We start from the raw sequence: 61,268 nt of genomic DNA on the forward strand, positions 1-61,268 counted from the left end.
GGTGCATTTGGCAGTTGCAACGCTTGTGACAATAAATCATCACTCGCATGATTTGGTACAATTTCTTCTTCACTTGTATATGACGATTCAGAAACAATCTCATCATCTTCATCCTCAGGCTCACTATTCTCAATAAAATCAGTTTCGGGAACCAAATCCAACTCATTTTGCAGTGGAATGTTTGCATTGCTTTGAAAACTATCATCATCAGATTCGCTTAAATCAGTTTCCATTATGATTTCGTTGTTGGATGAGTAATTTGATTGATTTTCATCTGACAGTGAATCATTTGAGTGATCACTCAGGTGACTGGCAGCTTCTTCTTGATGCTCATCATCGATATCCTCATGTTGCTCATCTTCCGAAGATTCACTGGAATCCGTCTCCAAAATTATCACATTCTCAAGATAATTCGATTCAGGGATTGCTTCAATTTCAGGAACGTAAACATTTTCAATTCCATCTGAATGCACAAGCGTTCTGCGAAAATCATCATATGATGGAAGTTCAACCTCACTTTCGTCTTCATTTTCACTTGGATCTGAGTCGGGAATAATGTCATTTTCGTGATGATTCAATGATTCATAGTCAAATATGCTTTGCAAAAAGCCTTCTTCGTCACTAAACAAACTGGGCTCGGTATGATTAGATCCATCTGTGTCACTTGCGCATGATGTCTCCGCAATAATATTATCATCGACGATATGTTGGGCGATGTGATTTTCAGGCGTTCCCGGAACTACGTCTTTATCATCGCTATCTAAAGCACTGGGCATATTCAATCTTACTGCAACTTCCATTGTTGACCGTTATTCAATGCTAACCAGAAAAAAAGAAAATAGAGAAAGAGAAAACTGTATAAAGCAACTGTAAAGTCAAACTTGTGCATGAATAGCAGCTGATAAAATTGAAATAGTTAAAGTAATAGACGTGTAATTATTGTAAAAGGAGCAAGCGAATAAGACTAAAAAATGATGTGCGAATGATGGCCAGGTGAAATCGCAAAACCAAACGTGCAATTGCATTTGAATTCATTTTAATCGCAGTCAGCTTCAGAAATACACGAAGGATAAATAGCAAAACCAAAACCAGTGCAGCGTGCCATCGAAAGTGAAAAACATCTTGCGCATATTTATGCAAACGTTACAACAGAAAAAAAAATGGAGGTACGAGACAGGAGTAAAAAAAAGTTGTGAATCATGACGAAAAGACATTGAACAAACGCCACGATTGATCCACACAGCACGCAAATCGCCTAAGAGCCTCTCGCATCTGATACATTGAAATGTAATTGAAATTCAGTGAAATCAAAACTGGTTTGCATCCGTCACGACACCGCAAATCTTTCTCTGTCTGGAAAAATCGGCCAATCTCAACGAACGACCACCATCTAAAGAAAAATTAACATTTTTATATCTGACGCGCTCTTTTTTTTCCAAAGCTGCTGCATTCAAATCTATATAACGTGTGTTTATTTTTGGCTCGTGGATATATGGCACACGATATCATTATTACATACAAGCACACTAAACGTACAAATGAAAAAAAGAAGATAAAAAACACTTTTGGTATTTTACATCATTAATATGTTATCTCTGCTTTGTCTGTGGCTGTGTGTTTTAATTGTCAGCGTCTAAATGCGAACAAGCATTTGCAAACGGTGCTCATGATACACTTTTATGATTTAATTTTTAACATACGTTAATTTTTGTTTGTTATTTATAAGTGTATGGGTGTGCGGTTGTGGCTATGTTCGCTTACACTTTGATATTATGCTCTAAGAGAGAGTGACAGACAGAGAGAGAGAGAGGGGCACGCAAAAAGAAAATGTGCGACAAAACTCAATGAACAGCAGCTAATTGTACCCGTATGTATTTCTATAATGTGGTGCTTAGCTTTGTTTTAACTCGGTTATCATCTCTTTATTTACTGCTGAAGTGTGTTCACTGTTCACATTGATAAAAACCTTTTTTATTTAATGACGTTTTTCCCTACTTCGGTATGATTTTCGCAAGCGTTTGTTATTAATATTTAAAAACATAGAATATTGTTGACATGAATAAAGACAATTGACATATTGCAACATGTTGACACATGGTATAGTTTAAAATTTCACTATGGTTGACATGCAAATACTTGAATAGTTAAAAATCTATTAAAAATGCAGTTTTTACTTTTCATTCTTTTGTTGGTCCAAAATACTTATGGTGGCTGGATATTCCGACCATTTTTTTGCCTACCTAAACTCGTCGATTTTTCAATCATGGAGTCCAATTTCATCTTTTTCAAAACTGTATAAAATCTTCTGATTCCAAAAAGTTTTATTTTTCAACTGCAAACAATTTTCTGCCATGATAATTTTCACGAGAAAGGCACACGCTTCATTTGCTGAATTCGATTGAATCGTAAAGGTAATCACGAATACATTTTAATTAACGTAAAAAAAATATTTCACCATTCAAGTCATGCGTTTCTTCTGCTGCATAAATTGTTGTTATCGAATTGAAAAGTAGTGGTTGACCTTTTTAACTGCTTTTATGTAGTGCAAAGAGTTTTTGGTGGTGATCATTTTGAATGCGATGTGTGCGTCAGCTTGACATTTATGCGCGGAAAAAGATGCGGGTGAAAAATATCTAAAAAAAAATTCTGTCGTAATATGTTCGCTGTTCAGTGCTAGTGACAAGTCGGAATAATAGTTGTAATGGTTCATATTTAAAAAAAAAAAATACCCCAACTATAGAGTACAATAGAGAAAGAGAGTGTAAACCGGCGTTAAATTCAAATGTAATGATTCAGGTGAAAATGTTTTCTGTGTGGTTCTGTCATCTGCAAATGTGTTCATTTATGCAAATAGACGTAATATACAATGTTGAAATGTTGAAAAGAAGTTCAACGAATCTAAATCATAATTTATGGCTTAATACATAAATCGGCAACACATTTTGTGTTCGTGAGATGCAAGTGCAGCATTTTTGTATCGCCCCATTGTTCATTCAAAAGAAATGCGGACGAACCAAAAAAAAACAAACTGGTTGAAGAGTGTTTTCTAAGCGATTATGTTGATTCGAAGCTTCAAGGTAAATATGGTGCGATCTAAGAAACGAAATGGTTTTCTTTAATGAAAAATGTCCTAAAGTGAATTTGAATTGCTGCATTCTCTTACAAAAACGGTCGATAGACATTTGATTACCGCACATGCATTATATTTTCTGTCAGCTATTAAAAACGTATATCGATGTTGCCGGCTTGTAATTCAAAATCACTAAAATCACCATGTTATTTGCACGAGCACTTTAGCATTTCCAATTATATTTTTCAGAGCATTTTTGCATTGAACTTCTGTACAAATTCGAAATGCCTCGTTCGGTGCAAATCAATTTTTGATCTGCTCTAATTTTTACTTCTTTTTTTACTGCGATACAATGTAACTGATTATGGCACGCATTTTTTTGTGTTACATATACAAAAGTACATATTAAAATTGGTTCACAATCTGCGGCACTTTTATTTACCTAAAATTGTTCAAATGATTCTTTTGTTATCGACATTCTTCATATTACTTAATTTGTGTATGTGTGTCAGAACCGATGATTATCGATTGGCCGGAGGCTAGCATAAAACAGCGATGATAGATAGGAAAATTTCGATTTTTTTTTTCATTTTTCGTCGTTCGATTTCATACGATCCATGAATCGCGATGCGGAATTTAATATTGACGTGAGAAGATGCAATAACAATCAAATCAAATTATAAACGGATGACTTTGCAATGCCTTCCGATATTTTCAAAGAAAAACAATGAACAAATGAATGCTTCCATATTGAAACTAATATTAAACATTTTGTTGCCAGGATTGAGATTAACAACTACAATGATTACTTTTTTGATTCTTCATGTTCTGAATTTCACGATGCTCAATAGGAGGCAATATACAAAATAAATGAACATATTAGGTAATAAGATATACTTAAGTCAAATTAGTGATCAACATGCATAAATTACAGGTTAGCAACACAAAAAAAAAATAATTTTATGCGTTCGAATGTGTCTTCAGCTGATTGTGTTAGTTTTTGCAGCTCGATTCCTGCATATTTTTTCACTTTCAATTTTTTGGACATCATCCATCATCAGGATCTTTGTAAATATAGAGACTTGAGAATGAGATTCACATTATGTCGGCGACCATCATTGCATTCTTAAGTTTTTGCAATGTATTTTAATAGTCCATTAATAAGTAATAAATACGGTACAAAAATGTTTTTTCCATTCAATGCGAATACATTTCGGCATTTTACATCTTTGAAAAAAAGCACGAAACACTTTTGCAAACAAGTAATTTTGATGCAAAGAGAGGAAATGTGTTTGCGTTTTTGTGCAATATTTCTTAATTATATTGATATTCTTCTGGTACTCGTGCAATCTGTATCGTTGTCTTTTGTACCATCTTCCGAGACGGATGTCAAAACATCATGACAAAACAATTTAGAAAAAAAATTGTGATCTATCATTACTACACACAACTGCAATTGCAACATCTTTTGTATCATTTTGCCACACTCCTTGTTATTTGTCAATTACCATTCAGAAAAAATAACATTAAACAATAATGACTCGTTTGGGGAAAACACGCACCACAGCAACTGGTCGAGTGCAATGCTATTTCAATGATCGATCGATTAATTCAGATGGATTTTTGTCATGCCTTAAATTTAAATTCAATCGATTTTCACATGTGCCCTTCATTACCATCGCATTTTTCATGAATTCGAATGAATTGAATTGAATTTATTTTTTGCGTAAATTTCCATTTTTATGGATTCCTGTATCAATGAATTAACGGTAATCCAGGAATGAATTGAAGTTCAATCTGGTACTTATTTGGTGTTTACTTTTGTTTGAAATTAGTCAAAGGTCATCGATCAATAATCTGCAATATGCTTTTTCATGAATGTTCTGATTCAAAACTTCTGAAAATATGTGCACTCACATTGTCTTTGAAACGACCAGTTCTCATTTAAAAAAAAAATGTTCACCGTTTTAGAGCAAAACTTTCTTTGGCAGAAACAAAAGGAAACCAAGTAAAAGTCGGAATTGAAAGTGCAACGTATAAAAATGACGAAGGGTGAAATTGCTCATTGCCATTGACAGAGAATGAAAAACTTTTTTTCCGCTCAAAACAATATGCAAGGAATTAAATTAATTAAGCGGCAAAAACGTGTTGAATAGTGCGCTTACAAAGATTAGATGGGGGTTCGCAGGTGTTATCCTTAAATGTGTTTAGTCTTCAACGTGTTCATGCATTCGGTTGATTAAAGTCCTTACTTTTGTAGCTTTAAGGCAAACTGAATTTAAATTTAAAGTTGAAATCATTTCATTTCAATTCCATTCACATTTAGGAAACCAAAAAAATTTACCAAGAAAATGAGCAAAAAAATGTACGTATTCATGACGACAAGAAACATCTGAAAATAAACTCGACAAAGTATGCGTAGTAAGCAGAAAAAAAGAGCGTCATTCGGCGAGAAAAACCGAATGTAAACTAATAACCATAAAAATCACATTACGAACGATGAGATAAAAACTAAATCGACAAAAATCTTTGTCGTGTTATACAAATTGGACGGAGTGATGCAAAAAGATGGTTTGAGTGCACGCTCGTAATTATAAATGGGCAGTAGTGGCTTCTGATTCGGTATGTTTAATAATATTATTATTTTTTTCGTGAAATTTTGTATTTTATCTTCGAATGATACTGAAGATGCTGCGTGTGTGACACTTAAGCGAATCGAAATAAATTAAGTGGCCGAAGAATGATGAAGTGAAATGTAAAACGCATAACAGAAAAAGAAGAAGAAAAACAAATAAAATGATATGAGATTGGACGGAGCTGAAAAACTTGTAAAACATTATTCAAATTAAATTGGAAGTACGCATCATAAAATGTTAATAAATAAATTAACCATTTTTATGTAGGCTCATTTTCGGTGTAGCCGTTCATATTTAAACACTCAATAAAGACATTGTCATCATCAACTAAATGGGTAAACCATAAACATAAAATAGCTCCGTGTGTTGTTGATATATTTTTTTTTTTCATTCTCTCTCTTGGTCGCTCTTTTTTATTTTTAAATGCCTTCAATTAAAGCTATTTTCTTATTAAGATCCCGAAGAACGAACGAAAAATATATAATATCTTCGTGCCACAGAGTAATTATTATCGAGGATGAAAATCCTGCTCTGTGAATTCTCATTGAGATATACTCAAGCATGTTTAATTATTTATACAATTTTCAACTTTCGAATGTTTTTTTAGTCATTGTTTTCTCTCTCTCTCTCTCTCTATAAATTCGATGGTATGCCAAACCGTCTCTGATTAAATGACAAACTATTTAATGTTTTCATTAAGTAGCTTGTTAGCGCACCACTGACGATCTTATCAAAATTACATTTGAACGCAACGAAATATTAAAGTTCGAATAATTGTTTTGGGTTGTTTAATGTTCAATTGCTTGAGTTGTTCGATGTTGAAGAACATCATTGAATTTTATTCGCCCAAAAACATGTTTTTCACGCACACGATTTTCGTTAAATAAAGTAAATTAAACATAATATTCATTGAATTGTTTGACACTGACCTTCTGAATGTCGGAACTCAAGAGAAAAAAACGGTTATTTTTCAGATGCAATAACGCCTATTGACCTGGGTCATTTTTCAATAAAAATCGAACATCGGAAAACTGCATTCCAAAAATTATCATCGTTTTTATGAATCATCTATTGTTTAAATGGGCTGTTATCCGATATGCACTTAATATGTAAACCATTGCCATCATAAGTTCAAAAATTATGTAACTTAAACAACTTGAAAATGGTTTATTGTTTCCTGTTTTGGTTAATTTATTTGAAAAGACCAGTCTTTCAAATTGAAATTGAATGTCGAACACGTGTGCAATGAATTTAGTATTCGAACGGGATATAAATTGTATAATCCAAAAAAGGAATTTCCATATCAAAGAAATTGCGATTATATGTGAGAAAAACGCTCTTTGTTCCTTCTTTTGGAATTCCTTCTTTTCTACCAAAGGAAATATCATTGCTTTAAATCAAAAGAAGCTAATGCCCAATGAATCAACCAAAGCCCGAACATTTTATCCGACCAATGAAAAACATCGAGCGCATTTATCTAGTGTGTGGTGACACGACGGTCTATTTCATTGTATTTGGCCCTGCCTCTCATTCTATTCGTATGCTTACACTGTGAATCTGCTTCGGCTCATACGTTCACCGTGCACAATTCTCATAGAGAAGGCGGAGCCATTTTACATTTGCCGCTTTTGTTTTCTAGTGTTTTCTTTGTGCTTTGTGTGCATTGTGCGCGCCGTTCAAATGGTACAAATATAAAGTATCGGCGCGACGATATCACAGGCTCTTTCCACACATATATATGGTTATTTTTTTAAATCCTATTGTATTCGTTGGTTGTGGAAGCGATCAAGCTATTGTTGTCGCTTCGTTGTTCTACAGACTAATACGCAGAGTACGAGACAACACACAAACACATTCACGCATGTACACAGGACCCTATTTGAATTCGTGCGTATTCGCTTCATAGTTTTTTAGTTATATTTGGACTCTCGTGATACGTATGCTCTTTCTAAATAGTTCAACATTTGATGTGTCAGTTGCTAAACAACTTTAGAACCGAACGGTCGCGAGTTAGACTCACAATCTCCCTCAATATTTCGGCGAACGATCTGTTTGAACAATTTTTTTTATCACTTTGTGAATTGTGACGAGTTTGTGTTGTTATCAACTGTTTTTGAGTTATAATTTTGTACTTATAATTGAAAAGAAAAGACTAAAAAATATTTATTTTTTGCTGAAATCGTGGTTGTGTTTAATAAACTGCTTATTTGAACACTTCAAAATAAGAATAAGATTATTGGATGAAAAAATCGAACCAGAAACTGTTTGAAAAAAAGAAAAACAATTTATTGAGAATCCATTTAAAAAGTGATCTTTGAAGCAATTGAAACTTTTTCAAACAAAAAAAATTGCTCAAAAGTAAAAGCATAAATAAAATTTATTTTTTGATTTTTGAAACAATAAAATCGAATTTTATGCAGCTTCCCATTGGATTAGTAGAAATATGGTGGTTTTGTAAGTATCCAGTATTTGAATTTTTTAAAAATTAATTTTAATATATTTGCCAGACATTAATTTAGTTTTAAACATCATTTTGAAGCAAATTCAATCAGATAAATTCCCTTTCTTTCTTCAATTTTTTATATATACAAATTTCAATTTATTTTCCCCATCAATTTAAAGATTGAGTTATTATAGTTACACCTTTTGCGTTGGCAAATTGATGCGTTTAATATTTTTAACAAAATCAACAAAAGACTTGAAAAACAAAGAACCTTTAAGCCAACTAATACAACGTAACACGCACACACACATTTTATCTTGTTTGGGATCTAGGGAGAAATTGTTCCATCATTCAAAAAATTATAATTCAAAACTGTATCAAACCACTAAACAATTACTATAATCGACACTTAACTCCCTTTTTCTCCGACTCAATTCAAAAGTTATTGAACTGTAATTTTCTACGGCTTGATTGAGAATAAGAAAACACCGCAAATACTCAATGCATTGACTTCATCCACTGAATGAACGCTTCCAGCAAATGAGTATAAATTGAAGATAAATGTCACAAAGATATTGAAAGAGGGATCTTACTGAGCGCCGCGCTATTCTTACCTGAAGCGTTTCATACGTTCGTTTACGTGTTTTTTTTTATTGCAATTCTCTTTCATGTTCTTCTTTTCTCTCATGATTCCTTGCGACGTTGTTGTGTTTCATTATGATGACCTGAGTTTGTTATATAATAACGTGCGCTTCTTGTTTTGTGCGCTCAAGTCAAGTGTTTATACGACCTTCAAAAAAAAATCTTATTGTGTCTGAATTCTATTGTCATTGCGAAACTAACGGTTGACGTTTATCCTTTTCATTTCAGAAAATATTCGAGTTATTCATCATCACCAGTGACATTGTCAAGACAATCATCTCATTTGCACAATCAAATAACGACAGGCACAAATCAACAGCCAAACATTTTAATGACACACAATAGCAATACGATTCATGCATCAAAATGTGCATCGACCGGTAATGGTTCATCAAAAATACGCGATTGGGATATAAATGACCCGCAAGTGCCAACATTTGGCGAACATGAATATGACGAGTTTTCAGAATGGGCCGACGGTCACATTCGTTATGTGTATCGAAACACAAGCGAAGAGGCACGCAAACATATTTCCGGCTGGGCAATGCGAAATACAAACAATCACAATGTCAACATATTGAAGAAGAGCTGCTTGGGTGTTCTCACTTGTACTGCCAACTGTACATTGCCAAACGGCGAACAGATTCATTTACGTCCAGCCATTTGCGACAAAGCACGAAAGAAACAACAAGGAAAACCATGCCCAAATCGGTGAGTTTCTTTGAATTTTTTGTGTTTCAAAACACACAAGAAAAAAAATGTCGACCGCTTGAACTTGAAACTGAATGAACAATTTCAATTACAGCGCTTGTCATAATGGAAAATTGGAAATTCGTCCGTGTCGGGGACATTGCGGCTATCCAGTCACACATTTCTGGCGATCAACAAACAATGCAATATTTTTTCAAGCCAAAGGAGTACACGATCATCCACGACCAGAACCAAAAAATAGCACTGAATATCGACGAGCCATGGGATCCGGCAGAAGAAGTCGTGGATTGGCCGTTCTTTTGGCACGAGACGCAGCATTGGGCAATAAAGTAAGTTTTTCTTATTTTTTTACACTCAACATTTATTTGAAGTTCAATTTAAAAAAAAAAAATATTTCCCGTAAAAAACCATAACAAATATTCACAATAAAATACAATCGACACAAACCTAATCAATTCGCTCTCTATTTTCCAGCTAATGTCGTTGCGTACCGCAGTTGCTAAGAAACAAAAATCAAACTCAGGCACTGAAAAAATCCGGCCGCCACCACTGATATCTGACTTTAATTCAGGTAATTTTCACAATAAACACTTTTCCTACAGTCGCACTTAAAAAATTGTCAAAATTATGCACGATTTCAAATTAAATAAACGTTTGAACACAACTTATTGAACTGTGATTCATTCTCGAACTGATTTGTCTGTATAAAAATGCGATAACAATTGTGCTGTCAAAATAAATCGGCGTTCTTGTTCACATAAACCAAGACATAAACAGTTTCTAAAAATGTGTTTGTCTCGTTTTTTTTCTCTTTCTCTCTGATTCCGGATATATAGGTGTATCGTGCAGTTGTCCACCGTATCATTGTGTGTGTGGTGCGATGAATGTAAAACTGGAGAATAATAATATGCCGCAACAAATGTTCAAGAGTGAATATTATGGTGTGATGTCAGAGACGTATTGTCATTCGCAAAATACAGAAATGTCGATGCAATCGAGTCAAACTACTGCCGCTGCAAATAACAATCTACCGTATTGGAATCAAACATCATCGCAGCAACAGCAACAAAATCAACAGCACTCACCAACCCATTTGAATTACGGTAGCGGTGCGGCTTACGGCAATCAACAACAGCAACAACAGCAGCAGCAGCATACCGATGCTGTTTATCAAACATTTCAAGCGAACGGGCAAAATGTGTATCAGTCGAATTCAAATTTCAGTAGCACTGTAAATGGCAATAATGTGAGCTCTCAAGATGTATATCAATATTCACCATATTCCGGTGATATGCTGCAACCAGAGGATATTTTCCAAATGGATCAACCGATTCGATCGGCAAATGTATCTTCATTAAATAGTTTGTCTGCATCGCCGCCGGCCACTCTGCTCGATTTGGGTAGCGGTACGATTGAACAACAGCAAAAGCCCATTTCATACAGTCACAGCGAACTCTCTGATTCATACTATAGTTTAAATGATGATAACAGCACGAATTCAAGTCATAATGCTGATGCGAACTGTTTTTACCAAAATATGAGCGCCGATACATCGATGCATTTGCATAATGGAGTGAATGGCAGCCAAAATAATAACAATACAAATATGATCTCAATGAATGCGACAACGATAACAACATCATCACCGCCAACAGTCGCCCATTCATTTGAACATGCGGTAACGCATACATACTACTGTGATACACCAACAGAATCACGTCAATATGCAAAGCATTCACCGACTATGCTTTCACCCAATGAATCGGCCTGCGATCGAATTGCCAACATAAATTATCAGAGTACATGCTATAACAACAACAATAACAGTGCCACCATTAACAACAATAACATTCACGACAACTTCAAAAGTCAAAAACGAAAAGCAAGCGAAGCATTTTCACAATCGCCAAGCAATCAATTCAACAACACATTCAATTCGAATTTAGTCAATCATCACGAATACTATGGCAGCAGTAGCATTGAACATCTTTCCACCAATCTTACGAATTTGGAGCTGCAGCAACAACATCATCATGAGATGCAACAATATGCAACAAATTGCAACCCAATCATTAACGAGTACTGCAACGATCCAGTTTTATCGAATTCGCATGGCAATCAATGTTTAACTTATTATGATAGCGAAACTAATAATTTAGTACAATTATCGACCAACTCATACGAAATTTCGGTCGTTAGTAGCAATTAAATTTGAAGCAAAAAGATTTAAAGTCATAAAAAGTCAAAGAAAGTTTCTTTAAAAAAAAAATGGATTTTTTATCTTTGCTGTTTTAGTCATCAGTTTGTTGTAAGTTGAGTTTACATGTTCCCAGTGGTTATGTTTAGCGTAGTTGGTAAGAAAATATTAGAATGTCGCCAATGAATAGATATGTTGAGGTTTTAATTAAAATTGAATAGGTCTCATCGAATTAAAGGGTCGAACAGTATTTTAGAATTTATTTAAGATGATTTAATGTTTTAATAGACTTAAAAAGTGCATGTTTGTGTGAATATTTGTTTTTTTTTCTCTCTCACACTTCACTCTCTTTTTTTTAAAGAGCAGTGGTTTCATTTTTAGAGCATAAACCTTCGAAGACTAATTAATTTTCAATGTGTACTTATACGGAGATATAATTTTAATTAAAAATCGGTGTAAAAATAGAAATTGAACAGCAGAAAATGTTGCAATTTAAATAAAAAGAATTTACCAAAAGAAGAATTTTCTGTCTTTTTTTGCGGAATATAATCAGATCGCTCGTCAAACAACACGGCCTAAGAGAGCATCAATCTTTTGATGTTTTTTTCCTTAACCACCGCTTTTTTCCCATTTTTTATGCAGTACATTCCGCGTTAACCATCACGCTAACCATTCAGCGGCACCGATGAACGCTAATTAGCAGTAATGAAAAGTAATCAATATGCATGTTTTACGATCGTCAATAATTATGTGCTAAGTTTTTAAAATGTGTCGGAAAAAATGATGAAAACGAAGAACGTTCATTGGACACCATCACAGATTTTGCTTTGCACGTCCGAGTGTGTAGTACATTGGTTGGAAGTTATTTTCGTGAATGTATGGAATTAATTCATTTTTTACACACCTTTTTAAAAAAATCAGAACAAATGCACAAAGAGACCGGAATATAAAATATGCAGAACCGGCCAGAAAATCAAATGACCTGATGCAATAACAAAAAGCATGACAATAAATGAAACGAAAACACACTACACGACAATTACAACATGTTTTTAAAATGGAACTTTGTTTATTTAAGGACATTTAGCTCAATACGCACACACAAACGGTCTCTATTGATATGATAATTTCTTGGATACGTGCATCGAATATACGGCAAACAAGGGAAAAAATGTAACTGCTGATATTTGGCATGCATAATTTTATACGATTGATATTGCAGCAGCAGCTGAGCTCACGCAAAACAATTGGTTGGGCTCGATTTTTAAAGTATAGAATTTTTTTTCTTTAGGAACTGTGTAACATGGGCATGAAATTCTGAAGAGAATGTTCGATTTTTTCACGATCCAATGAACATTTCGGCATACATCCATATAAGTGTCTCAAATAACGAACGTATTTTATACACTTCTCGCGTCTAATTAATCATGACGCATCCCTTCAAATTGGAGAGAAACCCGTGATCTATTGATTGATTGGTGCAGTTTTTTGGTGATTTTTAGTGAAAATACCCCGGAAAAAAAATAATTTTCAATCGATGAATGTTTTTAGTAATTTCCCTGTTTTTGGAAATGAACGTAATTGAGGAGGGTACTTTAAATCAACAATTGTACTAATCAATCAAAACACTTCACTTTGAGCACGCTTTCACCCTCTGGTTAAATGGGATGATTTCGTGTTAAATGGAGTGCTCAAGAGAATTGTCACTTATTTGCTAAAATTTGACAGTTTTATTCAATTGTTTCTCTGTTTTCTACTTTTTTTTACAATTTTTTTTCATAAACCTATCATAAGCACCTCCGATTTTCTCAAAATATTTGTACATATTTTTGTTTTGGAAAAAAATGCAACGAATTCCCTTCACAATTTTTACAATGTGATTCATTCTCGTTTATCGTCATAAATTCAGCTTCACAGAAAAATCTTAATCGAAAGCCGTAATAATTTTTGTTGTTCGCATATTGCAACACACAAAGCATAGAAATGGATATCTAATTCGCTGCTGGATAATTTCTCGATATTTAAAAAAAAAAAAACAATAATAAAAAGTTAAGCCAAACTGCAAACGCGTGTACATTTATTGGTTTGAACTGTTTACGAGAGTGTGTACGCAGTTTGAGATATGGTGAATATGGCGAAAAGAAGCCGTCACGTGAAGATGACAATCTGTTATTGTGCACTCAAAATAAAATTTATTTGGATATAAAATGTGTGTTGCGTCGGCAATATTTATGAAATTGAAACGCTGTCGGTGCATCGAGTTTACGTCTTCTCGGTGTTGATGGTATTTTTTTCTTCGCCTTTTGTATGCTTTGCCAAGGTTCAATTGAAGAGTGCACAATAGTATCTTGTGTTGTGGTCAAAGGCATACATTTGTGCGAACAATATGAGTTGATATCTTCATCAGTGTGCGCAATGTTTGCGAATGACGTTTTTTTTTCCTCCATTCTCAAGCAAGCATTCCACCGACTAGAACATATCTTTATATGGATTTGGTTGTACTTCAAACATACAATAAAACAACAAAATTTATTTTTGGTATCAGTGCAACAAGTTCTGCTTTGCCGCAACTTGACATTCGTTTGCATTCAATAAAATTGCATGCACACATACACAAGCCATTTGGTTCGACTGACTGATTTGAAGATCAGATGAAATAATAAACAAAACTGGATTTTGTTCACCTCATGCTCGTGCAATGGCAACGAAATTATTCCACGGCACAGTTATTCAAATGCAACTAATGCATCGATCTATTTTGTTTATTTGTTTATTTGTTTCGTCTCTCTGTGTTTGTGGCATTCTTTGGTTTTCTCTTTCTCAAATATTTCCGCGATGATGTCTCACTCGCATTGCAATAAAACTCCAAGATAGAGATTTCAATTATATTGTTCTGTTGGCGTGTTCGCGAGAGAGAGACTCAATGGAACCTACCATACTAACGAAATATGTATGACTTCGTCAAGATATAGTAGGCTTGTTGCGCAACAGCAATTACGATACACTCAATTTGAACAACGTTTGTGCTTTTTTATTCATTTTCTCTCACCATTACAGATCTTCTTCAGTGGAACTTAACTGCGTTTCATTGGAAGTTTGACACATTCGAGTGCAATTATTGGCTGGTGCACAGAATACCGATCAGTTAAAAACAAAATATAAACATTGAAATCTTTGTTAGAATGCAGTGTGAATCAATAAATTCTTAAATGGAATGTTCACAAACTATGAAATAGACTGAATTGATGATGAGACAACATGATGCCCTTTCAACTCTGTGTTTTAGCATAAATGCGTACAGGTTTCTGTAGAAAATACAGTATTATTGTGACGAAAAGTTCAAATACAATCTGATTCAATTGAAATGAACGGATCAATTCAACATTTTTTTCGAGAATGAATATTTGTCCATTTTTTGTAAGAGCTACTTCAGTCGAGTTCTCATGTTGCTTTGCTCCCGAAAGTAATTTATCTTCAGTTCTTTGCTTTATAGAAAATCTTTCATGCTTCTTTGGAAAGACAAAACTCTTCTCCACACATTTTCAAACAATTTTTTTTTTGTGCTATCAAAACATTGGTTATTTCAAGTGATTGTATGCAATACAATGTGTGAAGATAAACATTTTGATCAATTTTAAAGAGAACAATTAATTATAAGCCATAAGATCAAGTTATTACATCTATCTGCTACATCTGTCAAACAAAGAATGATTTGATACACATGTGCATGCGTACAATAGATTGACCAGCCGATTTGTCTGGTTGAACAAGTTATTAATTGTTGTAATTCAATTTTGATGATCAGTTGAAATTAATCAGTTCGTATTTTGAATCGTTATCAGCGATTTTCTTAGGTCTTCTTTTTATTCTTGTATTTCTTATTGCTGTCGACTAACAGTGCGGCTGATTGAAATGGTCTTTCGGTGTTAACAACTTAATTTTATATTCTCGTCTTTCATATTCCTTCGCACCGTTTATTTTCTTTCAATATTTCGCGACCTTTGATCTAATAAATTTTCTGGTCAAAGCTAGATATTTTCTGACCATCTCTATTGCGGTTCTCATTGGTTTCTCAAGCCGAACTCGATTGAAAAATGGATTAGAACCCGAACCCGATTAGAATAATTTTTGGTACTGAACGCAAGTGGGTTGACTGTGTGATTTGTTGGAATGCAGTTATGCTGACATGGCCGACAGTTACAAATGATACATTCACACGACACAGCAGCAGCAACAGCAACAATAAATGTTTTCGATTTATTCAATGTTTTAACATGAGGTCAGAGTCTCGGTGAAAATAATAAAAGAATCCAGTGAAAAGTAGTTGTTTATCCTTTATATTGCTATTGATTTATAAGCCGTTGTTTGAACAATTATTGAGTGCTTAAATTGAATCATAATTGAAAAATGAATGATGAACATGGGTTTGAGTGTGTGTAGTACAAGTGAAGCGAATTGTTGAGTTGCTTGTCGTGCGTGTGAGAGAGCGGTGATTTTCGATTTGGTTTCGATTATGTACACCGAAATTGAAACGATGCGGGTTTTTTGAGACTTTGTCTTGATATCATCGAATGAATCGAGTGGAACAATCTTGAAATTCAATCGACAAAACCGAATTAAATGACATTGCATTAAAAAAGAGGCGGCTCTCGAATCCAATTATTTCATTAAACATTGGGAAATATTGGCCTTTGAATTAGCGCTAAATTTGTGTTGTATGCAACGAATTTTGGATCGAATCAAATATAAAACACATGGATGGGATTTTATTTGCTGGCGAGAGATATGCTCACACATAAATCGTTTTCGATTTTTTGATAACTAATAAAATTGACGATTCGAAGAAATATCTCATTTAGTTTAAATGACATAAGTTATGATTCAAATTTATCTTTTTACAAACATTCTTATTGTGGGTGGTCAAGAATCTGTTGAACAGCAGAAAAACCTTTCTCTCTATTGTAAATTTCATTTGATTACGAAGAAAGGAGCGAAAAAACCGCATCATAAAATAATAAGACAAACAAAAGGATTAGGCTCATACACTAGTAAAATCGTCACCATACGTTTGGTTTACATCTTTTCTTTTGATTCGCCTTTTTTTTTTTGTTTATTTACTTTTATATGAAGAAAAAAATGAAAACATTCTCTGCCTTCTCACTTTGTGCATCTCTATTTGTTGGTATAAAAGGCGTCTTGGCATAAAATAATCGTTGACATTGAATTGTACGCCATTCAACGATGTGGCATTTTATTTCTCTTCTCTTTTTCTTTGTGTGTGTACGATAACATTTTGATCGGTTAACAATAGATAAATGCATTTTGTTTTGTTCGCAACCGAGTGAAAACAATTTTTCGATTATTAAAAAGAAAAAAGACTAAACCATACATACAAAAAAAAAAAAGAAAACTACGAAAAGCGCATATAAATCATATCGTGTAGAAACTGCGGTAACGAACAATGAAACGTCGTGGCTTTTTCTTAGTTCGAGTTAAACTGGCTGTATAAATTTGATGCCGAGAATCTAGGGAGGTCCTTGCAAACGCCGATTTTTCAAACAGTAAACACAACAACAAATACCAGTAGATTGTTGATTATGACAAATCTCACACACAAAAAAAAAACCATCGATAGACACATCGTCGTCGAGTATTAAATTTTCTTTGGAAATTTTATACTTGAAGCGTGTAAATAAAACGAAAAATAAAATAAAACAATGGATACACGTCTTTATTAGAATTGATATCTCTTTTTGCTTACAAATGAGTCATTGCTCGAAAACTCACTCGACGTTTAAATCAAACTCGGCATTTAAGATTGCTTTCTAATATCGACTTGTCGTTGAAGTAAACATCGTGATTATCTTAATTACGAAATAGCTCTGGACATTGGCCAAGGATTATGTAATTTACCCATGTCGATATGCCTTTTAATCTCGATTTTATTGCGCCATAATCTGGATTAAATAGCTCTTTTCGGTCGTCGAAAATATACAAGTTTGCAGCCAAATTCGGTCCTTTTTATCGATCAAAAAATGTGCATACGTTTGCATCACACAAAAAATAAACCTGACAAATCATTTTAGGATTCCTATTAAAATATTAATTTGTAAGGTTTCCTTATAATATGGCAACATTTTATTAGGAAACCTTAAAATAATAAAACATGTTTTGTTTCAACACAGTGAGGTTGGCTTTGACGTTTAAGCGCGCCAATTTATTGGGATTCCTGTTAAAATATTGCGATTTTATAAGGAAACCTAACAAATTCATTTTTTAATAGGAATCCTAAAATAATTTGTGGGGTTTATCTCTTGTGTGATGTTATTCAAAAAATGCAGACTCTTGTTCATTGACAACGAGTGAAAATGTAATCGTAAACGTTCTATGTGTGGCAATAATACTCAACTCTGAACGAACACAAAAGTTACGGTCGGATTTATTGCAAAGTTATAGTCGGATCGATGAAAAAGCAAATTTTCATGCTACTATGGCAATGGCACTTCAGAATGTTGTGAATTGCGCTTGGCGCAGGTAGAATCTCTGCAAATGCAACTAAACACCTATATGAGTGGTTCAAAAGACATGATCAGATTTTGAAACACCTGGTGACCGCATACAGACGTCGAGTCTTCTCCTTACCTTTTTTTTCTATCGTTCACCATATTCAGTGGTGTTTATAGTTTTTTTTTGCCGAGTGTCTGAAGCGCACGCAGTGCGTATAAAGTTGTCGTTGTCTCGTGTTTAGAATTATCTCTGTTCGCTGTTTGAAGTTGATTGTTTTGTAGCTCGTGCTTTGATTGCAACAGTTGCGTATAAAAACATTAACAAATTTAATAGGAATTTTCTCTGCTTTGTTTTGTTTTATTTCGTTGTGTTTTATGGTCTTTTTTCCATCGTTCTGGATTGTGTTGTTTGGTGACATTCTACATTGAATTTGAATATGTGTAGTATTTGAATACGTTGACCAATTTTTTTTTCTCTAAAAATGGCATAATAAATTATAATTCGGTCAATAAACATAAAAAAAATTAACGATTCCATTGAAATGTAAAGGAAGAGGGGCATTTCTTTTGATGACCACCATCAAAGAATACCAGCTAAATGAACGATTATTCGAAGTCAATTAGCTTTGGCTAATAAATAACTTAGTTCGACACTCGAACGTGGTGCCGCTTGTGTGTAAGAGGTTGGAAGGTCACTTTCGAGAAAAATGCCCAATTTATGGAATAAAGAGAGATTTTTTGGTTTTGCCTGTATAAATACAGGCATTGTATTGTGTGTAAATGTAAAAAAAAGGAACAAGAAATTATATTTGTTGATTCACCGCAAGAAGAGTTCACATTTACTACACACTTACAACATGTATTTGTTGCATTGACTGCACAACATACAATGGCATGAATGGGAATGGAAACAATACATGCTAGATGTAAACAAGCCCATTTTATTTGATACCAAAGTACAATTTCAATAAACGAAAACATTGTTATTGATGTATTTTTGAAAATGATTTTACCATTTTTTCTCCAATCATTTTACATAGAAAATCAATGAATTTTGCGATATTAATTCAAATTATCATTTGTGCAGATGTTTTTTCTACTCCTCTGCACTTAAAGTCAAAAAGGTGCACAATCAATGACTGTAACATCAAAAATTCGAAATTAATCGATTTTTGTGGACCAAGCATCGATTCATTCAAACAAATTTCTGATAAATTTTACCCTTTCACATAATATTAACGCATATTGGATCTCGTCACATCCACAGGAGCAACAATCAACTCAATTGAATATAGTTTTGCAGCTGTTTGGAAAACAAAACATTTCACACCGACATTTCTCTGGCACAAAATGTACGTGTGTTTGTAGAAAATGCGAAACGGAAAAGGAATTACCAAATATGGTGTGTTAATTTCATGACGATTGAATGCAATTGCATGTTACCAAAAATGAGCAATAATTGTTACGTTTTCATTGTGGAATTGTCGTTGAATTAACCCGGCCCACTTGCCTTAATTTATTTAAATTGCAGTGATAGCAAATGCGCCCTAAGTGAAGTGTAAGTACAATTTTTTTGCATTTTGCCGATCCGCGTTTATTTAAAGCGAATAAATAAAACAAAATTGATGAGAACCGACCCAGCGATCTTGAATTTACGATCAAAATCAGCGCCTGACTTAATCATAGCTTTAATTTCTCACTTTTCATCATCTACTTCACTTCATCACTCTTCATCATCGTCGTCGGCAAATTTAATGACCTGTCGTTGTGTATGACACTTCGCAACTGAATAAACATAGTGTTTGAAGTACTTTAGTGACGCCGTGCGAATTCGTTAAATTACTATTATCATCACGTTTGCGCCTTTATTTCTGCTTACGCATCATTCACATTAACCTGAATGCAGCAACTCACAAGGCGTCAATAGGTTGACACGAAATAATCACCATGCATTTCAAGTGATTCATTTTTATATACAATGTGCTCGGCGCAGTTTGCTCGAAACAGAACTCTGGTTTTCCCATTAAAATTCTTCATTTTTGAACGTGATAAAACAAAAGTGTGAACATGAAGTAGAGCAAATGTGCGTAAACAAATATGCAAATGGTAATTAAATTGCGTTGTTATATGTCGATAGATTAAATGACGTTTCAGCTCACAGTTCAGTATACTTACTTCATTACTTTTTATGCTTGAATCTCTTTTTTTCCTTCTTCTTCTTCTTTTTGCTCCGGTGTGATTTGTTGCCATGCGACGAATGAAGAATAACCGTGCAAAGCAATCACTCAAAAGCATCAGGTAAATGATCACAATTTTTCTTCGAAATGCACTCACGCAAAATAATTACCGTTTAATTTTCATCGGTGCTTCGATTCGAATCAAATGAACAGTCCACAGGCACAACAGGTAGACCTTAGTCAGAGCTTCTTTCCAATATTTAACCCGCCAACAAGCAATAATGATCGATGGGCACAACATTTTATCTGACATGATAACATTATATGTGATTTAATTTGCACATTGAGAATAGCCTTGAGACAAATTATAATAATCGATCATTAAAAAAAGGCAATCCATGGTATTTGTTTTAATCTGCAATTTTCTTTTCATCATAAAACAGTTTTTATCGTGCAATATTCAAGCCGAACACTGTGCTACGCTTTTTCTTAATATTATTTCCGCGCAAAGTATACCAAAAGTCAAACAAACTTGACAAGACTTTCGTTTATAGCTAATAGCTTTCGATTTCAATTTTTTTTATACAATTTTCATTCCTTGAACGAATTATTGTGTCAAGCTGCCAAGCGATAAAAAAAACTCAAAATTTCAATCATAAATTTCGTTGGGTGGTATAAAGTGGAAAAAACTATTTGTATAAACGAGTAAAAAAAATTCAAGTCACCTTTGAGTTCATCACAGTAAAAGCAGATGTCATTTAACCGAGCAAACCACAGCGTTCCTACCATAATAATCAGCCACAACAATTTTTATTCTCTCCTAGTTTCACGCCGAATGCAATTATCCTTTCGGAATTACAATGTTGCAACGGTTAAAAAAGATAAACGTCTGCGACCACTCAAATACAAAATGATTTTTCGAAAAAAAATATATAATCGACTATATTATCAAATCGAACAATCAAAAACGGTACTGAACGAACTTTTTTTTAATATAACAACTGTATTTTTTGTGAAGTGTGTCGTTTTGGTTGACTCCCGTGGTGTCAGCCTTTTTCTTCTCTCAAAGACAAAAAAAAAACTATAAAAGCCATCAAATTACGGTATTGGTTTGGTCGAAAAAATAGACATCGAGATAAACGTTTCCAGAGTTGGTTGTTGCATAGAACGGAACCTTCTCACAATTGCAACTATTGAACATTTTTTTCGTGTTTTTTTTTCTTTATGCATTTCCTAATGAGATGAAAAAACCTCTTATGTCATTAATAACAATAATATTACTTTCAAGTAGTTTGCATTGAATGGCTGGGGGGTTTCAAGCCTTCAAAATACAATATATAGAGTCATCTACTTACAATGAGTGAGCGTGTTATTTTACCCTTCGATGTTTTTATTCATGTGTTCACAGTCATAATTTTTAAAATATGGTAATATCAGCAGTGATTTATTGCGCACAGTTTACTCGTGCAAAAGAGGCATAAAGTGATCTAAAAAAAAAGTTTTTCAAATTGAAAAGCTATGAACAATGTTGTGAGAAAATGCAAGCACTTCAGCATTTCATCGACGAGAGTTTAAAATCCTCAATAAAGTCGGAAGTAGAGAATTTATCGGATGTGGAATATTTTTGGACATTTTTGGCATTTTTGGGTTGATTGGAATCGGAAAATGAATTTTAGTTAGCAAAAATTAGAAAAAGAATTTCCTTAAAAAGAGATTCTTTTGTTAGCACCTTAATCAGCAATGTCATTTTTGCAGAGTGCAAGTTCAAAATAATGAATGAATTTAATGAACTTACAACCCACTCAATCAAAATTCGAACATTTCAATGAGAAACAAATAATATCCAACGATTGACACATTAACTTGAGCCGAAAAAGGGGTTTGAACAGTCAATAATATAGTAATCATTTAATCGGAGACAAAGCTGAAACTCGTTTCAAAATACCATTTTCACCTTGTGCTGTCTTTCGTTATGAGTGTGTGTATTTCGTGAAGAGAATCGTCAATAGATCAAACATTCATAATCCAATTGTGAAATTTTTGATATTGAAATGCCGATTTTCATTGTGATTTTTTAAAATGAGCATTCAAATGGCACATGGTTTTGAGAATAATTTAACGAGGGCGGATAGTTTTTGGAGAGACGATGATGATCACGACGTGTGCATAGGATATTGTTCATAGTGTTCAGTTGCATGAAAAGCAGATGTACTTCAGTGCCAGACAAATCGAATAGTCAAAACAAAGCGAGAAAAATTCGGTGTATGCATCAACGGTAACGGCACTCAGACATCAACAGTCTTTTTTATATTCAACAGAGAAAGGAGCGTATTGTGCATATGAATGGTTAATAATCGTTTTTTTTCTTTCGTTCTTCTTTGGATTTTGCTCGTTTTGTTTGTAATGAACATGTTATACGATACTTACATCTGTCCGCATAACTCTTACTCTCAATGATTCAGCCGCAAGTAATTCGTATTCATTTTATATCTCGTTTTAACATGATTATTGTAGCCACATTGAGGTGAAATACCAATCATTTGGTCATGCCAACCGATGACTGGCGTTCTGAAAATCATATCAAAACGATAAAACACTCTCACTCAAAGGATGGACAAAAACAAACATAACAAATACACCGAATAACATGACAATTCTTTTGTTAACCCCAGAATAAAATATGTTCAAGTCGTGCAGTTGATCAACGATACATGCTCTCAACTATAGTTTTATTTTACCAAAATGTCCTTTGTCTTTTGACTTGTTCATTGACAGTTGATACAAATGATAAGCAGATTTTAAGAAGTTCTGAGTAGACCTGATCATTTATTTGTTTTCAAAATTAATTATTTTTTTGCTTGAACTTGACCTCAAAAAAGGATGAAACCTGCATTTCTCTGAATCGATTATATTGAAACACTTTAGCGCCATTCGTAGCACATTAAACCAGTTTGTACGTAAAATGATTGAGTAATTTTTCATCTTTGTATAAAAAGAGAAGTTGATGGTTTTTTTTTTCATTCTATTGAAAAATTTCAAAGTTCAATTGTGGTTATGTGGTCACACGAAAATAATCTAAATACAAAAGTTATGGGAATCGACATTGAAATTTTCCTTGAAAACAATCTTGATTCAGTGAACCGTTCACAAGTATGCAAAAAAAAAAACAACTAACTTTTGCAACACTATCGATTCCAAAGACTCTTCACTGAGTCTCGTTACAAATGTTATTTTTCAAGATTTATTGTTACTTTCATATCCACCGTCTGTCTTCATTCAATAGTGAACGTACGTTTTTTCTATTGTCGATGGCCAAGATGCATGCGTATTTTAAGGGTAGGTATCGAATTGTGCTACAAACAATGGCGAACAATGCATTGATATGTGCAAAGTGTAAATTTCTTTAGAATTAGCAAACAAAAGAAAATTCATTCAACCGAAAGAAATACAGTGAATTTTCGTGATTGTTATTTGCCGTGAAATAATTCAAGGAGCCGTTTCACACACATATATGGGCATAATGTCGCCCTTCTCGTTTTCATTCAATGCCAATTTCTTATTAATTAGAAGCTGATTTGAGGTGAAACCAAGAAAAATCGTAGCGGTTTACCATAAGTTGGTCACAAGTACTAAGACCCAACAGTCTATAACACAAGTAAGCATACCTCTCTTGAATGTAATATATCCAAATCTAACCACTTGAAAATCATTCACATTCAACAATTTCCGGGTTTTATTCTCTGTCACATTTTTGCAGTTAACAACAAGGAAACATATTGTTTTTGTATTGTCGCATTGTTGCGGCCGAAAAAGTAGTATTGAGAGGAATCTCAAACATTGTTTTATTATGTCGCCATATTCGCATCTAATAAAAGACTTCTCTCAAGTGAAAAATGATCGGTCGATCAAAATCAATTTTGATATTCATTCAGTCGTAAATCATCCATTGTTCGTCTGTCATGAATTTTTTTTTTGGAATGTAGCAAAATTGTTTCAGATATCTTCATCTTCAAAAAGCCAATTTCGGAAGTGAATAGTTTTGCCGATTCCTGTTAAGATCTTTCTTTTTTCATAAATTTTCTTTCACCAGTGACTTTTCTAAGTGGAGTATTGGAACTATTTGACGTGTCATTCGCTCGACTGCTTCCAATTGATTTTACATGCCATGGTGCTAAGTTATTTATTGCCCGAAAATTTGTTCAATTTGTGCGTCCGTATGGCGTACAATTTTTTTCTCGCTTATCAATTGTGTGAATCAAAAAATGTTTATTTTAGGCAACCCCAAAAATTGGGCCCAACTTTGCGCTTTTAAATGCACGAAAATCCACGGTTTAAACTCGTGTTAAAACGTTCAAACAGCAAATTATGAACAAATTATTTTGTGCTAAAGCAACAGCTCATAATGACGAAATGTGCCGTAAAATGAATTTGTTGGAATATTGAGGCACAATTTATTTAAATTTTCAACGATTAAAAATATCAATTTCGAACGAGCCAACAAAACCGAAAGAAGCGTGCACCAAAATGGAATCGTGGCTAATTTATTCACCTGATAATTTGTGTAATGTGTGTGTGTGCTTACTGCCGATACATGTTTGTAAAGCGCATTGCATCGAAATGTATGCTCATCACATATTCGTCGTCGTCAATTCTTTGTGTATGTACAATTTGTTGCAACATATGGTCAGATCGCGTGCTTTACTAAAAATGATGGAACACACGATGAAATGCACACAAACAACAATAACAATTTACTCACAGAAGCTATGAAAATCAGTCGGAAATTGTGCTATCGGCGATGGTTTTGACGATTTTTTTCTGTCTTTACGTTCTGTTCATTTGTTTCACCCTCGTAAACACATCGTCAATGATCGCAAACAGAAAATTACGATTGTTTATGGACTCATTTGAATTTCAAATTTTATTCGTGGAATTTTTTTTCTTCTTTTCTTAACAATTTGAAAAAACAAATACACACTCTTTCAATACAATTCAATTGCAACCACTTTTAATTTGTAAAATGCAGTGGAAAATTCTAATAGATATTTCCAATTTCTTACGCATCGAGAGTCAGCAAATAAATTGACTTTTACAAGGTTGAAGAACATTGGAACATAATTCACCTGAAGGCGTCTTGTTATTGGTACCATATGACTCGGCTTAGAATGAAGGAATGTCTCACTTAATTCATATTTAATATAATTACATTGTATTGAGTTTCTTTTGTCAAAGCAATCATAGTGCTACATAGACCGAAGCAGCGTCAATTTGAACACAAGAATGTATTTATTACAACTTCATTGATTTAAATGCTCATTCTCAAAGTATTTTTCAAGCATAGTAATGATACAGTATTCAACCCCTTCTGTTCACATATTAAAATCACATAATAACAACATAATACTATTTGAAAAATGATGCCGGATCAATCTTATTTCGCATTACATTCCAAAAGTAAATAATATGTCTCGCAATATTTGAGATCAAGATTGTGCCAAAAATGGGTTGCCCATTACGATTAAAATTTTGAAAAAAGTCAAACAGTTCTGCATTTTTACCTGGTTTTCAGATGATTCAATTGTGATATCAAGAATTAAACGGGAAGTGTTCAAGATTTTGTAGTTCGATATAATTTATAATTATTAGTTTAATGTGTTAAAGTTTATATATGCTTCTCTGTGATTTTTATGTATTGAGAGGATGTATAATTTGATTCCCAAGTGAAAAGTTAAGATTTTAAATCACTGAGTAAAAAGAGAAAATGTGTTGAATGTAATTAGCAAAGAGTTTTACAACTTCAAAGCAAATATATGCCATCGTAATTTCTTCGGTGGGTTTTCGCTCGGAAATTTTACACAAAAACCACTTCGAGAGATAAAATACTGAATGAATAAATAAATACAGCGAACATTGTGTAATTTAGTCGAGTGAAATCACTTTGATAAATAAAATTCAATATACTTTGCTGAAAAAGTTTCAGTGCTCTTGTTCAAAGCAAAAATTCAAACAAAAACTCTGGCAGGCGTAAAAAATAGAGTATTTTTTGTATGAGAACAGTCTCATGAGTGAACACTTGTAGTTATATATCGTTGTATATCATATCGTTTTCAAGTCTCAGAGAATTTGGGCTGTCTTTATTTACTTATTGTCCTGTTAATCGGTGGAGAAAAAAAAACTTCGTGAAACGTTGTACAAAGCGAAAAGAGAGAGTTTTGTGTGTATCGATGTGAAGTTTTGTTGTTGGGAACAACAGAAGCTGTCCAAATATTGTCGTTGTGCTTGTTTCAAGCGACAAAAAAGAGACAAGATAGGTTTACTCTGTAATTGTATAGCATATCGAAATACAATGTACATGATCGAATCAGAATTGCATACAATCACGTACAACAATCGTAAAAAGAGCAAAAATACAGCTTTAACTTATTTGTTTTGTTGTAGTTAGAACGAAGATCTAATTACATATTGTAAATTGTTCACTGTCAATAAACTCTCGCATCGCACGGCATTTTTCGTATAAATTTGTCGCTCGTTCGGCGCATCCTGTTCAAACTCTGAACAGATCAGCTAATCGTGAACCTTAATGATTTAAACAAATAAAACCAAATGTAAACAAAAAAAGAACCGTTTTTGATTAAATAATGCACTCGTGCGAATTTCCTAATGTGCTTTTCATGGAAATTAGCTGTTATTTATTGTAAACACGCGTGTACCAAAACAAATGAAATAAACGAGTTTAAACAAACGGACCACAGTTTCTATTCGACACATGTCTATTTAGAGCGGATATTATGCCGTTTCATTTGATATTCGCATCACTTTGGGTTCTTTTTTGTCGCAAATTTTTCATCCCTAATATTTAATATGCATAATGTAATAGAATGCCATCATTGATACCATGCAAAGTGATCTCATTCAAATTACAATGATTATAGATCAATGATATGGTGATCAAAGCATTCCCATATCATTTATGGGTAAAAATTAGCATAAAAATTAGCTAATCACTCCTATACAAAACGATTGAATATCAATTTTCATTGACAACAAACATAAACACTGTTCGAATTCTATGTTAATTTATGCAAATGATGTAGTATAGTGCAAATTTCTGTGCTGGTGTGCAAAATTCTTACAATTGCAAACCTTTTTTTGGCCAACAACCTAAATCCCGATTTGGGTGCAATTCTTTCTATTGTTCCCGAGAAATGCATTTGAATCTCAGAGATGAAAAAAGAGGCTAACATTATGCAAGAAAAAAAATGACGAGGTGATAAATAGCATTTTTTTATGTGCATGCGCAAACCTTGAACGTTTTTCCATTCTGATTTACTATTTGTGCACATGAATAACAATCATATTTATTATTTTTTGTTTACATGTTCCAATGTTTGAACTAGCTTAGACTCACACCCAATCCATTATTTAATCGTATATTTAAGCGGCGCTACCGATTTTTTTTCCACAATGAACTCTGACTCTATTCAAACGCATCCCTTCACATTGAATACGTTTCTTTAAAATGAAAATTAAAAAAAAAATCAACCCCTTTGCCGCTTTGAATAACGACCGCTCTTCCAACTGCAACATTGAAACAACTATTTAAATGTTCTATTTGGGATTTAAGTTAATAAAATCATCGTTAATCCTTTGGAATTTAAAATAAACAGATTAATCACAACAAACCAAAAATAACAATTGAATTTGATCGAGTAAATTTAAAAAAAAAATTCAATGAGGAAATAAAATTGTTTTGCGGTTGTTCATTTTATAAATTGGAGAGAAAATTAGACTGATTTCAGAAATTTTAGAAATTAAAACTTTGAACAGTCTTCACTGACAACAATCTTTCCGTTCAAATACCTCCAAACGAAAATTGGATCAAATTGCAATATTTTTTTTTTTTTCATTATAATTTCCATTTTTTGTTACACCAGATTCGACTCATACCTTGAAGATATTACCGTCTGCATTTCAATTGAAGCTTCAATGGTTTGTTCAAAGTAAACCAGATGGCATTGATATTTCGGTGAAATGCTTTGAAGCTATAAGGTTCAGTGGTGACCTCTCTTATAAATCTTTCGCAAATGAAAAAGAAGAAAAAAAAAATGAAGAGAAAAAGGAACGAATTTAAATTTGAAAAGAAAATTGTATTTGAACCAGAAATAAATGTTACAAAATGATTGATTTACCAAATGTCATCAAAATCTCGTAGACTGACTACACCATCTCCATCGATTGCACGAGTATCGGCGATGTGCAATAATTCCATCAATGCGTCGTCATCACGAACAATTTCCCGGAAACTTTGTGCCATTTTTAACACACAACAGTAATAGATATTATACCAAATTAAACAATCAAAACACATGTCTTCCGAAAACGTCTGCAAACAATACTGCGTTGCGGTCGCACAGTGTGCATTTTCGATGTGACGAATTTGAATAAATTGCAAAACACCACAACAACACCACCACAATGGAATAAAAAAAATTGTGTCCGTGTACAAATGCGGTCGTCATCAATATATATAACAAAGTTAACGACACCACCGTAATGGAATGAACATAAAGTCGCAGCAATGAAACGACAGTAACACCAAAAAATAAAAATGTCCATTAAAATGAAATTTATAAACAATTTGATAATGTTTTTAAAACAATAATTTAATTATTTTCTTATTGTTTAGCTTAAACTGAATTTACATATACAATTATTATCATCATTATTGTTGAGGGTTTCAAATTGAGATATGCGTAACAAAATTGAACGAATTATATTGCCATACATTCGTTACATATAAAATGTCGATCAAAAATAATATCAATCAAGAGTGAACGATTTCTATAGTAATTTCAATTTCAAAATTACATCGCTAATTCGCTACAAAAAAAAGAGTATATTGTTTTTATTTTGTTTTCATTCGGTGATATTCTTGTCACAAATTAGATCTTAAAATATTCTAAAGCAAATATAAATTTATATATGGCTCATTTACAAATTAGCTAAAAACATTCAATACTTAATTAGCTACACGGTTTTCGTTTGCATTCGTTTCATTTTCGTTGTTATTCACTATTCGTTTGATGGATTTTTATTCTTTCTTTCGTATCTTTTAAAAAATCAATAGATAAACTATTTTTAGCCTATGAATTGAGTTAAGTCTGGTAAACTAAAGTCCGTTGTTTGCCAACTGGTTGTTTGCCAAGTTGCAAGTGGACGTGAACGTGTGATTCGCGTTGATGGTGGCACACTCAAACCGGCAATATTGCTTGATTGTGTACTTTGGAGAACTAAACCGCATTGGGCACTGCAAATATCATCCGCTAAAATTGCATCTTTTGACCATTCACGGGCCAATTGAGCACAATCGGTGATACGAAGTGATGCACATTGTGCCTATGGAAATAGAAAAAATAACATTTTTTTTTTTTAATTGTAATTTGAATTTTTAAACAAAGATTTTAAATGAAGGGAACTACTAACGCCTTCGTTTGTACAAATGCAGCTTGTACAAGGGGATGGGAATGCAGACTGACCGACGGCTACTTGACGACCACCAATTTGACAGCCTGAAACTGTGTTCTCTCTCCAGGCATTAAAGTCGATTTGTGGCATTGTATGACATGGAACTCGTGGATTTCTATAGACAAAACAAAAATTAAATTCAATTATTTTGTTCAATCAAAGATCTGAGAAAATTGAATGTGAATTCAATTCACTTCGACTTACAAGAAATTGCTTGGTAAATCGAAAGCAGCCCGTTGCATATCGCCTGGATTATCCATGTTATCGCAAATAATTTTCGATAATGTAGTTTTTCTGACTTCGTTCAATTGGGCTTCGGTGAATTTAAGATTTGGATCATCTGTTTCGTACCAAAATCGATCACATTTTCTCAATTGTCGGAATTGAATACCAATGATGCATGCAAATGTTGGTCCCACCAATCCACCTTGCAAAGGTCTGTAAAAAATATATTAAATTGGAATAAGTTTATCAATCATATAAATAGATTTCTAATGTCAAAACATTTTAAATTACCTTTCTGACATACCGCCAGGGAACAAATCAATATCATCGACACTTGCGTAAATACGTTTGAATCGGTTGATAACTTCTGGTGGAATTTCTCGACTTAAATCTTCCCACGTTCGTGCACGTTTCAAGTTACACAATGCACGATAATTGTTATACGATGGAATACCATGGTCACGAGCACGTTGTACATTCAATGCAATTAAATCGACACCCGAAAATGGAATGCGTCTATCTTCGAATAGATGATTTGATACTTCGCCGGTAATGAATTGATCGAGTGTTTCCATTGGTGTGGCGACTAAACCCCGTGCAATTTCATCCATCATTTCTGGTGCCATCAATGCGTCCATTTTAAAGAAGAAATCACGAAGCAAAAGTGGTGGATCAATTGGTTGATGATTGGCACTCAAACGTGGAATGTGTGGTCGCAACAATGAATGTCCGATACGATAAGCAGCTGCAGCAAATTCAGTGAAAATCGATGGATTACATGTTGAATCATATTCCTTGTAATAGCCCTGTGGCAATAATTTCAAACCATACAAATTGACAGCATTCCAACTCAAAAGACGTGGCAAAAATTCATTGTAAGTAATGTGTTGATTTTGTGCCGAAACGATGCGACGAGCCTCTTGGAATGCTTTTTCATTGTCCCAATGTGGATTAACAGCACGCAGACCATCAACAAGACGATTGTGTTCACGCATGAAAATCGTATGGATAGCAGTTAAACCGGGTTGTTCAGATGCACGTCCATCACCAGCAATGAAACAGTAACCACTTGGTGATTTACATTCTGGATGGGCATCTGTTCGTGGCAACAATTCCTTTCCGCGAACTGGATGGAATGTTGAATTCATACGACCTTGGAAGCTACGCAATTTATTTGCCAAGCATGTATTTTCACCATAAATTTGTGATGCATCGAGGAAAGCAGTGTTTTGATTGATTTGTTCACGTGGTCCTAATGTTTGTTGACCTGGTAACGATCTCATGAATGGGAAGCACATTCGTTCACCGCTTGTTACATTCAAATCTGGATAGAAATGATCACCCTGTGGAATTGGAATGGGATTACATTCCGGATGTACGGTACGTGGTGAATCGCATGAACGACACTGTGGAATCGATTCGTGAAAACCTTTGTGAATTGGTGTCATCGTTAAATCGTGATCCAAGAATTGAGCAAATTGCATAACCATCAATGAGTAACGCGTGTGTAAATTTGAAATGTCTGGATGAATGAGCGATGAAATTGTACGTGGATTTGGCAATGGGATACCAGTTATTGATGTTTGACGTGGTCGTGATACGCCATCTTCATAGACTGGTGGCAACAAACGATTGAACGTTGTCAATGATTTTCCCCATTCGGGATTACGAACGTTATTACAATGTGCAGTCATACTTCGGTATGGTGTCGTTGGATCACATGGTGCATTAAAGTCTTCACACTGTGGTTCAAGGGAAATTGGTGAAATTGAACCGGTCAACAATGTATTGACGTCTATGTTTTGCAAACTATTTTGGAAATCGTCACGGAACACACCAATCAAGGTATTTGTATCGAATGTTTGACGCTTACGACGGTGAATTCTGCGAATTGAAAAAAGATTTACTAAATTTAGTTTTGATTTTTTATTTGCTAGAATTAAAGAATATTTATTTACCCTTGTAAGGAGTTCAAAATTTCATTTGAAACAAATTCAAAGAAGAGTGATGAATTTCCCATTTTCACTGCATTTCGATTCGCTTTACTGAATGAAGCAGCTGTTCCATCTGGAGATCGTGCATCGATCCCGCCGTCTAAAATTTACATGAAATTTCATTAAAATTTCGAGTACACATAAACAAATTATTGAATATTTACTGTTTAACCATGACTCGTATTCGAATTTTGCACGTTCGTTCATGTCAAATTTGGCCTTTTCGATGGCGGCCCTAATAAGGCTTTCATTGAGTTCTTCATATGCTGGAGTTACAGATGATTCCTCTTCAACAGCGGATTCAGTTGTGAATTCTGGTTCCTCATCTGATTGCCATGCAGATAAATCAAGTCCTTGCAATTGTTTGCATGTTTGACGATAATTCCTACAAACAAATCCGAATTTTGATTGAATTACAATATTTTCACATAAAATAGAAACGGAAAATCAAACACTTACAAGTATGGATCTTCTTTAATGAATGCTTTTGGTTGCGATAGTTTTAAACCGCCAGCTGTGCACATCAATCCAGACAAACTGACTCGACGAATGGCGCTCAGTTGATCCAAGTTCAATGATGATGGTGGAATGTCGTTTTCATACCAGAATCGATCGCCGTTTCTCAATTTATCGAATTGAATTGATAGCAAACATGAAAGTGTTGGACCAAAAATGGTACCCAATGCAGGTTTTTCCAAAATTGCACCGGCCAATAGATCAACATCTTCAGCATTTTGATAAATTACTTCCAATGATTTTTTGCTGTCGCTGCTCAAGCCGCCGTACAATTCCAGATCATTGAACGATACTTTTTGATTGAGATTTGGAAGACGTTCTTCACACAGATTCAATGCTTTGTAATATGGTGGAATACCGTGATCACGACTTCGATGAATGGCCAATGCAATTGGCGACCAGAATTGATTGAATTCAAGATTGTTTGGTTTCAATGTTTTCAGCATGGCCGATGCGCCTAACAGAGTTTCAACGGTTGTTGATTCGTTTGTCATTCCATTTGGCAACATTGTCATAAATGCTGGCAAAGCGCTTGTTGCAATTTCATTATAAACACCTGGTCGAATAGTGCTTGAGTATCCATTGTAGTGTTTACCAAAGACCATTCTGCAAATAAAATCAATCATTAATTCATTCTAATTCAAATAACAAAAAAAAAATACATACGCCAAGTCTTTGTTGGCTATTTGTTGGCCCAAGATAATTGGAAGGAATTCATTGTATGTGATGTGTTGAATTTGAGCAACAAGAGCACGTCGAGCTTCTAAGAATAGAACGGAATCACTCCATGTTGGATTTTTGTCAGACAAAACGGTGGCAATGCGATTGTGTTCTTTCAATAAAAGTGTGTGTAGTGCACCAACAGCTCCCGATTCCGTACATCGTGGACAAGCACGAATGTCAACTTTTCCAGCTCGGAATAATCTCAACGAATTCATTTCCTTCTCTGTTGCACCATACAAACTTGATCCATCAACAAAACCAGATGCTAAATTCATTTGATTTCTGTATTTCACATCACATTGACCTTTTTCAATTGATGGCACTGAACGTTTGTATTCTTTACAATTTGAACCTGATCGTACATAGCATTGGTCTATTTCTTCGGTGGTTGTATGTTTGCCATTGTTTTTGCAACATTTCAAACTGCCTGACAATGGTGAGAATTCAGCAAGATCATAGCTGATCAATTGACCCCATGCTGGTACCATGGCCGTAATATGTGGATGCAATAACGTGTCATCAATCGATTTTTGTAGTTCATCAATTACAAAGTCGGCCGCAGGTAACGCATGTGAACCGGTCGAAGTTCTCGGCTGTAGTCGATCATCTGCATAGCTTGGTGCCAACAATCTAAGGAATGCATCACCTCGAGCACCATAACCACGGTTCAAGATGTTGTTACATTCACCGGTCGCTGAACGAAATTTGCTTGGCGGACATGGAACGGTTTTCTCATTTGGGTCACATGTATTAAGATTTGTTTTTTCCAATTTCAATGCAAGCCGAACACGCGATTTTAAATCACCTGGCACCGATCGCGAACAATATCCATTTGCGACTAGAAATATGCTACAAAAGACGAAGAAAAAGAGAAAAAAAAAACAAAATATATAACATTAACCATTAAACATTTGAACTTGCTTAATGTGTTTTCTGTTTGTGTGAATGAAAAAAATGTTAAGCATAACAATAAATGAGCAAACATACACTACATGAAAGAGATAGCACCTGCTTTTCGTGGGCAAATGGAATGTTTTCAACGTAGGTCAAATGAAATGTGAAACTTATACTTGGTAGTTGTAAGCGAAAGTAAGTTGCAAATGAATGTAAATGATTGTGTACAAAAACGATGTTCAGCAAAGATCGAAAATGCATTTTAAAGTGAAAAATTATGATTATGACTTTGCACCGAATTTTTATGCGTTTAATGTAAAATTTTGGCCAAAAATAACACGCATGCAAACAAAAAAGAGAGAAGAAAACTATTTATATTGGTATCGTAATGCAGTGTGAAAAGCTGACCAGATCCAGTTCCGTTCATGGTATTTATTGGTTATTTATGTGCATAAACGTCATCAGCTCAAAATGATAACCACTCGAAATACCCGACTTCCATTCATGATTATATGTTACAAAAGAAGATGGTCAAACCGTGCAAAGAGCATGACCAAAATGAAAATTATGCAAACACCTTTTATCGCATGGACAATGTTTCGACAACATTGTTTTTTTTACATTATTCACACTTTCAACAACAACAACGTATATTTCATTCCACTTTGCATGAAATTGAAATTTCTTTTTATCGCTTTGGTTTTTTATAAATCATGAAATTTATTAGGAATTCCTGTTTCGAGTTAAATCAATAATACTGAACCAGGTATAATAACAGTAGTCATTCCAAGTCAGTTTAATAAATGGTATTTTATGCATTCAAAGGTTGAAAAAGTCACCTATCTTGTCAATATTGTGATTTTTATCCATTTGATCGTCTAATCGAAAAAAAAAACTGATAGTTCTCTTTTAATGAATTCCATGCGTCGAAACGAGATTTAATAGCATTTTACATTGATCACAATTTAATGACAAATAAAAACAGCTGGATTCTATGCATAAATCGCATTAGATTTAAATTGATTCACTCAATGCAATGTCATATTTCTGCATAAATCGTATCCATCTCATGAGAAATGAAAATTGAGATGGAAATCGTTATTAAATGTTACAATTTGCATACAATGCCATTTTTCATGTGAATTACCATTTTTTCCCGGTTTGACGTCAGCAACCTGAAGTCTTTTCAATCTTATTTCATATGCGTATACATTGATTAACCAACTAAAAAGACCATTTGCGTAGAATAGTTCATTTCACCTTTATAAATGAACTTGAAATGTTTACGGCACCAACATATTTCGTATTGATTTGAATCCATTTCATTATGTAAATTATTATCTTTTTTTTCAGTCATATGATGTCGAAGTTTCTTTCGGAATTTTGCTATCGCTTTAGATGAATCAGTTTATTATCAGTTCCTCTTTGAGCACGCAGTTTAACGTCATTATTATGATGACAAAGTTTTGATGTCCCATTAATGAAACCGGAAAGTATAGGATAAAATTAAATTTTTTTCGTCACCTTTTTCGTTTTTCGTGAACAAGGAAAAAAAATGATCTTCAGAATAAGTCGGAGAATTGATATTTCGATAAATTTATTCAACCAAATTTACTTTTCGGCATTTTAAATGACGAACATTTCGTACTACGAAATCGAAACAAAAAATTGCCGCCCCGCTAAAATACGTTCGTATTTTTCTCGATTGATCGACGTGACATTTTTACGAAAGCTTCTTTGCCGGCCGTTTAAATGCATGCCATTATTTTGATTGCCTTTGTTGATAAAATGCCAGATTTTTGCGATAATTTGTGTGTAAAACTTGACATTGTTGTGAAGTTGATTGGCCGCTTTACTGGCCAGAAATCTTTTTGCGCATTATTTGATATTCATCTAGTGAGCAAGTAAAAGTGAGGTGAATAAATTTCTCGCGAAGAAAAATCCGTGCTTAAACATTTTCGGTAGATTTGACTTTAATGTGAGTTATAATCGCAAAAAATTATCTGATTTTCTTGGCTTGTTTTCTCAAGGCCCATTAGATGCTCTTCAAACATAGAAACGCTCATGAAACATAGTTGGATGGACTGCATACAAACGAACTTATTTATATTTATTTCCCTTCAAAAAACCAGCATGTCTAAAAAAAATGCGAGAAAAAAATGTTTTGCACGCATAGCCTTCGGCCATTGATCGCTTCATGATCCATTGAATGAAGAGGCAGGCATAAACAATTAAAATTACTTGCGGCCCATTTCACAATATGCCGAAATTAAGACCAAATATATCAGATATAATGGATTTTTCTGTCCAAGTTCACGTTCAAGTGAACTCACAAATTGCTCGAAACGCCCTGCTTATTTATTATTAAAGTGTTATTCAAACATTTGTACAAGCAATTTTGGATATTCAAACACTTGCACGGTTTCGTGTACTACTAATGCTGTGAAACTGCAAACGAAATCGCATTAACAACAAAATAGTAATAACAAATAAATGTACGCGATTTAATCACATCTCACATCAATCAACATAAAAATCTTGTTTGCAACTTTCTTATTTCAAGTGTGGGCCTACTGAAAACCACTTTTTGACTGAGGAAATTGTAATAACAATTCATTTCTATCTGCCGATTGATATAAAACCAATCGTCTTCAATTGTTGATGGTCATTACTTAAAAGAAGACGAAAACAAAGTCATAATACACATTCAAAACGAACAACTAGTTGAAATAATAACCACATTCAAAAATGAAAATCAATAAAAACTGAGTTAATAGTATCGGTTATTGGATTAATGATCAATTGAGAGAATATATGACCACATGCCACATGCAATAGCTTGCATCATTTATGGATATTAAATACCAGTCTAAAAGTGGATATTTGTTTTCATTTTGCCAAACACTTCGTCGTTCATGCGTTTTACGATTTTTTCATACGATTACCTTAAAGAAGTGTATGTGCATCATTTATGTTCCGATTTTACCCATTTTCAATTTTTTTTTTACTGTTATTACAATTTCATTTCATTTCCTTCCTATTCAAACAAGTGACCTGATGATGAAAAACAACAAAATGTAATATAAATACAGTTATTGAAATTCAAAAACAACAAAACATGCAACACTACGCGATTCACCCAGTAAAGAAGTATGCACAATTGTACATGTGTAGAACGGATGATTTTGAAAAGAAAAACAAATCACTTTCACTATTTCATCGAAAACGTAAGTAATTTTATCGATATTGTACAAGTGTTCGACCGAAACCGAACACAACAAAATGCATCAAACGAGAGAAGAAAAAAAACGAAGAAGGAGTTGGCCAAAGTCAGTGACTACTGCTAACATTATTATGCATACTATACACAAAAACGGTGCTCATTTTCTGGATTAATTCATTTCCATTCACACTGTCAAAAGGCCGATTTTTATTTCTATACACAAAATGCAAATGAGCTGCATTCAATAAATCGCTTATTAAATGAGATTTTTTTTATGCAAAACACAAAATCCCGTCCGTAAAAATTAAATCGTTCCGTTGTTTAACTGGTTCATTTACTGCACTTTCCACGTGTGATTTCACGTCTCATTTATTGAACATTTTCAATAATAATTTGTTTATGACAGCTTATATGCTTTTGATGTTTCGGTTGGAAATTCATGGCAGCATTTCGATGGATTTTATGACTTGTGCGTGTAGGTTTTATTTTTGATGGTTCGTCATCTTCGAAAGATTTTTTTTTTTTTTTTGAAGAAAAAAATTTCTTTTTCTCTCTTTCCAATTTCTCAATTTCACTTTCAATGGTTGTTCGCTATTTTGACCCGTTTTTTGTCAATCTTTTACCTCTATTCAAGAATCATGTGTACGGTTTTGGTTACATTTTAATCGCCACATATAATGGACAGGTAAAATTGTTTCGTCTAAGCCGATAATTAATGCGGCATGATGCTGAGAAAATATGTTTTTTCAGCGAGGCAATATCTCTCTCTCTCTCTTCTTTTTGAGAAATTGTCATTGGCCACTTCAACGGACTGATTAATTTCGATTGAAAAAGTGGTGTAATTAAATAAGTTCACAAGAAAAAGTTTGTCCATTGTCAAAGGCACACAATAACGACATCGACAGCGACATCGCGATGATGATATTTAACATTGTTTTAGTTGCGCTATAATTCAAGCGTAAAATGAAAGAAGAGCGTAAATATCTGAATGCGACCAAAATCGATCAGACATGAATTGAGTTGGTAACATTACGGTTGATGACTACAAAATTGGCGACCTTGTTTTTGATTATCCATATCGATAAGTTGGCGTGCTTGCGCATTCTTCATTCGTGCAAAACAATCGAAGGACGAATACCGTAAGTTTCACGTGATTGTTTCTGTGTTTTTGTTGCTGCTTTTTTCTTCGTCTTTTCATCACACAATATATGTTTCTCGGTCTCATTTACAGTGGAAATACCGAACATGAACAACGAAAAAAAAACAACAACAAAAAACATTCAGTCTTGAGAAAAGTGAAGTGATGCGTTTTATTGACGCTGTTTGTTTGCGTTGCTTTTTCAACTTTGGGTGCTCGCAATCAATCGTTTTTACGGGTGCTCGGTTGGTGCATAGATGTATGCATATGCATAAATAATACATAACGCACGATTATACACAAAATAACCGATATGATGCCATTGCAACATTGCATTAGGATTATAAATGAGCTTATTTAAATATTTATGTGTTAAATACGACGTGAGATTTTAATATACACGTTTAATGGATTTTCATTTGATTTTTTCTTCATTTTTTTTGTCTGTCTGTTGTTTAGTCGTGAATCTGTTTCTCTTCTATTTGCTTCTTCTTCTTCTTTCTTTTTTGTGTAGCAACAATGCAAAAATTGACAACGGCATTTACTTAATGTTTCAGTTGAGTCGATGTCTTGTGAGACATTGCTACCTTTAGTGATTGTTGTTGAAGGTTTTCCTCTTTTTTCGTCTTCGTTTAAAAAAAAGGAGACTACGGTTCCATGCCAAATTCTCAGCAGTAACTTTTATTCTGTTACAATTTTTTTTTGACAGTTTGAAAACTCGAATTGTTCATTTTTATCACGAATTACATTTCATTGACTAAAATGATCTTCAATCTGGATAATCTGGATTCTGACTATAATATGACTCTAATGTGGCTTCTTTACTGCCTGTCACAATCAACATAATAATTGCTATAACAAAAAAAGTGTCTGTAAAATGTAATAAAACAAGTCGATGTTGGCAATAGGTCATTTTGTGTGTTCTTGCGTCTGCACTACGTCTCACAGACTATCAACATCGAATGAAACGGAACAAAGAGCGACAATAGAATTGAATTGTTGTTCTTCTGTCTCGCCAAATGGGTGTGATCGATCGTGATTTCAAATGAAATGACTACTCACAAAATTTCAAGTACTTGAAATGTGATCCATTCAACTATTCAATACCGCACACAATACGTACATGAATTTTTTCTTTAAATTTTACATTTGTCTTTTTTCGGCTTGTAAACTTTCCATTTCCAAGCATTGGGACATAAATTAAGTGCAAATAATCGAGTCGCATCGAATGTGCAACCAAGATATGTGTTAATGTTATGTTGTGCAGTAAGATTGTGTCGAAAACATCAGCGACACAACCTGTTTTATGTGCCTTTCAATGACGTTTACATGGTGACGAGAAAAAAACGCACACTTGGCTTACGAACAAAAAGTCGTCTCTTTGGGGATAACGGTGGTAGTACCTATCAGCTCAAATTATTAGGATTTTTTTTGACAGTAATGATTGGTACGAAAAAATGCTGAATCGATTTATAGCATTTATTTGCAATCGAGTCACATGTTCAAAGACTACAAAAAACCAGTTGCATTTTTTGCCGCGTTTAGTTTATTCAATTTAGTTGGAATAAATCGACTTTGAATTTTACTCCGTCTTTTCTTCTTCTGTAGAGGTGCATTCCCATAGAGAGAGAGCATTAGCATAGCAGAATAGTATCTTTTTTACTTGGTTCGTTGTTTGGATTAATTAGATTATAAATTTCTTCTGGCAAACTTTTCACGCAGTCAATCACAATTGAAATTTTTCGAAATTGCCGAGAAACTATAATCTTAATATACAATCAAGGATTGCCATTTTTTTTAGAAAAGAAAATTATTTATTCAGTTGGAAGAAAGCGTTTCCCAAAACTCATTTTTATTTGGTTTTAGTGTGTGTTAGCGCCTACGGTTTTCCATTCAATTGTTGGCGTCCAAATTAGATATATAATTTAAATATAATTTTGGAACTCAATGCAATATTCGCGGTTACAACGATATCTACATGGGGAGATTGATGCCCGAAACAAAATTCAAATCTGACACCAGCAATGTTTTAATGCCATTGCTTTGAAAAGATATGAGTTTAATGGACTTAAAGCCGCTTGACTTTCAATAGCCTATAGCACTTCAAAGCCAGATCAATTTATAAGCTATTTAAATCAATGACTACTGTCAATTTTTGATGGTTTATTAAATTATTTTCAAACTATTACAGTTTGGCCTTCTTTATTTTCGTATTTGCAAATGTCTAAATGTGTACGTAAATTAGAGGCTGTTATGTCAATTAAATGATACGTCTTCTGGTAAAGATTTATGTTCAAGTTCTCGTCAGGTGGATGTGGTTTCTTTTGCAATGGGTACTATTTTGGTTTTTGGTTTTTGGTTAATGACACGATTTTTTCAGCATATAAGATGACATTTGATGTCATTCAGTATTAAATTCTCATATTTTTTGGAAGATCATTGACAGTAAAAACATATTTGTTATTGCTATTGTTTGTTAATTGAAGACTATGAATTTCTTCTGGCGATCTCTTCACACATACATTTTCACTTTGAAATAGAAGAAATGCTTTTACCCCGGTTATATTTTTTGTTATTACTTGTGGATGCCACATATATTTGCTATATAATAATGAATTCACTGGCGGGAGAAAATTGTTTGTTCAGTTGAAATGTATTGATCAAATCGAAAGCGTTTTTCCAAAACTCATTTATCTCATTCTGAAAGAAAGTGATTTGGTCTTGGTGTGTGTCAGCGCCTACGGGTTTTCTTTCAATTGTTGACGTACAGACGAGAGAATGATGCTCGGAACCAAACTGAAATCTTTAAAATCAAATGTGATATGTATTCATTTGATTTAACGGACTTCAAATATTTCGACCGTTTTTCACCATTAATTCTTCTCTACATGTGTGTGTTTTAATTCAATAATCACATTTGACAGATTTTTTTTCGTTCAGTCCGATGTGGTCCCAATTTATTGCATTCAACAATTTAATTTATTACCATGCTATCATCGGTGAGTTTTTTTGCTATTGTACGTAGAAAGTAACATTTAATCAAAAAAAAAAAGAAAATGTTTTAAAACAATTCATTTCAATGTGTTTTTTCGGCTTTGTTCGTACACTGGACTTTTGATTTTTTTTTACAACCAAATGCATGAATGTGAACAACTTTTGAGTCTTTTTCTTGCTGTGTTTCATTACACGATATTCGACCTTTCCAATGTTAAAAGAAGCTGAGACTGCTGCGTGCATTTGTTCGATGAGTTTTAATTCCGTCAAGAAGGTAAACTACAGTTTTTGCCATATAAAGCCAGAAAAGAAGATGATTTGCTTAATAATTACAACAAAAGTTAAACCGTTCGATGATTGATTTGAAGTGCTTTTGAAATCTATTCTAAAAATTTTACTCAACGTTTGATGATTTTTTGCTCATTGTCATTGATATTTATAGAAATATTAACAATTAATTCCATTTATGACTTGTATCAGGTGGCATCTCAAGTATTGAAATTTGCATTTGAAACAAATTGAAGATTTACAATTTCAAGAAGGGGTTCGACTATTTTGAGCCAATTCAAATGTGTGCGCATAACAAATAATGGATTCGACGATTTAATGGAAATATAGTAATGATCAATTGCTATCATTAACATTAAATGGCAATATGGTTAAGTGAGCATGAAATTCTCACCGAATTACATATATTTCCCATCTAGCCTTCGATTACAGAAAGCGTCAGGCTTATTATTAAAATTTTCGCTTATTGCACATTCATTTATAATGAGCAAGAATTTGTAATGTAAACAAAAAGATGAAAGAAATCACATTCACATGCCATACAGTAGAGTGCGCGATTTTACACAGAAAATTTCACTTTTCATTTCTTCGTGCTCATTTTGATGTCGATGTATTTGTCACAGACAGAGTGTACCACACACAAACGCACAAAAATTCATCAACGAATATGGCCATGTATATTTTTCGTTTGTCTTTTTTTAACACACGCTTAACCATTTTGTAGAGCATTCGAAACTGATCAAAGCATTTAATATCAATTCACACCTTTGTTTTGTTTCATCGTCTATACGCATCGACTAATAAACGAAATGGAATTTTGCGCGCGCGAGCGTTCACATTCAATAAAAAAAATGAAATCCAAATGAAAGGGAGAATGAAACCGGCAGCAGAAAAAAAAACAACAAGAAAAAAACATACGATGAAATACTCACATTAGATATTTCGTATATAATAACAATTATGATCGTTATAAATACTTCATTTGGCAATAGCAATTTTTTCCTCTTCGCTTACAATTAAGAAACCGTTAATATCTTATATATGAGAAATATACGCGATAAATTTTATCACATACACACAACCGTTTTATTGATATTGGCTTGCGACAAGGCCCGAAACTATGCACTCTGAAATGATGTTTTTAAATTATCTGTTTATGTTTTTTTGTGTTCAAGGTGAGTGCAGCTTAGTTGTTTTTTTCTCGTGCAAATATGTTTCGTAGCGATTTTTTTTGTTGCGATATAGTTCACCTGAAGATCTCTGTTATTTTAAGTTTGATCTTTCTAATTTGAACGATCTCAATTTCCATATATCAAACTCATTTCTTTCACTTGTCAAAAAACTACGTATTTATAATGCTTTTTTTATTTCCAATATGTGTGCCAAATAGATCAATTAACTTTCACTGAAACTGGTAGTCTATCATAAAAAAAATTCTTTCAAAGTTTAAAACCTTAAGATTTTTTAGTCTGAATATATTCTAGTTGCGCAATGTGTTGACCGGTTTAAAATCCAAGCCGGTGTTACTTTTCTAAAGCGCTTATCTCACTATGATTGGTGATTTTTCAAAAAAAAAGTCGAATCTTCAATTGTGAGAAGGTTATATGCAAATTAGTCTTTGTTCCACAGAAGTATAAACCAAAATTCCAATGTACTTTGAAGAATATTCATCACACGTAAAGAGACGTATATAAAAACAAAAATTCCATCATAAAATATTAACAAACAACACTGAAAATATAAATCAAATGTATAACACCATAATAAATCAATGCTTTGTGTTAGTTTTAAATACGATATCACTAGGAGAGAAAAGATAATTTGAATATCTCAAAAACATCCACATGAAATATTAGGGAAAAAAATTGATGAGCCCATGTTTCGCAAGATAAAATTATATGCTGTATGAGAATGTGAAAATGGTTTGTTTTGGGTGAGATGTAAATGAGGTGGTAATCTCGTGAATTACATCATTTCTCTTTAACAACATCTATCAAAATTTATAATGATAATAATAATAATAATCATATGTTCAATGCGATGATTTGGTTGTTTTCTCTTCAGCATGATTGAAGCCTATTGTGCCTAATCCATGTCTTGTTAATGACGTGCAGCCACACAGTTGATGTGCGATCGAAATTTTAAACGGTTAAATGAAATGAATATGATAGTATCAGTTAAATTGATCCATGCTCATCAATGTGAAATTGTTTGCATAAATGTTATTTCCTGGTGCTTCAACGAAATTTGGGTCAAACCTTAACATAAATTAAATCGATGGCGTCGATTCACGAATTATGCAATAAACACCTCAAAAAATCTATAATCATTAAAAGTATTTAATATGCAAGCATATGGCTAGAGTTTCATTGTGACTGGGCCTAATTGATAGCGTTATTCAACTGTTTACATCATTTTCCGATTTGCTACATTGTTAATTTATGCGTGTATATATGCCTATTGCCTTGAACTTGTGATATGTAATTAAAATGAGCTAAAACCACAACTCCACAATAGAATTGATTTTAAAATGAATTGGTCACGCACTCTATTAATTTTTTTCACTCTCTGATTCTCTAAGATTCACCGGATATATTCTAAGTATTGCGTTTCAAAGACAACAAAAAATATGCTCGTCCATTTGATGTTATTTAATCACTTTTCGACCAAATAAAACATACTTTTAAGCTGACATTTGCCAAAATGAATGGGAGATTAAGTAACATTGCCGATTAGATATGTGAGTGTGGCAATTAATCGTGTTTTTATGCTGATTTTATTTTTTTATCATTTTCGAATTGATATTGATCACCAATTAGAGATGAAACGATAATAATATTGGTTTGCTTTAAATTGTGCCTGTTGCAAATAGCATTTCGATGTTGATAGCAAACACAGAAGGCATAACAATTGATTCAAAAAATAAACACACAAATGGCTCATGGATGATGATGGAGATTCAAATGAAAGTATTCAGTGTCGTTTCATTGGATGTTTGCAGTAATTATCTGATTGACGCCGTTTTCAGATGAAAGAAAACGCCAGTAATAATTACTGTTCCAGTTCAATATGTCATTATTCATTATTATACCCTCGCGTGATACAAGATTTCGATGGTTTTGTTTCACTTTTCATTCTCTCTCTCTCTCTCTCTCTCTCAATTGATTCCATACGATACCTAAAACCAATGAATTTGGCAAAAGTGACTTGCTTTTGCTTTTTACTAGTTCAAGAAGAAGAAGTAAAAAATTGACTTGTTGATTTAGAGAAAAAACGTTGCCTTGTTTGTTTGTTAAACGCTCATTATTATTATGTTGATGAGCTTGATATGAGAATTGACAAATGCAAATGAACAATTCAAACATATCATATACGCACATACAGAAATACTGGGGCCAACCAACTTTCTTTTAAAATAAATATAAACACAAACCGTGTGTGATTAAATACGGCGTGCTGTTTTGATTTTCTACGGGCATTTTGTTTTCATATGTATACAAATGTTTACAAATGATTTCATTTGCGGCCTACAAACACCGTTGCTGAGCGCATGCACGTGATTCTCTTGCTCTCTTTCGCACAAAATCATCATCGTTTCATTTTGGCCTGTCAGTTTGAATTGTGTCTTATTTCAAATGATAAATTTTTGTTGTTGAAAATTGGCTGCGATTAAATAAGAGATTTATAAATAGGATGCTTCTCAATTATTATTACGTTTTGTTTTTGTTTTTTTCACGTGATTCGAAAGCGGCTGCACGCAAAATCTGATCATGATCATTTTAAAACATAATCTATTCTGTATAGAGAATGAATTCGAAAGAGAGAAAAAGCTATTCAATATTCATTTGTGTGTATATAGCTACGGGAAAGTGGGTTTCGGTGTGTTGTTGTTGTTTGTATGCAGATTAGTGTCATTGGAAGTAATGGCAATTTCGGTTGCAATTAATGGATCAGGAAACAACCTAACAATTGGCTCAATGTTGTGCAATCGAAATAATTTCCTCGGTTCAAAATGTCAAGTGCAGTTAATTGATGGATTGGGCGAACAAAAGAAAAATTCACCGACGATCTGTGTGACGATGACAGTGATTTTTTAAAAAGCGAAGTAAAATGAAATTAATTGAACATTAAATTGAAATCATAATTGAAATTTAGTTGGATTACATCATTTGTCTCCATTTTCTTTGTGCAAAGAATGTGTAAATTATCGGCTTTGAATTCAATTGAAATTAAATCATCCACCAAATGTGGCATTAGGCAACTTGTGCCGAAGCAAAGAATAACCAATTTGCCAATTTTGCACACGAAACACCATTAGTCGTTCCCGGTTTTTGTATGTTTCTATTGACCATGCTGAATCAAAAAACAACAGCAAAAAAAGAAACAATTTTCATTGAGCGATGATGTCGGTTTTCGCGCGCTAAATCACTTTTTATGTTCATCCTGCATTGCAAAAGAGTGTACGACTTGTATTTCACAACAAATCCAATTACTACAGAAACCAGTTCGCCACAGATTAAGAACATTCAAAGTGTGAAAAAATTGAGCGCGATTTCATAATTTTTATCAATGAATGCGAATCTATGGTGAGGGAGCCAGCATTTTCCGTCATCGATGTAGTAATAGACACGAAAGAAAAAAAAAATCACAAGCAAACGAAACTTTATATCAAGTTAATGGTTTTTGGGTTTTCACTCTTTTTGTTTCGTTATCGAGTCGCGTATATTTATGAAGTGTGTGCATAAGCGCAAACCAAAGTGTGGTTTATGACATGCTATCAACTAACTTGGAAACAAATGCTGTGCGGCAAAACACAAAAATGCACTAAAGTTCTATTCGTGTCGTGTTATATATTGCTCATTGTATGCATATTATTTTATCTATTTACAATGCGATCGTAACCGTTTTCCCTTCAAATCCTAACAATGTGCCCATGTTTTTTTTCTCGTTCGTTTAGCATCAAATTGAATTGAAAAAAAACACCGTGGAGTGTGTTCAACTATTCAACTCTGGGTTCCAAGAGAAAAATCTTCAACAGGTGACTTGACAACGAAAATCCATAATTTTCACATTGTGATTTTTGTTTACGGAATAATTCGCATGGAAATTTAAGTCAACACATACCAGTAATGTCTGTTATAATATTATTAGGTATGTGATGCTGGCTGCATTGAAAAGTAAAAGTTTTTTGTGTTTATTTCTTCGTGTTTTGACGCATGTGAGCGCTTGCATGCATGACAAACGGAAAATAGATTGACGATGTAGGAAAAAAAATTAAAGAAGAAGAAAAAAAGAAGAGTGAAGCAGTGATGAGAGAAGAAAACTCCGACAGATGATTAAATAACATAACATTTCATGTAAGAAATCAGTTGCAGTAATCATGCAAGTGGCGAGCCAATTGCAAGTGCTGAAACGTGGAATTCTTCCTAGTGCCGAAAACAAAGGCACCCAAAATGGCCGTAACGAAATTGTTGTCGTGATTGCATTGGTTCCGAGTAAAAAAAATAATAAATACAAACGAATTCGAAACTGGGTGCATCGATTCGCTCCATAGATTTCAAATATAGACACACCGAATAGAGGCCAATCGTACACAAGAAACCTTTTATGCACTTGCAGACACCCGCTAACCATACTCAGCTGTTTGAAAGTGAACACAACGAATGACATGAAAACACTTTAAGAAGAAAACGTAATCGACTAGCTATTTAATTAAACGGTTAACAAAATACTTCCATTATTATTATATATATAATATGTATGGTGTGTGTTATCTAAATCTTAAGTGATGTGCATCGAAAATGGGCTAAAGCAATTGTATAGAGGGAGAGAAAAATTCCCATTGTGTGGGTTATATTCGATTCACGTGACGGTTACTGTAACAGCGTGATCGAAGTGCAACAACAAGACCGAAACCATTCATTAATAACAGCAAAAGACGAGTTATTATTGTCTCGAAAAAATATAATTGCACATCTTTTGGTATTTGTTTCTGTTGCTGCTGGTATAAATCAAATACGGTGTGTCTTATACACAGACATAAGACACATAGGCCGTTGACGACGTTTTTCACATGAACACAATCGAATCTAATAAAGTAAATTTACGTGCCATTATGCGGCTCGATGTGCGATGACAATATTATGCAATCAATCGTCAAGAAGAAGAAGCAGCTGAAGCTACGACGAATAGAGGCAACACAAACACACCGCACAATTGATGACAGGCAATATAAAAGCGTCGTAGCTAAGCTCATTTTCATTGAGATATTTTTTCACTTTTTACGCTTTATTTCTTCGTTTTCCTTTTCTTTTCAATCGCTGCAAAATGCCATTCATTCAAAATGTGAATAAAATGGGCTTATGTTCCAAATATAATGGCAATAACGAAGCGATGTTGTTTTTCTCTTCTCATTTTCTTTCAACGGAGAGCAACACTTTAGTTTTCACATCAACCACATATAAAGGTGAAACGACCTTGTGAAACGTTAACGTTACGATATAAAAATATGCGACGCATTTACATACATGTTTTGTAAGCGATTTTTCTTCTTTCGGTGTTTTTTCTTTCGTTTTTATTTTTTTTTTTTTTGATGCAGAGATTTCTTTCGTCAATATATTTATATAGATATTGCATGTGAAAGATCATCGAAACCTGTCTCTGAATTGCAAAAACTTTTGACCCATGCGCTTTATTGATAAATTGACTGAACGAGAAAAAAAACACACTAGAAACGTGAAATCAACGCGAACGAGTCCAAATAAGGAAATACTAAACAAATTGCATTAATTTGGTGAAAATCATAATAATTATTTGTATGCAATCAAAATGCCTTGTCTACGAGACAACACAAAATTTACGGCTTTTCTTCTTGGCTCAGAAATAATTCCCCACCAAGTCAAGTTGTTTTGGAACTTCGAACAAAAACAAAAAATTAAATAAATAAACAATTTGCACAAATAGTTTACATTCTTGGATTTATCAATTCAATAATATAAAAAAATAAATAAATAAAAATGAGGAACGTTTTTCGTGGAAATAACAATCAACTGAACATTCCGTTGCAAATAAATGAGCAATCGGAAGAAGATGTAATTTGCAAAACTCTCCTTTCAGCAAACGCGCTCAAATCAAATCAACGCTCACGATTCCCCCCAGTCAAATCATGCTAAATCACGAACTTTGTCTTGTTTACAGCGTTTTTCTTTTATTTCATTTATTTATCATACAAATGAACAGATTTGCAATGATAAATAGTTATTTATACAAAAGAGAACGCACGGCGCGTCTAACAATTAGATACTTTAAGGAACAAAACAACGTCGATTTGAATTTCATGACGGAGATTTAGTTAGTACCTTCTTCATTTTGAGATCGAGAGAAAAAAAGATGTTCGAACTAAAAACGGTAATATTCGTAGCTTATGTGTTGTTGTTGATGATGATGGCGAGACGAGTTCGCGTACACTCACTCGAATAATCATAACAAGTACAGTATAAAACGTGTGAATCAACAACAGAAAAAAATCACTACATATCAATAAATATAATTTGTGCCACTTTCTCGAAATCGTTTACTGCTGTCTTCATGTGTGTCTGTGTGCTTTTTTTTGGCATGTGGTGAGGCATTTGTACGAGAAACACGGTGATAAGACAGCGTCATCTACGAAGATGATGCAGTATATACCGAATACCCATGTCAATTATGTGGAGCTTAAGTGATACTTCTTGTTCATGCGGTATTTCAATCTTGTTTTCGAATTTTCTCTGTTTACAGAGACTCGAAAATATTTGAGAGTAAACATTTAATAAGTAATATGTTCTCTTCAAAATCTACTCAAAAAATGCACAATCATTTCAAAACCGTCTCAACAATCAAACTTGCTACGGGCGTCATCGTTTTAAATAATTTACGTTCTACATTTGCATTTAACTCTCACTTTCAATTTTGAAAATATACTTTGGTCGGATAAGAGAGTATAAGACACACCACCGCATTCGTATCCGATTCGCCTCGTTATTTTTAATGAATGCAAATAAAAAAAAACTAAATAAATCTTTATCCAATGACGAGCTAAATACTCTACGATTGCACACAATTATTTGAATGGCATTTTGTGCAAAGTGCAAAAGTTCGTTGAGTTCATCAGAAGTGGATAGAAACAAAATGTCTATGTAGATATTGATTTTGGAATGCTTCGAGGGTTTGTGTCGATATCAACATTTTTATCCATGGCATAGAAATACAAATTTATTCAAAAGCGCACGCGAAACTTCGATTTACCACATCTTTTTATTCGTTCGACAATTTCGATTAACTAATGGTGCCGCCAATTCGTTGTGTATTTTTTTTCTTCTCTCTCGCAAATTAAAAATGAGTTTTATTAATGCCATTTCATGAGAATTGGTTGTTACTATGATAGAACAGTTGTTGTCGAGTTGTTTGTATATTCGTTTGCTTAAAGTCCAAACAATTTAGTAATATGAAAAATCGAATCATTTTGTTTAAACCAAAACCAAGCGATTATGTAAATTAGTTTGAAGAAGAGGAGATCATGTATGAATATTTCTCGATTTTTGTTTTCTTTTTTTTTTATGAAATCGTAAATGTTGTTTTATTGACATCCTATTTTATATGACGCAAGTAAGATGAAAGCAAAGCCAATTAATGAATGTGGGAGTAGAAAAAAAATGTGGTAATTAATACTGAAATCGAGTATGTTCTAAAAGACTTCTAAATGAAATCAAAAAATTAAACATTTACAACCACGTGCATGCACAGGTATGGATTCAAAAACATGTTTCACTTCAAAATGATGTCTTGACGTTGGCTTTTATTATTGTAATCGGAATAAATCTTCGTTAAATTAAGTTCATATAAAATCAAAAGTCGATCACGCCCATCAAACGACGATTTTGATATTTTACAGATAAAAGAAACAATTTTCATGTTTATTTATCGATTTGGCCCTAATTTGGTCGAACGATTGGTTTGTTGTTATCGTTTTGATGTTAATATTCAAATTATGCTGAAAACTTGATCACTAAAATATGGCTGTTGTGTTCGAGTGTGTTGAAGTCGGAATATGACAATCACATTCCGCAATAGCAGTGTAGCATCGATCGGAATAGAGCGGTTAAAACGAACAGAGGTAACATTTCAACAAATTATGATGTCGGTTACAACAATCGATAACGACCAAGACACACACAAAAAAAAATCCTTTTACTTTTCTGATTCTCGAATATTTCGAACGGTATTCGCGCGTTTGCGATATTTTTTTTCTATATTATTGTTGTTGTAAATGGTGGAAAATGCGTCATGAAGCAGCACATGCAGTATGAAATACGATGGTTACACGCGTTTAATTAAAAACAATCCATTCACATTTTCGATCTCTCGATGATACCTTTCCAAGTGCATTTTCAATATTAAAAAAATTACATAAATGGGAATTAAGTTTTGTTGAGCGCACACAAAATAACAAGTACTATCTCTATCTGCAGAAGCAAACAAAAAACAGAAATTTCATAGTAAAAGGGAACACTCACCAAATTACAAACGATATCAGTTTTAGTGCCATTTTTGTTTTCTGTTTATTTATAAATTGTTTCTGTTTTTCTGCACACAAAATTTTACGAATTTGAAATGGTTGTTTTGTGAACACAAAAATTTGTTCAACACTTATAAACACTCATGGAGAGTAAGTCTTTATTTCTTTTCTTTCAAGTTCTTCTTAAGGAAATTCCTTTGATTTCACCCGCACGCAATTTGTTAGAAAACATTTACACTCTCACTTTATTCATTTAAAGAATATCCATATAAAGTGTGCTTAACATAAAATCCATGCAGAAATGATGTCGATGTCCACATAAGCGCTTCCACCACATCCGAGATTCCTAAAAAGAGAAGAAAAATAGAAAATTAAACCACATTATGGTAATGGGCCAAGTTTTATTTGACGAATAAATGATTGGTTTTGGACAAAATGTTTCCAAAATCTGATCATCATAGACAAAACCAAATATTATAATGAATGGGTGATTAATTTTTAAGCCAATTTTCTTTATAAGCTAGTACACCACACTGGAGACACCATTTCACTTTTTTCCTAACCAAAAAACAAGCACAAAAAATGGATTTGTTTTTATAGTTGTTTCGTTCATTCTTCGAAAAAAAAAATATTATCGGACGTTAATTCGCGCTACCTGGTTCCGCATACGAATTTACTAAAAACAAACATTAATTAAAGTGCGAATGTCTTATGGATGAAGCGAATAAGTAAAAGCAGCACCTATAAACACAATGAACTACTAGCGAACGCCTTCACAATTTGATTTCTTTTTGTCTCTTTTTAGCGTTTTTTTTGCGTTTGCTGTTCATTATTAATGTTCATCGGTATATTGTGCTCGTTTTTATTTTGTCCGCACTCAATTGGTGTGCGAGTTTCACTCAACGTTCCATTTCATTTCGTACGATTTTATTTTCTGCTTCAATCGCTACATTGCTCTATGATATTTTTTTTACATTGTGTACGCGGCGAGTATTATGCAAAGTACGCGGCGAAACATCGGAATCGACAACTACCTTGCATCTTAACCTTTGTTTTAATTCCAAATGCATTTTACGGATAATTTTTTTTTGATAATTAAGTACAATTGGAAGCGTTTTGTGTTCATTTGTTGCTGTAGCAATCATTCAAACACTGCACGCATCGGAAATACAACGAATGTTGCAAGCGGCTGAATTTACTTCGTGCTTTTGACGAGTCAATTATAATTCGAACGAAAATATTTGCAAGTGGGATTCTATTCTCGGAGAGGTTATTATTTTCAAAAGTTATTTTCGAAAAAAAGCCATATACAACAATTAATCTTCCAAACAAGTGACGAAAGTCAACGAAATTGAGTCACAAAAATGCAAATATTAGTAATTCGATGAAAAAAATAAATAAAGAAGAAACGGAAAGTGTGACTGTAAAATCACGCACAGAAAAACGATACAATCATAAAGAAGATGCAAGACAAATACAAAGCATAATGAGCCATGAAGAGAGTTCATATGCGAGCGTTTGTAATTATATTAACGATATTTTTTTTATTTCTCTTCAACTACTACTCTCCATTTGTACGGAGCGATTTGGTTTCACTTTTACTAAATTCACTTTTTCAATGAGATAATCTTGTGAAATGAATGATAATCGGCAAAGGGTGTGTGCACGCACGAGGCCTGTCACACTGTCTCATTAGATCATTCAACAGCTGAAGAAAAGCGCTTTGGCTAATTTAATCAATAGATTCAATTAATGATGCGAACCGTGCGATGACATTTAAGAGAAACTTACTGACGAACCGTAAAAAGTGATATTTCATTTAAATCACGATCATTAAAAATTGTGTATGATTTTTTTTTAGAAAGGCCTAAATCACAAAATACCCAAATTTTTATTTAATCAAAAACAAATTTTCGCATTTTATATTGACGAACAAATGACAAGAAAACACTGACGCCGACATTATGTATAAATGTAAAAACAAACTGTAGGATTGAAAACTGCATAATCAATTCCATTGAAATTAATACACATTGAATGATGAAACAAACACTTATAGAAAAATCGATAGAAAAACCAAACACAAATTGATTTGATGAAAAATTTTGCTGCAACTAACCGAATTCCACTTGTGATCGCACTCGGATACACTCTGAACCAGCTCGTTAAAAAAAAGTCTCCTAACTTGTTTTGCGCACGTTTATTTACAACACGAGCCAAATTTTACACAAATCGGAAGAAAACGAAACCACTTTGCTTAAAGTGTTTCAACTGACTGACGTGCTGTTCAGCTAATGCACGCAATCTATAGACTGGGGCAGCACACTTACGCATGCTAGCGTATACTATGCTAACTGCTGTCGCCGCAACAATCTTTATTTACTGCCTTTTCTTTCTTTTCGCCATGGCGAAAAAAGAGAGAAAGTTTTTTTTCGACCGATCAAACGTTTATGTCTCATGCGAAACAGCACACGTCTTGCATGTTTATTTGTGTTGTTGTTATTGTGAAAGGAATTACACATACGCGGTAATCCCCCATCATAATCAGTAGGCAGCGGCAATGATGCCAAGCGGCTGGCCGAGCGGAGCGCTCACACATACATAACATGTAGCGGCTAGAGAACATAATACGAGCATATATTCGGTTCAACAAATAACCGATTTCGGTACCGCATCACTGACACACAACTATCAAAAGGCGCATCGAACGACCGAATATGCTCAAAACAAACAAGCATAGTAAACCATATACGGAACCAAATGGAAAAAAAAGACGGTTCGTCGCTTCGCAACTCTTTGTGAACACCGAATGAAGCCTACATATGTTTAATGTTTGCCATTGCTGCTGCCGCTAACACCATCGTTATTGTTGTTGTTATCGCCGCTATTGCTTCGACGAATGTAACTGCGTGCATATCAATATCTCATACATTCAGATTCATCCATTCACATATTATGTATATTCATTTGGTGTTGAAGTTGTTTGGCGCGTTGTCTGCATGCGGATCTTGTTATTTATAGAAAATGCAAATTAAACAGAGAAAAAATATACTCCCTTGTTTATTGAAAATGAAAACGAATATACAAAGCTCGCTTTTGCGCACAAACACTCAAAATCAACGATCCGAGAGAGGTGAATCGTATGTGTGATGTTGGCACATCTTATGCGACGAATGAAGAAAAGAAAAGAAAAAAAAATAATATGCACGATGCCATGAATATTATTGCAAACTCGTTTGTAGTGTGCTGCTTTTTGTTTGTCAATTTCTTAAATGTTGGCTATTTTTGGACGATTTTATCGAGCATTTTTGAACTTCAAAAAACCGATATTTTAACCTATTTCATCATAACATTGTGTTACTTTTTTTGTTGTGCATAATCGTTTGGGTGCATATTTATCAAACGGTTTTATCACAACTACAGTAGAGTAATAAAAAATAAAGAGTCTTACAGGAGTAAGACGAACTTTTCCGCACGGTGGTAGATGCGTATCTAGATGCGTATTTTATTAAGCTATATATTCGGCATCGAAATATTCTTTAATTTAATAGCAGAAGTACTCGCAAAAGATTTTTCACACTATCATGATGAACTCATTTGTATGACATTTGAAAGTATTCTATTTTCTAACAAAGCGCTATAAAAATATGTCTGACGTTAATTTTGCCATAAAAAATATTTTCGAAACACTTTTTATACAAAAGTCACAAATTTTTTGGATTTTTGTATGGGAATCATGCCTGTATGGTATCGTAAGGACGTGAAACTTTCCACAGGTTATTTTTTTCACAAGAAATAACATTCGGAGAGTTTGGAGAGATTTCAACGAAAATGTTGTATGGGAGGTACCCCTAATTTTGATTGAAATTTCTTCAAACTTTCAGAATGTTATTTTTAATTTTCCGCACACCTAGTGAAGGAAAGGTTTTGTATTAGGCCAAAAAATTAAAGTCACCCCAAAACATGTTTTCTATGCATATTTTATGTAGAAAACACGATTAGAGGCGATTTTGGATCATACTAATGTGCGTCGCTGTGTGTTATGTGTCCTGTGTACTGTGGCGTGTAGCCAAAATATCCATATTATGCATGATAGATCATCACACATAGAAAATATTCAAAATCTGATTTTACTAGATGATTGGGGACTGCGAGGAATAGACTTGGTCAAATTTTCAGCAACATTGGTTGATCGGTGTAAAATCTGGACTCTGAAGAGGCACTTATGAGAAAAATGCCTTAAAATGATATTCTTTCAATTTGAACGCTGAAAGAATGTGTAGTGGGGGGTTTTTTGGCATGAGAAATCTGAATCTGATGTTAGTTTTAAGATGCAATCAATTTTTTACAGACTTTTCATACAAAAATTCACAAAAAAAATATTTTTGTATGGGAGCCATGCCTTTGTGGTAGCTTAATGACGTGAAACTTTGCACAAGTTGTTTTTTCCACCAAAAAATGACATTATGAAAGTTTGAAGAAATTTTAATGCAAATTAGCATTTGTATGGGGGAACCTATATTTTTGATTGAAAAAAACAGCAATAAAAATAAATCTTGGAATTGGAAGTAAAATCATTTTAAAAAAATCATGAACATAACAGAAGTACAGCGGATAAAATAAATCGAAATACGAGCGTACATAGCGCTTCATATAGAATGCTTCTTTCACATAGACACGCGTCTTCCATGCATCGAGCGTATCGCACTAGCACTGCTAGCCAGCAAATGCTGGCGAGCACATTACTCTAAGTAAGTCTTAGTGTCAATAGCAATTAACGAATCACTGGTTCAAAGAGAGCACATCGAAGAACATTTTTAAAGTGAGGAACTTCGTCCAAAAAATTGATTCACTAAAATATCAAAAATTATTGAACTGAAAAAATCGAAATTAAAAAATAAAAGAAACAGCAAAAAAACATTGAAAAGTAAAGAAATTGATTTTGTCAAGGTGTAAAAAATGTTCCTGTGCAAATTTCTACTTTTCTCCGTATATTTTTGCTTTGTGCAAGCATATCCAGCAAACACCAAGCAAGTGGTCCATCTGTCGGATGACTCAAATGAGACCAGTGTTGATAATAGTAACGGAAAAAATTATCGCAAAACTTCTATATTTCCTACTATGATTCAAATGGAGCGAACAACATAATAAATTGTGATAATGTTATTTGCATTTCCTATTCATTGTGTCTCAATGATAAAGTGGTAAGCAACCTTACTCTTGATTGGCGACTATCATCCAGAATTTCAAGTGAATTCATGAAGTGTGATAACATCAAGGAAGTGCCATGTTGTGCGGATGAAGCGTTGAAAAATTTGCATCAACCAGCACCAGCCAACAAGCAAAACAATCAAAGCGAATATGATTCAACCGAAGGCAAGAATAAATTTGTGACCACCCAAAAATGTGGTTATAGCAAATTCCAATCCTTTCGAACAATCACCGGTGATGAAATGCGACCGAATGAATTCCCATGGATGGTTGCAATATTTTCTCGATTGCCATCGTGAACTGCAATATCTTGGTGGTGGTTCATTGATTCATGAGTCTGTGATTTTAACGGTGGCTCATTTGCTGCTTAAATTTACACCTGAACAATTGGTGATTCGTGCCGGTGAACATGACACCGATTTGAATACAACACGTCAAGAACGAAACGTAACGAATATTATCATTCAAAATGATTACCTCGCCGATATGCTGATCAATGACATTGCATTGATCGTGGTGGATGAATCATTGAAAATGGCCAATGCTGTGAATACTGCTGTGAATACTATTTGTTTACCACCCCCAAGCATTCGCACCAATGAAGGTACGATTTGCACTTCAGGCGGTTGGGGCAAAAGTGCGATCAATCAAAATGGAAAATATCAAGCAACGTTAAGTTGCATGAGCAAAGTTAGACTTATGGATGTAAGTTCCTTTTTATTTTGTTTTGTAACTTAACTTAATCACCATTAAAACGTAAAAATCTCTTTCTCTCAACAAAATACTCGCGACTCCCAACCATCCTGTACAGTCAGATTTTAAATAACTTTTCTGGGGGGAGAGTTATCGTGTTAACAAATTTTGCGCACGGCGGACAACGTACGACGTACCACGTGGAACAGACTCACAAAACCATGCTCAAAACGGCTTGATTAAGGTTCTCTGACCTCAGAAACGTCCAGAAAACATGTTTTTGAGGTGTCGTAAATTTTGACCCATTGCAATACTTTCCCCTTACACACTAGGTGTGTGCGGAAAAGTAAAAGGCAGACGAAAAGCAAAAGTTGTAAAGCTAATTAAATGTTTATGGTCGTTGATTTTATGCGATTGCTCCCTTTTTCAAAGATCACATTTTATTCGTTTTGAAGAAAATATTTAACAGCATCAACTAGGTCTTCTCTTTATTGGTTTTCTTCTTTAACAAAAGTCACTTGTACAGCGAAAGCCAATCTTTCAAGTAGGAATGATGATTTATAATTTGTTCGATTACAACACAGATCTTCTTGTCAGCATCGATGGGAACATATTTGACGATGGTGTTTCGAGCACAAGAACTTTAACCGATCATCAAAAGACATGCAGCAACGATTTATTTGTCAGTGTTTCAACATGGTGAAACCAATTAATGTCGTTTACGAAATAATGTTTGACCAACCTTGCCGGTTACCATCACCATACTTATCACACTCCAACAAACCAGCAGCTCGATCTATGAAAAAATTAACGACGAAGGAAAAAGAAGTACTTTTTTCCAAAGATCTTCTCAAAGAGAAACAAAAAAGCAACGGGCCTTTGTTCATACATATAAAAAAAGTCCACCAAAACTAGATGTTTTTTTAAAGAAACCATTTTATGAAGATATTTTCTTCATCTAATTTGAATATTCAACGTATTATAAAGAGAATGCATTGAAATCTCATTTAAAACCGAGATGACCCATAAATCTGATTAAAAAAAAGGTTATGAGTCAGCTGATAAATGCAACATGAAATGTGATGAAATTTGTTTTAACTTTATGGCTGCAGTTAATTTTACATCATTTTTCTAAAGTCATGTGACTTTCTGTAATAGCGTAATCACACTGATCTTCTCATTTAATATCAAGCGAATTAATTGGCTTTAAAGATAAAATATGATTTTTTCTCTTACAGCAAATGCCATCACGCTTCTTGGATAAAAACAATCTGAACAAAGTGTAACATAGCAAATATTAATTTCATTTGTTTGGTTTCATTAGATTACCTGAATGCAAGAAAAAAGAAGGAGAAGAAGCTGCAGTAGAAAAAGAAAACAAGATCTCATGCCATGCAATTAAGGAGTCAAATATTAAGTGTCACTAATTGCTTATGTAATGCGCAAATGTTATTGCATTGAAATCATTCATGCATACAGTGTTTATTATACGCTTTGGCAGTTTAACAGTTTGTGGGTGCAAGGGTACACAATGCAAATAAAGACGAAGTAATTAAAACTTCCCACAAGCAATTTGACAAAAAGTAAATACAGATATACACCATATACATCAACAGAAGATGATTTAAATTAAGCGATTCGGTTGAATTAAAAATTCAGCTTTTTATGCAAGTATGCAATATTTTATGATCGTTTCATTGATTTTTCTCATGGACATATGAATCGTTGCGGCGAAAGAGTAGCTCTTATTTTTCTCCAAATAATACTGGAACATAAAGTTTTTTATGAATAGTTTATTTGTTGTATTACAACAAATAAACCGTGTGAAAAAAACTTCATTTTGCAGTATTATTTGGAGAAAAATAAGAGCTACTGTTTCGCCGCAACGATTCATATGTCCATTACAATAAGATGAACAGAAATTTCACTTACAAGGATAAGTTTCAAAGAATGAGACCACTGTTATGTCCATTATACACAGCGTCCGAACGAAGAGATGCATTAAATAGCAGCTATTTTTTTTAAATAGTTATAGCAATATTTTAAATCACTCCTATGAATATCTTGCTAATGTATGGTTTTACCAAGGGGGACACGAATTATAAAACTTTGAAATTCAAAATTTGAATCACACTGAATCAAATGAATCATCCAAATATCAAACAAGCACCATTTATGGTTTAACTAACATGATCGTTCAACAAATTCTAAATATTATCGTTGATTTTATTTGGATTGACTAAAAAACCACGAAATCAATAAAAATGATGAGTTAATAAAAAAAAGTAAAGGAATCATTTTTTGAAGACAAATAATTTTAATTGTTTAATAAATATTTCTTGTATGACACACAAATGATATTTCAAATGTCATCAAAACAATCTTTCGAATCACAGTGAATCAGATGAATCATGTCTACCCCCTAGAGTTTTTCCGTACTTCATTAAAAATTGCTCACGAGAAAGATTTGCTCACGATAGATTCTGAGAACATTGTACGAATTTGAAATAAAGAGTCTTACAGGAGTAAGACGAACTTTTCCGCACGGTGGTAGTTGCGTATTTTATTAAGCAAGTTCAAAATACTATTTGTTCGATTTTTCAATTCGAGACCAAAAATATGTTCAAACCTTGGCATCGAAATATTCTTTAATTTAATAGCAGAAGTACTCGAGAACCCAAGTACGACATTTGAAAGTTCTACTTTCTAACAAAACACTATAAAAAATATGTTTGACGTTAATTTTGCCATAAAAATTATTTTTGAAACACTTTTCATAACTAAAGTCACAAAAAATTTGAATCTTTGTATGGGAGCCATGTCTGAATGCTATCTTAATGGTGTGAAACTTTGCACAGGTTATTTTTTTCACAGAAAATTTTGTATGTGAGGTACCCCTAATTTTGATTTAAATCTCTTCAAACTTCCAGAATGTTATTTTTTTGTGTAAAAAATAGTCTGTGCAAAGTTTCACGTCATTAACCCTTAACCGCACAGGCTAAAACAGTAACGTAAGCGCACAGGTGGGGTCTTTTTGGACCCATGAGAAATTTCATACAAAACTTATGCAAAATGGTATCCAATGAGTAAAATATGTCATTTTATAGTTAAAACATAGCTTATTCCTTACTTTCCAATACAGCATCACAATTCAATATTGATTTTTATGGAAAAAAAAATCAATTATAGCCAAAATTCTTGGTAGTTATTGATATGTACGACTTTCAGACAGTCGTGTCTTTCACTAATATCGCTAATCGACAGTCGTTGGCCAGTTAATGTGCTTCGTGTACTGCGCCGAACTACCTCTCGATATGTGAGATCAATATAGAGACTGATTCCCGAAGGGCGATCGCACTTTGAACACTGTAGCTCTCTGGCATTTATAAGTTCAACCCAATGTAAACATTTTTCCTTCCTCTTCTTCTGCATTTGCAAGAAGCATGTGTGATATATCAGCTTAACTCTGAGACACCAGGTGGCAGCACATTTGCGTGATCGAAACCAATTACATTGCTTTATATGGAGTGCGATGAGATGGCGCTGCTTCCGTTCTTCCTCCATACTTGGCAAACATGTTGTTAGACGTTCGCAACAAGGCAAACCCTGCCACACCAGCAACGTTCACCAAATTCACGAAATATGCCCATACATTGTGTTTTGGATAGGATAGATCCGTAAGATCTCCGCAAGAGCTGGATCTAAGCGTGCGTAGGCCGCCGCATGATACATACTTTGATTGGCACGCCTGCTTTGATTTGCGCGTCGAAGCAACACAGAAAAACGAACGGATATATCATGCGGCGGCGTATGCACGCTTAGATCAAGCTCTTGTGGAGATCTTACGGATCTATCCTATCCAAAAAAAAAAACAATGTATGAATATATATTATAATGGCAAATGCCATT

At 33.7% G+C, this 61,268-nt stretch overlaps 4 protein-coding genes across 5 annotated transcripts in view; 2 read left to right on the forward strand and 2 right to left on the reverse strand.

Annotated features, from left to right (window-relative positions):
* The window catches only part of LOC116337203, a 12,984-nt gene extending 2,622 nt beyond the window's left edge, over window positions 1-10,362 (reverse strand). For both annotated transcript variants that reach the window (XM_031761590.1, XM_031761588.1), the window contains exons 1-2: window positions 9,950-10,362; window positions 8-819 (exon numbers count right to left, since the gene is read on the reverse strand). In XM_031761590.1, coding sequence (XP_031617450.1) covers window positions 8-800 — 793 coding nt within the window. In that variant the 5' untranslated portion in view covers window positions 801-819; window positions 9,950-10,362. The remainder of the gene's footprint in view (window positions 1-7; window positions 820-9,949) is intronic.
* On the forward strand, window positions 8,025-12,083 carry LOC116337204 (transcription factor glial cells missing-like). Its single transcript, XM_031761591.1, has 5 exons — window positions 8,025-8,160; window positions 9,020-9,502; window positions 9,597-9,831; window positions 9,977-10,073; window positions 10,339-12,083. Exons 1-5 carry the CDS (start codon window positions 8,150-8,152, stop codon window positions 11,709-11,711), a joined length of 2,199 nt encoding a protein of 732 aa, XP_031617451.1. The 5' UTR covers window positions 8,025-8,149; the 3' UTR covers window positions 11,712-12,083.
* Window positions 12,084-29,258: 17,175 nt separating this feature from the next.
* On the reverse strand, window positions 29,259-53,748 carry LOC116336956. The gene is made up of 10 exons (XM_031761195.1): window positions 53,575-53,748; window positions 51,454-51,801; window positions 33,309-34,214; window positions 32,586-33,248; window positions 32,291-32,511; window positions 32,091-32,226; window positions 30,424-32,016; window positions 30,112-30,345; window positions 29,866-30,022; window positions 29,259-29,778 (listed from the first exon to the last, which is right to left on the reverse strand). The coding sequence occupies exons 2-10, from the start codon at window positions 51,483-51,485 to the stop codon at window positions 29,521-29,523; spliced, it is 4,200 nt and encodes a 1,399-aa protein (XP_031617055.1). The 5' UTR covers window positions 51,486-51,801; window positions 53,575-53,748; the 3' UTR covers window positions 29,259-29,520.
* Window positions 53,749-56,918: 3,170 nt separating this feature from the next.
* LOC116337232 (ovochymase-1-like) lies at window positions 56,919-58,645 on the forward strand. Its single transcript, XM_031761629.1, has 2 exons — window positions 56,919-57,371; window positions 58,598-58,645. The coding sequence occupies exons 1-2, from the start codon at window positions 56,919-56,921 to the stop codon at window positions 58,643-58,645; spliced, it is 501 nt and encodes a 166-aa protein (XP_031617489.1).
* Window positions 58,646-61,268: the final 2,623 nt, after the last annotated feature.

The sequence above is a fragment of the Contarinia nasturtii genome, unplaced genomic scaffold (assembly GCF_009176525.2).
Source record: "Contarinia nasturtii isolate CC-2019 unplaced genomic scaffold, AAFC_CNas_1.1 Cnas_scaffold_220, whole genome shotgun sequence".
Lineage (NCBI taxonomy): Eukaryota > Metazoa > Arthropoda > Insecta > Diptera > Cecidomyiidae > Contarinia > Contarinia nasturtii.

What these genes read in the sequence shown, in the direction of transcription:
- LOC116337204 (XM_031761591.1), top strand. An exon ending in GGAAAACCATGCCCAAATCG is followed by an intron (nt 9,503 to 9,596) that starts GTGAGTTTCTTT and finishes TTTCAATTACAG; the next exon opens with CGCTTGTCATAATGGAAAAT. An exon ending in GATATCTGACTTTAATTCAG is followed by an intron (nt 10,074 to 10,338) that starts GTAATTTTCACA and finishes CCGGATATATAG; the next exon opens with GTGTATCGTGCAGTTGTCCA.
- LOC116336956 (XM_031761195.1), bottom strand. Translation starts at nt 51,485, where the DNA reads ATGGCACTAAAACTGATATCGTTTGTAATTTG. An exon ending in ATACGAGTCATGGTTAAACA is followed by an intron (nt 32,227 to 32,290) that starts GTAAATATTCAA and finishes TGTAAATTTTAG; the next exon opens with ACGGCGGGATCGATGCACGA. An exon ending in GCATTTGTACAAACGAAGGC is followed by an intron (nt 29,779 to 29,865) that starts GTTAGTAGTTCC and finishes CTATTTCCATAG; the next exon opens with GCACAATGTGCATCACTTCG.
- LOC116337232 (XM_031761629.1), top strand. Translation starts at nt 56,919, where the DNA reads ATGAATTCCCATGGATGGTTGCAATATTTTCTCGATTGCCATCGTGAA. An exon ending in GCAAAGTTAGACTTATGGAT is followed by an intron (nt 57,372 to 58,597) that starts GTAAGTTCCTTT and finishes TTTCTCTTACAG; the next exon opens with CAAATGCCATCACGCTTCTT.